Source organism: Capsicum annuum, chromosome 12, assembly GCF_002878395.1.
Source record: "Capsicum annuum cultivar UCD-10X-F1 chromosome 12, UCD10Xv1.1, whole genome shotgun sequence".
Taxonomy (NCBI): Eukaryota; Viridiplantae; Streptophyta; class Magnoliopsida; order Solanales; family Solanaceae; genus Capsicum; species Capsicum annuum.
The window spans coordinates 11,887,211-11,942,907 of NC_061122.1; the positions used below are offsets into that span (position 1 = coordinate 11,887,211).

General features: G+C 34.2%; 3 protein-coding genes across 5 annotated transcripts; 2 read left to right on the forward strand and 1 right to left on the reverse strand.

The window, feature by feature from the left end:
- The first annotated feature begins 23,191 nt into the window (after positions 1-23,191).
- LOC107849467 (protein NUCLEAR FUSION DEFECTIVE 4-like) lies at positions 23,192-25,085 on the forward strand. Its single transcript, XM_016694032.2, has one exon. It carries the CDS (start codon positions 23,289-23,291, stop codon positions 25,050-25,052), a length of 1,764 nt encoding a protein of 587 aa, XP_016549518.2. The 5' UTR covers positions 23,192-23,288; the 3' UTR covers positions 25,053-25,085.
- A 4,611-nt stretch (positions 25,086-29,696) lies between these two features.
- Positions 29,697-41,755, forward strand: LOC107850304 (protein RNA-directed DNA methylation 3). Of its 2 annotated transcripts, none has more exons than XM_016694725.2 (16): positions 29,697-30,026; positions 31,825-32,075; positions 32,205-32,360; positions 32,546-32,704; positions 32,889-32,972; positions 34,528-34,604; positions 34,684-35,031; positions 35,119-35,170; positions 35,242-35,400; positions 35,681-35,824; positions 35,915-36,017; positions 36,127-36,276; positions 36,348-36,402; positions 36,499-36,557; positions 38,279-41,079; positions 41,433-41,755. In XM_016694725.2, exons 1-15 carry the CDS (start codon positions 29,774-29,776, stop codon positions 41,065-41,067), a joined length of 4,839 nt encoding a protein of 1,612 aa, XP_016550211.2. In that variant the 5' UTR covers positions 29,697-29,773; the 3' UTR covers positions 41,068-41,079; positions 41,433-41,755. The 2 variants fall into 2 exon arrangements, with proteins under 2 accessions (XP_016550211.2, XP_047256698.1); XM_047400742.1 differs by lacking the exon at positions 29,697-30,026 and adding an exon at positions 31,290-31,434.
- A 2,398-nt stretch (positions 41,756-44,153) lies between these two features.
- LOC107850983 (probable pectate lyase 13) lies at positions 44,154-53,034 on the reverse strand. 2 transcript variants are annotated; one of them, XM_016695851.2, is made up of 5 exons: positions 52,504-53,034; positions 50,869-51,574; positions 50,504-50,695; positions 49,866-50,071; positions 44,154-44,493 (listed from the first exon to the last, which is right to left on the reverse strand). In XM_016695851.2, the coding sequence occupies exons 1-5, from the start codon at positions 52,620-52,622 to the stop codon at positions 44,247-44,249; spliced, it is 1,470 nt and encodes a 489-aa protein (XP_016551337.1). In that variant the 5' UTR covers positions 52,623-53,034; the 3' UTR covers positions 44,154-44,246. The 2 variants fall into 2 exon arrangements, with proteins under 2 accessions (XP_016551337.1, XP_047256699.1); XM_047400743.1 differs by lacking the exon at positions 52,504-53,034 and adding an exon at positions 52,278-52,459.
- Positions 53,035-55,697: the final 2,663 nt, after the last annotated feature.

The window sequence follows — 55,697 nt, forward strand, 5'->3', positions numbered from 1 at the left end:
TATTTTATTCAATTTATTATTTAATTATTTTTTATTATATTAACTAAACCTCCTAAAATATATTGGACTCCTAAATATTAGTTAATATTTTTCTTTCTACTGTTCAAGTAGAAAAATACACCTAAAATAGGACTCTATTAAGGAAGTAACTCTATAAATATACAGAATAAGATAGATACCTCTTGAATTTGTAAGTCAGTCTTCTTTCTTTTTTTCCTTATGAAATTATTCTATGAATTATTACATATGGTAAAGATAAATTCGTCCATGGATAATTGGATTTGGGTTCAATTTGCATCTTTATTACATTTTTTTTCATGTTAATTAATATAATTCTCAATATTTGTATGGTCTATTTCACATTTATGTATGTTCTTTTGTTTTTGCTTTGTCACGAAAGTTGAGGTTGATGCTTTCTTATATGCATCTTGACGTTGTTATAAGTATGTCATGTTAAGATTTATATTCATTGAATTATGTATGTTCTTATGGAGTATTTTGTCAATTTGATGCTCTCTCAATTTTTTTTAACTTTGTGGTTATGCTTCAATCAATTAAGGTTAATTTTTCTTGCCTATTGGAGAACATGATTGATGCTCATCTAACTTGATTCGGGTGCAGATCTAGATTGATGATGCTTGATTTTCTAACCCTCAACTTTCTCACTGTTCTGTTAGTGTTTTTGCCCTAATTTTCTTACCAAATTTAAGTTTTACTTTTCTTAGAAAGAAAATAAAAGTAATCCCATAATTCTTTTACTTTTCCTGAAAGAAAAATATAAAACTTTTTCATATTTGGCTAACTTCTTTCATGGAGGAATGGTTTTGGACCTCTATAAATAGAAAACCTCTCTTCTCATACCATAACACAATAGAATCCACAATGTAGTCCTTAAAGAGTTTTGTTTAGGGGGAGATTTTCTCCCAATAAGTTTTATATTTTTCAATATAGTTTTTTATATATAGATCGTTTGAACAAACTATATTAATAATTGTAACACCCCGAGTCTGTATCCCGGATGCTATACGGTGCTCATAATCCCGAAGGACCACAAGCTAACCCATTACTGGTACCTGCTGCATTAACTGAATAACAATACTATAATTATGCAGAAATTAAGCAAAAATCTACCATAAGGTTCAAATCTAAAATAAATACTGAGTACGGTACATTAATACCAAAACTGAACATCTGTCTACAAATACTCTGGTCTGAAAAGCCTCTACTGTCTGAACAAGGAGTTGATGGGACAAGTCCCCAACTAACTCCGACTACAGAAGTAAAATGAGTACTGAAATACTGGAATAATAAATTTGTCATCGAACAATAAGGACTCACCACTAGTCTGTTGCTGATGGATCAAGTTGCTAAGTATGACCGGGAGTCCATGCGTCTGAACCTATGATATAAGACATCATAGAATAAAAGAAAAGTATCTGTCAGTACTTTGAATATACTGGTATGCTGAGATGCATGGGTTCATATGCATGAACAATAATGACTGAATAACATGAGTATAACTGAATGAGAGTACATGTATATAATACATAAACTATCACTGAGGTCATGGTAACACTGGATACTGTATTCAAAATTACTGGTTTACTAATATCTGAGTTTACTGGTACTATATCATTGTTAACTGAGTGACTGTATTTGACAGTCCTGATTTTGTGGAACTATTCGGAGTTCCATACTGAACTAAGTGACTATGTCTGACTGTCCTGATTTCTGTAGAACTGAACTGAGTTCTATTCTACAGACTGAAATTAAGACTGTGGGAGGTAATCATCTAACCAACATGCCCCTTTCTGAATGGAATTAGGGTCCAACCTGTAACCCCTGTTGAAGGGTGGCGTACCGTACCACGAATAAAGACAAGCTGAGTCACCCTCATCTGGCAGGTGCTCTGAATAAGAATGGTGGTACCCTCAACTGGCAGGTTGATGTCTCAACCTACACTGCTACGTAGTTCTGGAACATAAGGACTGCTTCTAAAGGCAAATATAACCACTGCTAGCTCCAAATCATGCATTGGATAATTCTTCTTATGTGGCCGCAATTGTCTTGAGGCATATGCTATGACTTTACCATGCTGCATCAATACACACCCTAAGCCTATTCTTGAAGCATCACAATATACTGCATACCCTTCTGTGCCTTCTAGAATTACCAATACGGGTGTAGAAGTCAACTTATTCTTCAAATCTTGGAAACTCCTTTCACATGCATCATTCCATTGAAACTTGGACACTTTGTGTGTTAGCTTTGTTAAAGGTGCAAAAATTGAAGAAAACCCTTCAATAAACCTTCTATAATAACCTGCTAACCCAAGGAAACTACAAATCTCTGTAGGTGTTGTAGGTCTTGGCCAATTCTTCACAACTTCTATCTTTTGAGTATCAACCATTATTTCTTCATCAAATACAATATGACCCAAGAATGCCATGGATTTTAACCAAAACTCATATTTAGAGAACTTTGTGTATAGCTTACGATCACAAAGAATTTGTAACACCTGTCACAAGTGACTGGAATGGTCCTTATTTGATCTCTAATAAACCAGAATAACATCTATAAAAACTATCACAAACACATCCAAGAATGGCTTGAACACCCTATTCATCAAATTCATAAAAGTTGTGGGTGCATTGGTTAGCCCAAAGGACATGACTAGAAACTCGTAATGACCGTACCATGTTCAAAAGGTTGTCTTGGGTATGTCCTTCTCTTTGACCCTCACTTGGTGGTAACTGACGTCAAACCAATCTCTGAAAAACACTTGGCGCTTTGCAACTGGTCAAATAAGTCATCAATTCTCGAAAAGGAATATTTGTTCTTAATATTCACCTTATTCAGTTGTCGGTATTCAATACACATTCTCAATGAGCCATATTTCTTACGCATAAATAACACTGGTGTGCCCCAGAGGGACATACTAGGCCTTATAAATCCTTTTTCTAGCAGGTCTTTCAATTGATCTTTCAACTCTCGTAATTCTATCGGGACCATTCTATACGGAGGAATTGAGTTTGGTTGACTACCTGGAATCACATCAATACCAAACTCCACTTCTCGTTCTGGAGGTAAACCTGGAAGATTTTTAGGAAATACATCGGGAAATTCATTTACCACCGGAATGGTTTAAAGAGTTAGTGGCTCTGCATTTGTATCTTTCACTCTAACTAGATGATATATGTAACCCTTGGAAATTATCCTTTTTGCCTTAAAATAAGAAATAAATTTACCTCTTGGTGCACCAATGTTACCTCTCCATTCAAGGACTGCCTCTCTTGGAAAATAGAAATACACCCCCTTAGCTCAACAATCTACTATGGCATAACAAGAAGCCAACCAATCCATACCCATTATAGCATCAAAATCTACCATTTCTAACTCAACAAGGTCAGCCATGGTATCGCGACCACAAATAGTTATTATACAATTTCGATACACTCTCCTAACTATAATAGATTCACCAACCAGCGTAGACACTTCAAATAGCTTAAATAGCAATTCTGGTGTTCTTTTTAACTTTCTAGCAACCCATGGAGTGACATATGATTATGTAGAACCTGGATCAATTAATGCATATACATTATGTGAAAAGATGGACAATGTACCTGTAACCACATTCGGAGAAGCCTCTAAATTTTGTCGATCCGCTAGAGCATATGTACGAATCTAAACTCCACTAGAGCTAGAAGATCCTTTAGCACATTTACCATGACCTATTGGCTATACACCCCTTCCTGAAGAAGGCACTGATGATGATGATGCAACAGCTGATCCAGTAGGTCGTGGCATACCACCCATGCCCCTTTGTGGTCATTCTCTCATCATATGCCCCGACGTACCACACCAAAAGCAAGCATTTGTCCCAAACTGACATGCACCTAAATGAAGCTTTCCATATTATTTACATGGCTGTCGAGGTGGCCTTAATTTGATCATACTCCCTTGCTTTTGATACCCCACTATTCATGAACTCTGACTCTCACTTCTTTGCCCAAACTGGTTGCCTTTGGACCCTTAAAATTGTGTTGGAGCAGTAGCTGTAGGATAAGAAGATAATGGCCTAGGCGGCCTATTATAAAATCGAGGCCTAAATTCACCTTGGGATGCCATGAATTGCCCCGTAGATCTGGCCCTCTTGGAATACCCTCTTTTCAATTCTTGTGTTCTTCTTCTTTGCCTCTGATCCTCCATTTTTTGTGCAAAAGTTTGTATTCTTTCCATGTCCATGTCTTTGTTCAAAGAATCAATAGTGCAATCTCTAACCAAATATGGATCCAATCTATCTACATATCGATAAACTCTAACGTCCATAATAGCTACTACATTAGGGGCATATCTAGCCAAAGAGTTAAACTAGAGGTTGTACTCCCTTGCGCTCATAGTTTCTTGGCGAAGACTCAGGAACTGATCCGCACGGGCCTCTTGAATCTCAAATAGAAAGTAATCATCAAGAAATGCTTTAAACTTTTTCCAAGTAGTTGAAGGTGCATAGATACCCCTAGATCGTTTAACCTCCCCTTTGAATCTATATGCTGCTAGCTCAACTGTCTTTTTACTCGATACATGCATGACATTTATATCCCTTTAGATTTGATCAATAAATTCCTGTGGGTCTTCATCAATATCTAATCCGATGAATGTGGGAGGATCTAGCTTAAGGAAATCATGTGTCCGTTGGCTAACTGCCCTATCTGCACCACTAGAACCTATGGTTGGAACAGTTTGTCCTTAGACTTATCCAACAACTATACGAGACAACAATTGCACCATATTCCTTAAATCTTGATCAGTAGCATTAATAGGTGGTTTTGAGGATGTGGTTCTTCTCCTCCTTAGTTATTCTGGAGATAGAGGAGTAGAAGAAGATTGTGATACAAACTCAATTTGAGCCTCACTTTGATTACCTTGTCTAGGTGGTGACTTACTGGTCCCTTTTCCGGCATCCATGTCTACTCGCTTACTTGTATTCTTACTACTTTTTATAACTGGCATCTTTACTATAATGAGGGAAAAAATAGATTTTGTGGTTAAAGATGACTTCACCTACGATTTAGGCTCTATTGCACGATCTAAGATGTGAAAAAAAGGAACAACCCCTAAATGACCATAACCTCTTGTTTATAGATGTGGTGCATAACACACCCATAAACAAGACTCTACGTGTACACGGGTTTGTAGACACCCAAGGATAACCTGCTCTGATACCACTTTTGTCATGCCTTAAATTCTATTGGGGCTGAAAGGCACCCGTAGCCGTGAAGGCCTGAGAGAACCAATCCATAACCTTGTACTTCTCATGCATGTAACTATGACAACCAAAGGTTCTAACAATATGATATAATGCATTGATAAGAATAATTACATATGCAAGTGCAAAATTATATATACAAGACATGGTCGTTGGGGCCACACATCTAAAAGTCAAGACACTATCACGTTTAACTTTACATTAGTCTACAAAGCCTCTAAAAGATACATAGACTTAGTTAGGGTCGGGGCAAACCCTCGCCCTACTCTTGACTACTGTACAATACCTAAACATATGGAACAAACTCGAAAAGCCTCAAATCAACCTGGAGCTCACCAATAGTTACTGAATAGCCTATGCTTCTACTAAAAAGGTGTATTAGCTAAAGCATCTACGCCTGCAGCATGAAATACAGGTCCCCCATGAGAGGCGTCAGTATGAAAATATGTACTGAATATGTAAGGCTAAAGGTAGCAACACCTGATACAAGAGCTCAATAGAAATCAGATACAAGTGTATAAATAGTACTAGTAGACCACCTTTATATATACTTATGGGACGACGTACATTACATTCTTTTCTTCATTTTTACCTTTTTTACTTTATAATATTTGTAAGCCATATAATGCAAATGACCAGCTGATCAGTGGTAAATAGATAAATTGGGATTGGCCAATGCTAAGCTTACGTCTCTGAGCTACCACCCACATACGAACATTGGGATTGGCCCATGCTAGGATTATGCCCCTGAGCTGATACCCACATATAAAGGTATCGAGATCGGCCCATTCTAGGCTTATGCCCCTGAGCTACCACTCATTTTATAGATATGCATTACTTAGTTTATTTAAAATTTGAGATTGTTACTTTGGTGGTCATAACATTATGGTACCTTGAAATAATAATCTACTAATAAAAGACATTTAAATTTAAATGGGCACTTAATGCAACAACAATGAGGTAGGGAGCCGTTGGCACACAAATGAAGTGTTTAGGAGCTGAAAATACACATGGGTCTTATTTGAGTAAATGGAGAACTTCTGAAATTTTCTAGTGAAAATAGACATGCAGGTTTAATAATAAGCATGTTTTGAGGTGTTTTAACACATTAGAGAGTGGGAACAAGGTCATTGGCTACATGGAATGTAATACGCTGCTATTATGTATCACTTGTTATAGGATAACCTTGGAAGCTTACTTGATGGAACAAATGTCTGATTTCATGTCAAAGAGTGCAAAATAGAGAATGCCTTACATACCTGGTTATATAACTTCAAAACTAACCCAACTTGACTTCCCGCCTTTTAGATTACTTATCTAAAATAGAATATATGGTAAACTAATATTAGTAACCAACTGACACATTTGGAATATTTAACTTCACCAAAATAGTAACGGGCAGTAAACCTTTAATCTATCAATCAAGGGTGTTATTTTAACCCTATTCTCCTCCAATTACACCCACATACCATACATGTTCTTATAAGATTCACCGAAACCACATTGTCTTCATTACACCTTCCAAACAATATGCGAACAGATTAAGCAGTAAGAATGTGCAATAATTAGTTTGGTGGTGTAACGCCACACTTTTTTTTATATCAATTTGAACTAGTCACACCTTTATCCAACATCAACCCGACAGCCCATAACATATACATACAAAACAGTCCACAAAACAGTCCCAAATCCCTTTTATTGTAGCAATCAATTATTGAACTCATCATCTTTTGAGTTCCCAATAACAACACATCCATAACTCTTTTTCAAATTCATATATAAGGAGAACAAAATGGGGCAGTCACCTTACCTCAATTCTGTAACTTATCCTTTAAATTTTAACTCCTCAAGAACTTCAAGTTTCACTTTTCTTCACATTTTAAACCAAAGAAGAAAAGAAATCTCGTAATAACAAAGAAAAAGTGAGCAAGTAGCTTGTTCTATATTCTGTCATGTATTTATAATTAGGCACCTATAACATGTTTTCCTAATCTTCCATGAGATGATTAAGCTAAACCTTTAAGTGTTTTCACTTACCTTAGCTTGCAAAGATGAGGGTTTCTTCAAGAACCCTGGAAGGAATTTTAGGATTGTTGTTCTTATCCTTGTTAAGAAAGGGAGAAAGCTGAAATTTAAAAGGGTGAATATTGTGTTTAAAATGATTAAAATGACCAGCTATATTGATCTTATATTGATCCATCTAGAACTTCTCTTATTGACCTCATTTTCAGCCACAAACTAGTCCAAGTAGGTGATGCACCTACTTAAGGGTTCAAGCTGCTCAAAATTTCAAGTAGGTGATGCACTTACTTGCTTAAATTCTTATTTTGGGCTCAATTAACTTGGGCCTTTGGCAGATTTAAATGTTGGATCATTTCTCCATTTTCTTCCTATTTTATTCAATTTGTGCCCAAATGAGTACCTTAGTATAGGCCCAAATCTGGTCCATAGCCATGGGTCCAAATAGCTTAAGTAGGTGACTCATCTACTAGCTTAATTAAGTCAAGCAAGCACCTCAATATTTTATTCCATTTTCAGCTCCTAGTCCCTTTAATCTAACCTTCAACTTGTACACACTTGGTCACTTTAAACTTTAGATTCAAATACTAGCTTGCGATCCCAAGTTTAAATAGTTGTATCGACGTTAACTTGGTCGCATCACATTAAAACATACAGGAAACATCTATAATTCCATCTACTCCATTAATACTTGCATAACAAATATCATCCGTTATCTATACCACAAGCCTATACCATGTTCCATATAATTAGAACAAGTACAAGCAAAATACGGGGTGTTACACAATTGTTTAGGATCGACATGACTAAAATACGATTCTTTCGAATCAATAATTTAAGGACCAAAGTATTTTCTAATCTTTCGCCTTGATCAATTCAAAATATTTGAACCCATCACATGAAAAATAAGCAATCAAATTCTTCAATCTTTTTCCTCTTGGGCCGAATTTTTTTAATATGAGTTGGGTTGGGTCTTTTAAATAAAAAAAAAATGGGTTGATGGTTAGATAGAGTAAATGGAGTGATTTTTCATTTGTGTATGTTGACATGGACTGATCAAGTAACTTTTTTTATTCATGTGGTGTGTTTGGTGGCATTCCATTAGAGAGAAGGGTACTTTGAGCCAAAAAAATAATGGAGGGGTATTTTTAATCCAAAAAATAAATGAAGGGTATTTTTAATCTATTTCAACTAGTTTAGAGGTAGTTTTGACCCTTTGTCTTATAAAAAAAATTATATCATCAACTAATATATTGTGTATGTTATACATGACCACATCGGTTCATTTGAAATCAATAACTTTGGTTAAAATTGTTGAGAATAAAAAGAATACAGAGAAAGGTGGAGATGGTTTTTATCTTTCAAGGATTAATGTGTCTTCATCTTCATCTTCAGTACCAAAAGGAAATGAGAAGGAAAAGCCAAAGTCAAAGATTTTTTGTCCAAAACCACGTAGTAGGCATCTACCCATCCATTCAGCATGTTTTCATCCAACTCATCCGGTCCTAGAATCTTCCACCAAGGCACGTAGGAGGCACAAACACTCAACATAGAAAGGAATATTCAGTTATAGAGGCTACATAGACAACCAATAGAATTTAGACATGTAATTCACATTTTAGGATATTTTTAAGAAAAAATTTCATTAATCAACAACTTAAGTTTAAAAACTACCAAAAATTTCTTCACTTTTAAAAATATACAAATATCTCAACATTTACTACTTTTACCATTGTTTCAAAAAAAGTGAAGATACATATTAAAACTTCTTTTTACCGTCCTTTACTTTACCAAATTTATCACAGCTTGCCTCCTCATTCCACGTCGTCTTTAGGGTTGCGGTTTCCATTAGTTTTTCTGATCGATTTCAAAATTTGAATTAAGGTAAAATATTTCTTAAAATCATATTTACTTTCTTATTATCATATTTTACAATTTCTATCAAAAGATATTCTTTGATACTGTTTTCTACAAAGTGTTTTTTAGATTTCATTGTTCAATAAGTATTTGATTTATGTTTTTTCAGTCTATATTGTTTTAATTTACATAATGAATAAAGTTTCGGTTCCATCTTTCAGTTTTGGAATCTCTCAGTTAGACAATATCAATCAATATCAACAAGTTGTAAACTTTGTTCCTAGTATTTTTTAGCAAGATTCTGATGGTTTCAATGAAAATAGATCCAAGCGCATAAACGATCCATCTGTGATGAAGAAATTTTATGAAAAATATACAAAAAAAGGATAAGAAAAAAGAAGTAGTAGTTTCTAAGATCTAACAGTTTTGGTGTTAAAGTTGATACCAAAAGAAGAAGAGTTGAAAAAGTTGCTTCCAAAGGTATTTGCATGTTTAAATATGCGCAACATTAAGCCGAGATACATATTTCTACTTACATGATACTTTTTCAAAATTTTGTATCTTTAGTGTTGTGTTTATGTATTTACCAGATATATTTTTTTTGTAAAACATCAGATACATTTTATATATTTTGTATCTATGGTTATATTTAATGCAGGTGTATGTATCTATGATATTTTTATACAATTGAAGGTGTAATACATAAGGAAACAATAGATACATTTTATACAATTTGTATCTATGGTTATGTGTTAATGTGTATGTATCTGTGAAAATTTTATACAATTTTGAAGGTATAAAACATGTGTAAAACAACAGATACATTTTATATATTTTTGTATATATGATTTTGTGTTAATGTAGGTGTATGTATCTATGCAATTTTTATACAATTTTGTAGGTGTAAAACATAGGTTTAAAACAACAGATAGATTTTATACAATTTGTATTATGTTTCTGTGTTAATGTAAATGTATGTATCTATTAAAGTTGTCTTAATACTGGTGTATGTATATCTTGTTATTTTCTTTATTTGATATAATTTGTATCTATGATTATCGGTTACAAGCAAATATGTGTTTTTAATTCAATTAGTAATCACTATGCAGGGATTATGGTGTTTTTGTAGTTGTGTTTGCCGAGTATCTGAGCGAGGAATTAGGTATACCATCTTCGGGTATTGATGCTCAATACCATCGTTTGAGATATGCAACATTTTTGTGCAAGTATGATCTCTAAAGGCTGAGAGTGGATACTTTAGTGAGAATGATGATCCACTGAAACTAAGGAGCAGCTTCATACCAACAGAAAAAGATCGTGTTCTGAATATTGAGTTGTTGTTTTTTGTTGTAAATTAAAAGTTTAGATGATGTTAGTAGATGCTTTAACTGTTGGTTATTTTGGAATGTTTACGAAAACATATATTAGCTCTTTTGATTATAAACTAGTTTTACTTTGTCAGGGTTATTTATATGTGGCCATTGCAGTTTTTGATATATTATTGTTTTGATATACGTTTTAGTTATATGTTACAAAGAAATGCTTTTATATCTTTTTGCTATGTTACGTGAGATACATAGTAGTTATTATCTCAAATAAATTATTATGTATCTCTTTTAGTAAATATATACAGATAAGTAATTCATGTATTTATGTTCCTTCGTTATTATTGAAAATTCGTGTGATATCCTCCTTTCCTTTTATTTACAGGTATTATTTGCATTGAATAATGATTTGTCTTAATTAGTCTGCATTTTTGAAAGGAAAATTTGGATTAATTGATATTTTTCTTTTCTTTACTTATTTTGACTGATTATATTAGTAAGTGGGATCTTCGTATCTAAGGCCATTTTTGTTTGAATTTTGTTGATTGATACTCCTTTTTCTTTTATTAATTTAGACTGATTCTAAATTATTTGAATAATATAATTGATTTACTTAACCGATATTTTTCTTTATTGGCTTTGACTAAATTTTGTGTTATAAGTGTGATTTTATATTTATGAAAAATTCCCTTGATTGGCTTCATCAAATATTCTCCTCTTTTAAGTCGATTATTAGGATCCTTGTAAAAAACATTCCTTTTCCTTTCTCTTTTTACTCCCCAATTAACTTGATATAATTCCCTATTGTTTTTCTTGATTAATGGGGATTGATTTTTTTTTAAATATTGCTTTTCCTTTTCCGTAGTAGCTAATTGAACCTTAACTCCCAACCCTCTCACTATATAAACAACTCTTCTTCTCAATTAACGGACAGTTCTATTACAATTACTACTACTACTACTCTCTTAAACAAAATATCTGTTACTTTTAATATAAAGCGATTAGATACTCTAAAGGTTCTTTGATTTTTCCTTCGTGGCTTACTGAAAACATCTTGCATATTTCACTGTTACGCGTGCTTTGTTTTTATTATTCTTACTATCTCCTTACCAGTTGTTCACTGGTAAGTTCTCAAATGAGGTAATTTTCATTCTCTGTGTGTGTTGACTGCATCACGTTGTGAAGGTTTTTAGAAAACATGTCTATAGGAATATGTCGATGCTTGTTAGTATATATATTCCTGCTTGCTTGCCATTACATTTTGTTTCGCAGGTTTGAATAGACAATTAAGGGATTTCAAAGAGTCGCCGGGGTGTTTACAATAGATTGTATTAGTTCTATTTAATTTCGTTTTCTTGTTATTTGGTTTGTAATAGTATTGTATAAATATTATTATTGTAATAATAAAATTTGTGGGGACTACTTCGGGAAGCGGCGACTTATGTGCTCTATGAATAGTATAGATAGGCACAACTTAGGATTTATATTTCTTATGTGTTGCGTGAATCATCTAGGCACGCAAAACTAGGATTTATTAACATATGAATCAGTTAGATGCTTTTATTAATTAACTCACTTAGGTTTTAAATTAACACTTGACGCCTTAAATCATGTCTAACCATACTACTACCTTTTTAATATGTCCACATTGATTTTAAGCATGATAATATGGCATGCATATTAACAATCAATTGTATGCATATTAATGAATTCTTCAATATGTTTAAAACTGTCAAAAAAATTGATTTTAATTGTGTTGTCAATGTAAATACAAAATAAGGCATATCAATAATTTTAGAGCACAAAAGCTCCTGCGCATACTCTTTAGCATGTCCACGCATTAATACATCAAGCATGCCGTTATATGTTAATCCAAATTTTAGTATGTTAGTATGTCATTTCTTGTTTCTCAATATGTAGACAATATCTAAGCATGCCAATGTTTTTTTTTAGAGCGTGTTAACATTAAAATTCTGCACATTTACACAAATTTCAGCATGTTACTGCACATTTATAAATAATTTCAGCATATTACTGCACATTTAAATAAAATTTCAGCATGTTTCTGCACGTTTAAACAAATTTCAGCATGTTTCTGCACATTAAAACAGATTTCAGCATTTTTAAAACTATTTTCAGCATGTTAGTATTCAGCATCTTTCAACTTATTAATATGAATTTTCTGCACTATTAACATATAATTTCAGCATGTAAACATTAGATCTTAGGCATCTTAGAATGTTATTGCATTGTCTAGCATGTTAATATGAATTTTTTGCACTATTAACAAAATTACTAGCATGTTAAAGTATCTATTTTTGAACATTCTCAGCATATTAAACACTAGGCATGTTAACGCAATTTAATATTTTGTTAATTTCTCAGTTTATAGCTCTTAGTTCATATATTTACCACACTTTTGACACCCTTTTTGTTAACACTTAATAACACTTTGTTACACACACGAGTCACAGTTATTTTTGTCATATTAAATAAATTGTTGAACACTTAGACATCATGCCTATAGTTTAACAAAAGATAAATAAATAATTATGTGTCGTTTGGTTGTTAATCACATTAATCTCTTTAATAACCAAGAGGCTAACTTGGGATAATTATGTGCTACGTGACGTCCTATTTGTTACGCGTTTCAAGTCCTAGGTAACATAATTTTATTTCGTCTAGACCACAAAATCAAAATAGTAAAGTTCAATGCCTCTTGGACGATAGGTGGGACGATAAGTATTAATAATGACGGTAGTTTTATCCTTGTCGTAGAACGCTTTTAGACTTAACATCCAGCCTGGGTGGGGTGGGACGGATAGTCATTTTGAAAGTGATGATTCCAACGGATATTGACGGTAAGATTAACGACATTATTACTGGTTTAAGAGTTTGGTTGGTGGGTCGGATGATGGGTTATGATCCGAATAAAATCAAAACATTTCTTTGTTTGATTTGGACGATTTTTTTATTCTTTTGTTTACTTTACATGCTTATTTATTTGGGATAGTTAGTTTATTATAGAAGCAGTCCCATTTTGTTGTAAATTATGTCATTTCTTTCTCCTCGCTTATCTTATTATATGTTTTTATCACTTAGATAATTAATAACTAGAAAGGATAAAACATGTGTTTGTTTATTACTTTATCACTTAGTTAAACATTAAGTTAATAACAAAACAAGAGACCTTAATTTGATCACATAGAATTTCCACGTAAAAATATGAATTCGGCCAGGAACCACCTTTGTGGACCTCGAAAGGTGCCTAACACCTTCCTTTTGAGGTAATTTGAACCCTTACCCGAACTCTGATGAACTAAGACAAAAAAAATAAAATAGGTTTGTAGTAGCCTAGACCGGTGCTCTAAGGCACCTTAATACGTTAGGTGGTGACTCTTCACACTCTACCTTCAAAACGAACCCAAAAAGAGTTTGTCACGTTGAATTTCGCTTTCCGCGAGGAAAGTGGTGCGCAACACTTCTATTTCTTGCAGGTCTGCCAGACATTTTCTTAGGTTCAGGAGGCTCAATCTTTGGATTGTTTTTCTGTCACGACCCAAATGGCCATGAGTGACACCCACACTAATCTTCCTGTAAGAGAACCATCTAAACCAAACCATTACCATTCACTTAGTTAATATTAAGATAATATTATTATAAAATCAACATAATAACAAATATCCAGGACTAATTATTATTAATGCAAAAATTCAAACAAACTACTTACTAAAATTCCCAAGACCCAAAAGTCATCGTACAAGAACTACTAACAAAGATCATATCTAAAGTGGTATCCGAAAATAAAGTAAATAAAGAATATTTCATTGCCCAAAAGATGGACAAGACAAATAAGATGACCCATGGAAGCTTGGAGACGGAGTGTTCACCCTTGGATCAAGATCTGCTATCAAACTCTAGAGGTGAGATCATGTCTGAGCCTAGAACACTTTCTGCACTCAACAAAAGAAGAGTACAGGGTAGTATCAGTACAAACCGCTATGTACAGGTAGGTATCATAGGCTAACTCAATTTAATAGCAAGTACAAAACATAAATCAAATAACAAGTAGACAGGCATCGTCACACAACAAATATTCAATGAATCAACAATAAAACAACAACATGCCAAACAGGGCTCACAAACAAGCCACATAACCATCAAGAGTATCAATCATACTGTAAACATCCACAGAAATAACACAAATATGTACACACATGCTATGGGACTTATTTTTTCCCAAATAGTCATGACCTACATGGAACAATCTATGTTCATGTACTGTACCGGCGTGGTACCCGATCCAACATAAATATAAACGTACCAGCGTGGTACTTATTCAAACATAAATATAAATGTACCGGCATGGTACCCGATCCAACATAAATATAAACGTACCGGTGTGGTACCCGATCCAACATAAATATAAACGTACCAGCATGGTACCCAATCCAACATAAATATAAACGTAGCGGCTTGGTACCCGATCCAACATAAATATAAACATACCGGCGTGGTACCCTATTCAACATAAATATAAACGTACCGGCGTGGTACCCGATCCAACATAAATATAAACATACCAAGAGGGTCATTACATCAGATACAAATTAAACAACCGCTCGTCCCCAAATGGGCAAACAAGCTACAAAAAGGGAAACTAAAGAATTACCTGAATCATCACAAAGATGTGGATACTTGCTACGCATGTCTACTTTAGTCTCCCAAGTGACCTCCTCAATAGGAAGATTCTTCCACTAGACCTTCACAGACGCAATCTCCTTAAGGAAAATCAAATACCTAGCTGAGCTTATGCGTACCCCCAACACCCTAGCCTCGAAAGGTTCAATCAGTCTACAATAATACAAGACATATTTTTCACCCATATATATGCAACTGTTCTATACCGACTGATAAATATAGGTTCATACTGGTGATAGGCGATGCTCATGCAGGAATGAACGCAAAGTACACAATCAATATCACAACTCATAATAATTGTCCTCATCAGGACCATCATCATCGTAATCAACCTCCGGCCTTGCTGAATATCAACATATCATCAATTGTATCCTCCGGCCTTGTCGGGTATCAATATCACCATAATAGGCATTACCAAATAACATACACTAAAATACTCATAAAGAAATAGTCATATCATCATCGAATATCTATCTAGTCAATACTTCTCAACTACTCGTTATTATCTAACCAACACTTATTATATTAGAATCACTAGTTCGCTAGTCATCACATAACCTCTAGTTATTAACCTAAACATTATCCTTCACATAATCCTTATTCACGGGAATTATTTATTTTATAGCCAACATGTAACACCAAGTCAAGGTTCATCACTAGACCAAAACCGCCATTTATCCACCATTCATTATTATCAACTAATCATCCTATATCCGTTAATCATTACTAGACAACATAGTACTACTTGTCACCTAACCATCTTTTATTAACTGATACCATTCATTATCTAACTATCGTTCACCAACTAATACTTGCTTAACTATTCATTAGTTAACCATTTAGCATATATTTAAAGTTATTAACTAGCCATCTCTTATTAGCAACATCTCTTATTATCTAGCCTCATTAACACACAACTCCTCATTTATTGACTAATTAATATCATGAACTTAGTCATCAATACCAGTTAATCTTCACCTATGCTAGACCCGACCTCACCATAAGTCATGCATTAACCATCGCTAGCTACCATACTTCAACTAAGCAAGATTCATTAACTAATACATTAGATTCTTAGCCGTCACCAGTATCCAATCAATAAAGTCGTAAGCAACATACCGCATCTTCCTTCATCTCATATCGGAGAGATGTGTATACAAATATATATGTATTCATAATTGTAATCGCATCCTTTACTCTGATAAACACTCCTCGAATACTCAATCATTATCATAACACAGACCTTGGCCCATTAATTTATCCAGAATAGTCACAACAACATAATCACGGGCTTAGGCCCATATACATATCCGGAACTTATATCGATAATCATATTTATAAGCCATAGCATATCTCTAATCATCTCACATATATGAGGTATCTCACACATTAGAGGCATAATATAGGTAGACATATAATCGTTTATAGGATATCTTATATCGATAGGTCATACATCATGACTACGAAGAATATCACCTCTCTAGGCCAATTTCCATATCTAAGAGGAAATAGCATCTCTATAGGTCAATCATCAAGTCTAAGAAGAAATAGCTTCTCTATAGGCCACATAACGTATCTAAGAGAAATATCATCTTTAAATGTCCAATATCACTTCAATAAGAAGTATCATAACTACAATTCAAAAGCCACATTCTGGGAACATCAATACAAGTTACCAAGTTACGAAGTAACCTTATTCTAAGGTTTACTAGCTTCATCTATGTCTAAGATCCGCAACTAAGTCCACAAGATTTAACAAAAATTTAGGCCTAAGTGGGCCAGACGATCCCACTTCTAATCCTCAATTTCCATAATTAGGCACACCATGCCCCCAAATTAGGCTAAGGTATCTAGTTTATCTTCTAGATGTCAAGTAAGCCATATTCAAGCCTAAGATAGCAGCTTCAACTAGAAACAAGGTACTTAATTCAACTCTACCCAACTTACGATTTCAAGACTACTACACTAGCCCAATAAGGCTAAATATACAAATCATGCTTCAAATACTAAAACCACATTCCAAACATAGGTTTACATCATAACCACCCTACAACTAATCTAAACTAGAGAGGAAAAGCAATAGGATTCAAAAGAGGTAGAAATATGCCATTTTACAGGTCCATCTAATCATCATACCTTGACCACTCAACAAGAAATATCCACCAAGTATCACTCAAGAAAATATCAATCATGCCATTTAATAATTTATTTGTTCTCCCATTCAGGGTCATCACTAATTATTTTATGAATGTAACTAAGCCATTTGATTTTGCATTGCCACTATCATAAAAATTACTATCCTCTAAAAGTGTCATATATCAGCCAACTTTATGGGACATGTAAATGTATAATTCAATCACAAGGTCAAGTCAATAATAATTTATCTTCTCAAAATTTTTCCTAATGTATAAATCCACATCTAAAACTTATGTCCAGACAATCACTAACTCAATATTTCGACGACAAACACTTCAAGGTCAAGCGAAACCTCTCTTGTATCACTAACACCAATTTAAGATATATAGAGGCATTCTTATTTCTACCTAACAATATTTTTATTACGACTTTACTTAACTCTTAATCACCTCAAGAGGGGTCCCCACACCACTAGCACATAAGCAAGGCCAAACAAAATAAATCGATTATAGGTCATTGACAGTCTCATCACAAATATCACATTCCAGACAAGTCATCGATCAAATTTTGCAGGTATCAACAACCTCTTCTAGTTTTTATCACTTTTATTTAAAACTCATTATTTTGCCAAGCATTAAGAATTCGTTCACATAAGGAACTCAAAGATAATGTCACTTAGCTAGTCCTCACAAGGAACCCATTATAGTTTCAATAATAGAACTGCACAAAAATTCTAAATACAGTCTCAATGGTCGGACCACACAAGGATCCCCAACTAATATCAAATAATAGAACTACACAAGAGTTCATCCACAACATCATTAACAAGAACCTCTCATTACGAAAAACATATCATCTCAGTCTTTTACTCATGTCACTTTTTCACCATATTTTCTCGACATCACATTCTCATACCATCCTCTCAATTCTCATACCATCAATATCATCAGTATAATAGTACAAAAAATAAGTAAGCACCATAGAATTTCTAGTTTCACAATAACAAGAAATCAAATATCCCATCACACTTATCAACAAAAATAGCTTAGTCAATTTTCATCACTTAACAAAAATAATTCACAACAATGATAAAAATCTAGCAACACAAGTTTAGCCAAATATCAAACACAAGCAATCAATAAGTTCACAACTTTCACAAGTATTTACCTATTAACAATAACTTTTAGATCTTATTAACAGATACCAATTAAAATCTCCTAGATTTTTATTCGAAATTATTAAGATACCAATTGGAATTGTCTAGATACCAATTGGATTCAATCTAGTAGTTCAAGATTAGGACTGCACGATGGAGAGATAGAAAGGAAAATGACTTCTACATGCCTCATAGCCTTACGAAGATTGGGTGTGGGGCCCTACACACCAATCTATGAAACTCTACTTGACATTGCTCTTATTAACAGATACCAATTGGAATTGCCAGATACCGATTGAATTCAAGTAAAAGCTTGTGAGAAAGAAGAATTCGAATTTTCCTAGTGTCCTATAGCCTTTCGAAGAAAAGTACAGACGTCTCCATACCATTTTGTAAGACTCTACTAGACATGTTCTTGTACGACGAAATCGACGAACCTAGAGCTTTGATACCAACTTTGTCACGACCCAAGTGGCCATGAGTGGCACCCACACCAATCTTTCTGTGAGAGAACCATCTAAACCAAACCATTACTCATTCACTTAGTTAATATTAAGATGATATTATTATAAAATCAAAATAATAACAAATATCCAGGACTAATTATTATTAATGCAAAAATTCAAACAAACTACTTACTAAAATTTCCAAGACCCAAAAGTCATCGTACAAGAACTACTAACAAAGATCATATCTAAAGTGATTTCCAAAAATAAAGTAAATAAAGAATGTTTCATTGCTCGAAAGATGGACAAGAACAAATAAGATGACTCATGGCAACCTGGAGACGAAGTGCTCACTCTTGGATCAAGATCTGCTATCAAATTCTAGAGGTGAGATCATATCTAAGCCTAGAACACCTTCTGCACTCAACAAAAGAAGAGTACAGGGTAGTATCAGTACAAACCACTATGTACAGGTAGGTATCATAGGCTAACTCAATTTAATAGCAAGTACAGAACATAAATCAAATAACAAGTAGACAGGCATCGTCACACAACAAATATTCAATGAATCAACAATAAAACAACAACATGCCAAATAGGGCTCACAAACAAGCCACATAACCATCAAGAGTATCAATCATACTGTAAACATCCACAGAAATAACACAAATATGTACACACATGCTATGGGACTTATTTTTGCCCAAATAGTCATGACCTACATGGAACAATCTATGTTCATGTACCGTACCAGCGTGGTACCCGATCCAACATAAATATAAACGTACCGGCGTGGTACCTGTTCCAACATAAATATAAACGTACCGGCATGGTACCCGATCCAACATAAATATAAACGTACCGACGTGGTATCCGATCCAACATAAATATAAACGTACCGGCGTGGTACCCGATCCAACATAAATATAAACGTACCGGGAGGGTCATTACATTGTCCCAGACCACATTTTCATATTGGAGATTGATTGTATAAAGTGACTATAAGCCTTAATGAAGGTTTTCTTTTTATACCAATACTCCGCATAAGGTTCAGGGTATTGTTCAACACGATACAAAGAACAAATAGCATGTTGACAGAGAATACCTCTGAACTGCCAAATTCTACAACTACAAATCCTATTACTCAAGTCCATTGTATGATTATACTCCCCTTCTCCAATCTCAAATCCAACATCAGCATTCTAAAGAACCTTGCAAGCCCTAAACCTGTCCTTATTCTCCTTCAACATAAGTCTAACCATAGGTGAAATATCATATATCCAAGTATTGACAAACCTAATCATATCTACTATTCTAGTCATGATTTTTCTCTTAATATTTTCTAACATGGTAATGATAGATTTGTGTCTAGGAACTAAGATCCATGAGTTAAAGGTCTCACACATGTTATTTTTAACAACATCACACTTACAATCTTCTTTAAAAAATGCCCAAACCCATGACTATCTAGGATAATACAAAAAATCACCAACAATATCCTTACCTTGTATACCAAGTTGGCTCATGTAATCAAGTTCCTCTTTGAACTTCACTTTAAAACTTGCCTTTGAGAATTTCAGAACTGTTTTCTCCTTATTTTCTCTTCCATTGTTGACTCTAATTGGAACAGATATGTCTCGCACATTTTCTAACTTCAGCATTTGGTAGCCAGTTAAAAACAGCAGCAAGAAAATTCTACATACAGAAAACAATTAAAGAACTATACAAAGAAATTAAGTATATCAATTATTAACAGTTAAAAAAAACTTAAATATTACCTTTTGCATATTAGTCATCACAGTAAGACCTACTCCAGTACCCAACTGCAGATCCTCTTTCAAATACTTGATAAAAAAACTTCAATTATGCTTGATTTTCTTGTCCACAACAGCCCAAGCTATAAAAAATATCTGACTGTTTTCATTCTTTTCAACAGCTACTAGAAGTTCACCTTTACAAGCACCATTTAAGAAACATCCATCAAATCTTAATATTCCTCTACATCCTTCCATCCATTTTTTCTTCAATGCATCAAGAAAAAATAGAAATACGCAAATAATTTTTTACCTGGGACAGTTTCTGTATCCATTCTCAGTCAAACAAAACTGTTAGGATTGGTTTATTTTATCATCTCAGCATAATCACATAATCTTGCAAACCCCAAGTTTCAGTCCCCCATGAACTCTCTCAGAACCTGTCTAGCTTTATAACAGATTGTTCTACCCACATATAATCTCAATTTTTCTCTGCATAGTTCTTGTATTTTCCAAATCCTCAAAGATAGATTTTTAATTATTTCATATCTAAATCTGTTAGCAACAAATTTAGTTGTACACATCTTGTTCTTGTTTGATGTTGTGCACTTACGCACTGAATTATAATTTTTAATCAAGAAATCACCAGAATCTCTGTCACTTGCACCATGACATAACCAACTGCATTTTGACTTGAATTTGCACTTAGCCCTCACTCTATGGGCCTCATTAGGTTTTAAAAATATCTGAACTCTGTTTTCTACTGCATACCTCCCCAATGCTTTTCTAAATTTCTAAGGACCATTAAAAATCATACCAAGTTTAAAAACAACAACAACAATAACACAATCATCATCAAATCTGATTTTACTATTTCTTCTCCTTGGTAAGTCAATACCCACAACAACATCTTCATCTACTAAATCAGTGTTATCAATACTATCACAATCTAAACTATCAATGAACTCTTCATCACCTCCTAATCTATCCACATATCTGTTTTTCTTATTTCTGAAAATGTCCTAAAAACCTTTGTCAATACCAGCTTCATCTACATGTATTTTTTCTCTTGCTTTTGCTTTTCTTTTTGGATTCTTTTTGCTTTTACTTTCAGCACTAAAGGCTCTCAACTCTTCATCAATGTCTGAACCATCATCATTAGGAATTTCAATACCTGAATCAGTATTAGGTAAGTCTGATTCATTACCATTCAGATCTTCATCAAGACCCCTATTCTCATTACCATCACTGCCTATATCATCTTCATCATTACACTCGGGTGGCCCTTCTAAAAGAAGAGAAAGCTATGACATAACCTCAAGATCTTCATCAATGCCATTATTAGCTACAAATAAGTACGAATCAACGAAAAATCGAATGAAAAAAAAATTTGACTTACCAAGGGTTTCAATTGAATTTCAGAAGTTGGAAATGATATTTTTGGGGATTTTATCTCCTTTAATTTCTCAAGGTTGACGTGAAAAGCTAATTCATGTGTGGTAGATTTTAATTGGCTTATAAAATTCAGTAATCCACGTGGGTGGATTGAAACATACGCGCCTAGGGTTACTTTTAATCAAGGCAAAAAGTGTCAAATTACACAACTTATATCTTGTTAAGGTGTTTAAAATGAACACGGTCCACTTGAGGTGTCAAAGTGAAAGATGGTGTCAAGTTGAGGGGCTTGCCGATGTGTTTGGCCTATTAAAAATAAGTAATATGTGAATTCATACATGGTACATATATACATACAATACACTTACATTGTTATTTTTTTATCTTCGGTTTTTGGCTTCTATTAATGCTTTGATTGAAGGTGCATTGCTTTGCATCAGCCTTTAGAGTATAAAAAAGTTGTCTTTTATTGTCTCATCAGTTCAGAAAATAACAGTCCTTTTCAGATTCTTGAACAGTAAAATTAATATAGAAGGTTTATGACTATTAATGAGTTTTTCTTTAAAATGTAAAAAATTCATTGAAGGCTCATGAGTGTAGAGCACCTTCAGTGTAAATATATTTAACGATTCGTCTATTTTTTAACATGAAAATTGCACACTGAATGTGCTCCATTCGCCATGCATTTTCACCATTTTGGTCATTAATTTCTGACAAACCCATTTGTTGAAATTATTCATCATTTAACACTATTTTGATCCAAAATTCTTTCTAAGTAATCTGTTTATGTGTACGACACCATATATAAAATAAATATTTATTTGCACCAGTTATTTAAATTAAAATATATATATATATATATATGATTTGATGTGAATATAGAAAAAAAATCATATCCATAATGAATTACGATATCTTATCCAAATTAAGTATCCTCTTACTACCAAGACTCCATAAACTCAAAAACTCTTATCAATTTTTTCCTTTTATATATTATCCAATAATGGACTCATATAAATATATTACCAATCCGAGATTAACTAAACTTGAATGACTCTTTAATTCTCCCAAATTCTGACCAACTTACAGTGATAACGATAAAGGTATTTTATCCTCAATAGAACTATATTCTATATAACAAAATTCCCATAAATAAAACCTCTATATCACTCAACTCACCATAGTTACGTTTAACACTTCCAAAAAACAACTAAAAAATCTCTTAGCAAAAATATGGGTGATTTTGAAATATGCAATTTCACTTTACAATTTCTTCGTGGACGATGGTTCATGATGTTTGCTTCATTCTTGATCATGTCTGGTGCAGGTGCAACATATTTATTTGGTGTATATTCGAAAACAATAAAATCGACCCTTGGATATGACCAATCTACCCTCAATCTTCTTGGTACTTTTAAAGATTTGGGTGCTAATGTTGGTGTCCTTTCTGGTCTTTTAGCCGAGGTAACGCCAACATGGTTCGTGCTTACAGTAGGTTCAGTGATGAATTTTGTCGGATATTTTCTTATTTGGCTCGCCGTGACCAAAAAAATTGCAACACCTAAAGTATGGCAAATGTGTATGTACCTATGTATTGGTGCTAATTCACAAAATTTTGCTAATACTGGTTCACTTGTTACATGTGTTAAAAATTTTCCAGAAAGTAGAGGGATGATGTTGGGGTTAATGAAGGGTTTTGTAGGGTTAAGTGGTGCAATTTTTACACAATTATATTTGGCTATTTATGGTAATGATAGTAAGTCTTTGATACTTTTAATTAGTTGGCTTCCTTCATTGTTATCACTTCTTTCTGTTTTTAGTATTAGGGAGAAGAAATTTCCTAGGCATCCTAATGAGGTGAAAGTATTTTATGAGAATCTTGTTATATCAATTGTATTGGCTTTGTTGTTGATGGGGATAACAATTGCACAAAAGTACCTTAATTTCTCACACAGTGCTTATGTTGTAAGTGCCACTATAGTTTGTATAGTGTTATTTTTGCCATTGGTTGGTGCAATAAGGGAGGAGTATGCATATTGGAAGTTAAAAATGCAACAGTTGAAAAGTGCACCTTCTAGGGTTGTTATTGAAGAACCCCCCTTGCCGGAATCGAAGCCGGCGGCCGGTCAATCGATGTCGGAAATCGTCGAGTTGCCGGAATATGCTTCTAATATGGAAAAAATAGAAGAGAAGAAGAAAGTTGGATGCTTTAGCGACATATTCAAGAAGCCAAAAAGAGGTGAGGATTATACTATATTACAAGCCTTATTGAGTATAGACATGTTGATTCTATTTGTGGCAACTTTTTGTGGGCTAGGGTGTAGCTTAACAGCAATAGACAATTTGGGACAAATTGGTGAGTCCTTAGGGTATCCACAACACACCATTAGCACATTTGTGTCCTTGATGAGCATATGGAACTATTTCGGTAGGGTTTGCTCAGGGTTCGTCTCAGAAAAACTTCTCTTGAAGTGGAAAGTCCCTCGTACACTTATGATGACCTTTGCTCTCCTCTTGCCAGCCATCGGCAATCTCATCATTGCATTTCCATTCTCCGGTTCAGTTTATGTGGCATCATTGCTTATCGGCTTCTCATTCGGTATCCAATTAACACTTCTTTTTATCATAATATCAGAGCTCTTCGGACTGAAGTATTACTCAACGTTATTCAATTGTGGTCAATTGGCTAGTCCACTTGGATCATACATAATGAATGTGCAAATTGTGGGGAGACTATATGATAATGAGGCATTGAAGCAACTAGCAAGTAAAGGATTAACAAGATCAATGGTGAAAGAATTAACTTGCATCGGTAAACAATGTTATAGAAATTCTTTTATCATACTTGCTTGTGCTAATATATTTGGAGCTCTTGTTTCATTGATATTGGTATGGAGAACTAAGGAGTATTACAAGACTGACATTTATAAAAGATTTAGAGATCAAATGGAAGAAAATGAAAAGGAGATGAGGATGATTTCTACTGCTGGAAAATGAGTATTGTGAAATTCAAGAATTATAGTTTTGGAAATTACTCCAAAAAATAGTTTTTTTTTCTATTGACTCAATTGTTTAGTTTTCTTTGGTAAATTATATGTAAAGGTAGTTAATAGTACAATACAATACCAAGTTCTTGAATCCTACTCATATTGTTCTTTCATTTAGCACCCTCTAAATTTGTTTCTCTTTACATTCTCCTAGTGCAACTCTTATTCTTAGTATTATATTTCATCAAGAACTCTAAATAGTCTATTTCACCCCAAACAAATATCTCCATCAAAAGGAGCCGAACGGCTCAACCGAACTCAATAATTCTAGTTTAAACTCTATATTTATCTTAAGAAATTTATTAGTAAGAACAGATTATTAATTTACGATCCAATAAAGTAAAAAAAAGCTAGAATCATAAACTCATAAGCTTCAAATTTTGGTTCACCTTTACCACCGGATGTTTTAGAGGTAGTTTACCGTGTAAATATCACTTGATATATATTTTGGGTTTTGAATAGACTAGTGTTGGGTTCTTTTTTTTTTTTTTTTCTCTCGATAGATGTCAAATAGCTTCTGTCAATATTACTCAATTTTGAACGTTCCAAATTATTCATTTCTATTAGAAAGAAAAAAGAGTGAAGTGTCAGAAACACACTTAAAGTCTATATTTTTTTATGAATTTCATACTTAAACTATTAAGTGTTTGAGTTTCCGACTCTAAAGTATCATAAAATATTTAGCAAAACACATCTAAAATTTCAATCGATACTTCAGTTATAGCCCAAAGGATTATTAAGGCAAGAAAGTACATGAAAGCTGGGTTCACAGAAGGACGCTAGGCAAATTCGCGACAAAGCAAAATACCAAATTCTAGTAATATAGGGGCTCCTAAGTGATTGTTCATACTCCATGTAGCATTACAAGGCTGATGCCTCATTAAAGGACAGTCCGATATACTAAAGTTCTCGTCATGTAAAGAGTTTGAGGAAGGGATAAATAACAAGAATTTAAGTTAGGATAAATAACATGAATATCAACCTTTTTGAAAGTAATTATACTCTCTTCTATTTTTTTAATTACTTTACTCTCTCTCCCTATTAATATATATAACATAACCGACATATACATAGCATTCTGTGTATACGTTGGAATTTTTATAATATGTTAAGAGAATTGAAATATTTTGTAATATTGGAAACATAAGTTATGTATTTGTATAATTTGTTGTATGCGGTCTTTCATCGCATTAAAGAGCAATTTTATCGATAATTGTATGGCTCCCCTTTGTCTGATGGCAGATTGATGGATGGAAATAGGCTGACAGTATGGGGCTATACTAACAATATTGATCATCTTTTGCTCAAATATCACTTTGCTTATTATATTTGGGGAACTTAAATTACCTCATATCACAATTTAACTTAATCATAACTATTTAAAATTTTAATCATTTTAAATAATTATATAAATCTCTGATTTTACTTAAAATCTTGGATACATGACTGAAGAATGTCATGTATTCGTGTGAAATTAAGTGATGTATTAGGAAAAATGATACATATCCGTGTAAAATAAGTGTGTATTCGAAAGATTGCGACGTATCCGTAAAATCAAGTAATGTGTCCGATGGAATATGATGTATCTATGTGAATAAAATCAGAGATTTTTAGTAATTATAAAAAAGATTGAGACAGAGTAAATTGCTCCAAAAAGATTTGAATTTTCGTAACTTTAACATTTATAATTACAAGGTATAGTAAAGCAATTTATGGTGTGGAAGATGAGATGATTTGATAATTGTTGTGTCTATTTTTTTTTTTTGATTTTTTATTTGGTATTCAATATTTAGATTGAAGTCCAATTAAGTTCGAATTCGCGCCAAATTTGTGTCTATCAATTGAAAGAAATCAAAGAGTTTTAATCTAAGACAAAAAGCTTTTGAACTTATTAAAGAGGTCATTCAAGCATTACATATTAGAGGAGCTATGAAGGTGAAACAAGATGTACAGATGGATGATAAAAAAGATTCTTTGAAGATCGAAATCTTCTTATAGACTGCAAATACAATGGTAATAATATTAATATCAAACAATGGTAATAATATTAATATCAAATAATGCTAGAAATTATTTAATGAATGGACTTTTATGATTCATTGAATTTAAAGTTAAGGTCAAACTCATCGACAACCTCTTAAACTTGGCACCATCTTTTATTTTGATACCTTAAGTGGACATTGTTCACTTTTAGCACCTCAAGTAACATACGTAAATGTTATTTTAACACTTTTTGCTGAATCAACAAATTTATACTGTGTGCGTGTATTACACGCACCTGATGATGTGAAAAGTGACAAATAATATGCCGATATGTGTCATTTTTCAAAAAAAATATTTTTTTTAAATCATTAATTTAATTTAAGAAAAAAAAATCAATAATCACCACTCCCCCCCCCCCCAAACCTCTTCTCTAAAAAGTCCAGCAAACAAGCCCCCCCCCCCCCCCCCCTACCCCTCCCCCAAAAAAATCATCTTCTAAATGCAGCAGTGCCTCCCCTCCCCTCCCACCCACATACCTCACCTCCAATATTGTTTCTCTAACCCACCCCCACCTTCTAAAATTTTAAATTCTTGAAATTTCAAATTTCAACAAGGAAGTCATTGATGGACCTTCACTAAACACACACAGAATTTATTTCCTTCTCTTTGTGATGATTCATATGTAGAAAAATAAATTTTCAATCAAATTAAATTGGGGCAAAACGCAGATGTCGCCATTGTCTTTTTTTATAGTTGTTACGGTAGAGACAACCTCGTCGGTGATGGTCGTCGTTGTTAAGATGACAGTTACCGATGAGGTCTCTTCCTCTCAATGTCTGTATATGTGGATTCTTTAATCAAATTATGCAAACTTTAGTTGGAAAAGTTGTATATTGGATCAAATTGAGAAATACTAAATTAGAAAAAAAATTTAAAATTAATAGTATAACTCAATTAAATACTGTTAAAAATTTATCGAAAGTTTGAGTAATAAAGGAGAGAATCCATTAGTAATGAAGGAGAGATTTTATTAATATCAAAAATTAAAATTAATGGTGAAGAAAATGAATTCTTCAACAATGAAAGCTTGTGAAGGAAAAAAAATAGTGAAGGGAGAAAGAATGAGGAAGAAGGAGAAGAGGGAGGAGAAAATTACAAAAATACCCCTCAAAACGCGCTCAAAATGTGTGAGTCACACGTCCATTGCTGATTCAGCAAAAAGTATCAGAATGACACACTTTATAGTTACTTAAGGTGTCAAAAGTGAACAACGTCCACTTGAGGTGTCAAAGTGAAAGATCGTGCCAAATTTAGAGGGCCACCGATGGGTTTGGTCTAAAATGAATGTATGAGATATAATAGAAAGTACATGTATTTCATTTAAACGAGATAAATTGGCATATATTCTCATTTTAAATGCCAATCCTATTATCTTCAGAAATTTTAGGGAAGGGCAAATACTATTTCTTTTTGTTGTTTTATCTCATAATTATTAATTCATAACTATCGTTATTTTTTTTTTACGTCATCTCGTTATAATGGAATTTCATTATAGCAATTCAATTTTCTTCAAAATTAATTTGTTATCTTATATTTTATTTTTTATTAGGACATTCTACCTATAACAGTAATAATATTTATTATAGTGGTACACTTTTTATAAAATTACTTTTCTATAATAATATATTCAAATATTAGGTAATAATATTTTGTAAGAAATCTATTATGTACAAAATAAAATACTAAAATATTTATGATAATCATTATTAATGTCATGCATACAATAAATTTCAAGTACTGAGATCTAATTTTTTTAAAAAATTATATTTAAATGACACACATCAGTTATTTCATTCTTCACGAGAAAAAAACTACTAATATTTGTCTTTTTATATTCACGCTCTTTTCAATTTTGCATACTTATTTATAAGTAGGCTAAATGAAATCTGTTACATACATTATAACAACACAATTCTATAATCACCATTAAATTTCCAGACAAATACCGTCACTACAAAGAGTGACTATATTATACCCACCTACAACATAATATGCAAATTATAAATAAACCTGAATTTCAAAATTTTAAAATATAATAAATTTACAAAAATGCAGAGTTAGACCGCATATCATAGGTCCTTGTTGTTTGATCATTTTTTAACTTTGTGGCCAACGAGAGCGTACGACTTGTTGGTTGATTGTATACTTGTTGTATTATATTGTGTTGTGTTGTTAGTTTAAATATAAAATTTGTTTGATTGCTATTTAAATTTTATTATACCATAATGTTAAACTCAGCGTTACATAACGACGAAAAATCTATTTTGTATATAGATCAATTTACTGTGATCGCATTATTACTTTATGTTTTTTCTCGTTTTATTTTAACTTATTATTATTTATATTTTACTTAACCTTTTATAGTTTAGCTATACCTATATTTTACTTTTCTTGTATGCTTATACTGAAAATTATTAATGTCACTATGGATAAAAGACAACAAAATCTATTCAAATATTATATTTATTAAAATAATACTTAACAAAATTCACAATTTATCCCACACCAAACAACCCCTTGTACTAACCCCAAATAAAAAGGTGTGGGTGAATATCAAACGCATCATTTCAGTGATTTCATAGCCTACACTCTCTCTCTCTCTATGATCTAGATTAGAAACCCCCAAAAATGGGTAAAAAATCGGTGTTACAAAAGGGCAAAGAAAAAGTCACCGACGGCACCGACGGCAAAGCTTCATCGGCCGCCGGAAAACGGAAACGTAACTCCGGCGATGATTACGATGAGGATAAAACCGGTGGCCGGAAAAGAGATCGAAGTGTACTTCAGTTTTTTGACGACGTTGCTTACGAGGTCGACGACGATGACGACGACGATGATGATGATTTTTATTTCAGTGACGACTCCGATTTCTTCGATGAAGGTATATGTGGTACACAGGTGTCAGTGAAATTTACTGAAAAATTAGGGATTTAGGGATTTTTGGTGAATAGGTTTTGTATAAATGCTATTAAACTGGTCTGCATTGTTGTAGATTTTATGAGTACTGAAAATTGGTATGCGGTATGGCTGTTACTCAGCTCGTTTAGTTTAGCGGAAATGGCTGAAAAATTAGGGATTTTTGGTGAATCTGTTTGTATAAAAGCTGTTAAACGGTCTGCATTGTCAGCTGTTACTCAGCTCCTTATAGTTTTAGCGGAAATGGCTGAGAAATTAGGCATTTTTGGTGAATCTGTTTGTATAGAAGCTGTTAAAATGGTTTCATTGTCGTAAAATGGTATGCGGTACTCAGTTCCGTTTAGTTTTGTTGGAAATTTTGAATTTCTAGTGGAATGACTGAGAAATTAGGGATTTTTGTTGTAGATTTTTTGAATACTTGTTTGCATGTTTAAGGTTTAAATGAAGGTTTTAGAAGTCGAGGATTTCGAAGGATTAGCTGTAAAATGTTGTTTGAAGGTATACGAGATGGAGAAATTAGAGATTTTTCGTAAATCGGTTTGGGTAAATGGTCTGCATTGTTGTAGATTTTTTCGACTTTTTGTTTGCATGTTTGAGGTTTAAATGAGAGTTCGATGGTCAAAAACACATCTAGAGTATCCCCTTTTTTTGAGTTCTATAGCTGATAGGAAACTCGCCTACCTGATAGTTCAGGTATGAAACTGGAAAAAATTGGGATGGTGTTTTTGACCCTGATTTCTTTGATGAAGGTATGCGTTACAGCTGTCACTCAGCTCGTTTTGTTCTACTGGAATTTGACTGAGAAATTAGGGATTTTTGGTGAATCTGTTTGTATAAAAGCTATTAAAATGGTCTGCATTGTCGTAAAATGGGTATGCAGTACCGTTGTTGCTCAGCTCGTATAGTTTTGTTGTAAATTTTGTAATGTTTAGTGGAATGACTGAGAAATTAGTGATATTTTGGTGAATCGGTTTATTTGAAAGCTATATAGGTCTGCATTGTTGTAGATTTTTTGACTAATTATTTGCATATGTGAGGTTAGATAGAGGTTTTAAGACTCGAGGTTTTTGAAGGATTATCTGTAAAATGTTGCTCGAAGGTGTACGAGATGGCATAGCAGTGACCTAATTCCTATTTGGTTTATTCTCTCAGAAAACTGACTGAGAAATTAGGGATATTTTGGTAAATCAGATTGTGTAAATGGTCTGCATTGTGATAGATTTTATGGACCATTGTGTTGAGGTTTAATTGAGAGTTAATCGTCAAAAACACAGCTAAAGTATCCCAGTTTTTCGAGTTTTATCCCTGAACTATACAGGTAGAAAAAGGGAACAATTGATAGGAAACTCGAGTACGTGATTTCTTCAATGAAGGTATGTGTTACAGCTGTCGCTCAGCTCCTTTTAGTTTTAGCAGAATTTGACTGCAAAATTATGGAGTTTTGGTGAATTGGTTTTGTATAAAAGTTATTAAGCTGGTTTAAATTGTTGTAGATTTTTCGAGTACTGAAAATCGGTATGCGGTACAGGTGTCACTCAGCTTGTTTAGTTCTAGCGGAATTTTGACTGAGAATTTAGGGATTTTGGTGAATCTGTTTGTGTAAAAGTTATTGAACCAGTCTGCATTGTCGTAAAATATGTATGTGGTATAGATGTTGCTCAGCTCTTTTAGTTTTGTTGCAAAGTTTGAATGTGTAGTGGAATGACTGAGAAATTAGGGATTTTGAATCGTTGTAGTTTTTTTGACTATTTATTTGAAAACAGATTTGCTTAATGAGGAATTTGGAAGTAATACTGAAATCAAGAATGAACCTGCGAGAACACCCCAACCCCCAGGGATCAAAGAGGAGGAAATGGATGGAGAAGAGCTAGAGCGAATGTTAAGGGAGCGTTATAAACCAGGTTCTAGTTTTGTTACCTATGCAGAGGATAATGATGAGAGGAAGAGACAATCTGAGCAGGACGCACCTGTGCCTTCTCTCAAGGATCCAACTATATGGAAAGTTAAATGCACGGTAAAGTAATTGACGTCAAAATGAAAAGTCATGCATAGATGTCGGATTGTTGTCATTTGTTTTTTCCTACTACCATTCTGGTTTTAAAGCTTATGTTGTTTTATCTTTTGTATTTGCTTTGTGGAATAGGTTGGAAGAGAAAGGCACTCGGCTTTCTGTCTTATGCAGAAGTACATCGACTTGCTTGCTTTAGGAACAAAGATGCAGATAATATCTGCGTTTGCACTTGATCATGTGAAGGGATTTATTTATATTGAGTCTGACAGACAATGTGATGTTTACGAGGTCTGACTTCCTCTCTCTCTCTCTCTCTTTTTTTTTTTTCTTTTAAATCATGACATCCTTAGGTCTTCAACTGGCCTTGATGTTTCTGTGGAAGTCTGAGCAGTCTTTACTGACATATATTTTTGTTTTTGATGAAAGTATTTTTTAATAACATTCTACACTCACTAAGTCATCTCCTTCTATAGGCATGTAAAGGGCTTTGTAGTATATATTCAACTAGAGTGACAGCTGTTCCATTGAATGAAGTTTCTCATTTGATTGCTGTCCGAAAGAAGTCTTCTGGGATTTCTGAGGGCATGTGGGCACGCGTCAAAAGTGGAACATACAAGGGCGATCTAGCACAGGTTCTATAGATCCCATCAGCTGGCTGCTATTTAATCTCTTTTATCCTATTTGTAAATGCAATATGACTCTCTCTGCTGGCCAATGCTGCTTATTGGCCTCCCTTTACTTGTCTACGAAATTATACAACAACAATAAATCACCTTCTTTTTTGTGCTTGCTAACTGTTTCATCATGGTCACGTAGGTTGTGTCAGTGAATGATGCGCGGAAGAAAGTGACGGTGAAGCTAATTCCAAGAGTAGACTTACAAGCCATTGCTGATAAATTTGTAATAATTTTATATTCGATTTTCAGAATTATTCTGCGTTTTTATTAATGTGAATTACTCTGTAAATATGATGCATAGCACACTACTCCCTTCTTATCTTCACTTCCCATCCCGAAAAAAAGAAAAAAAGGAAAGAAACTGAAGTTAATGGAAGAGCAAAAACCCTGTGTTAGGGAGGGAGGGACAGTGCTGCCCGTGATTTCTAGGTAATTGAGCTTTGGGTTATTTTGACCTCAACTTTCTAAGTTATGCACATCTGCTTGGAGCTGTTAGTCTTGTGCATTTATGCTTAATTGGTGGTTCCAATTTGAGTATTTCCTGCACTGCACGATGTGGGTCCTATTAATTTTTCATATAATATTACATGTTTAGATCAAATCACTGTGTTTCCTCTTCTCTGTGTTTTAAACGTCTGTTCCTATGCTCTATTGGTATTTATGCTTGATTTTGACTAAGCACTCAAAAGTTTTTAGCTAATTATGCACTTAGCCATTCAGGTGTAACTTCTTATTAATCTACTTTCATTTAGTTTAGGCTTATATATGTCGTTTGCAGTCCGCTGACTAATGCTGGCTGTCATTCTCGCTGATAAAAAATTTGCTGGTTACCATCGTCAATACACCTACAATATGGCTAGTCTTAGAATACATTTTTTCAAGGGTTTTGGATTTCCTCTTTGCAAGAGTTCAACATCTTTTTGGTGGAAGTAAGATTTGTCATTAGTGGCATCAAGGAGATGCAAAATTACAGTAGTATGTTATCTCCAGTACAATGCATTTCTATTTAGGCCAGTGAGCTAAATGAAAAATAAAAAAATATGGGGTTATGAAAGTAAATAAACTGATAAAAAGTCTTAAGGAGGGAGCCAACATCATGTACTAGAGTGAGATTGCTCCAACTAAAGAGGTATATTAGGCTTTTGGTTTAAGAAAGTGGGTAGGAGTTGAAATGCCATCAAAACATTGTGATTCCTCTCTTGCCATAGACATCAAAAGATATATGCGGGCATTGTTTGGCAGATCTTCTTGATGGATCTGTGAATTTTCCACTTGCTCCAACATTCAACTGCTTCTTTAATGCCGAGAGGGTGAGTCCAGTTTATTCCCACAATTGTAGAAACATAGGTCTCACGCCTGCAGCTACTGGGCTGTGAAGGACTGGTGGTTGATAGGCTCTGAGCTTTGCTGGCACATGTAATATCTGTACTAGCTGGAAAGGTTGTCTTAAGTTAGGCACTCTTCTGAGAGCTGTCCTTGTGAAGGCATCCAAGGAGAGAATGCAAAAATGCAGGGATATTTTAGGTTGCTATAACTGCTGTTTATACTATCAGGTATTGATATAAGTACATGTTCGCCTGGTTTAATGGTTTTTATTCGACTAAGGGAGATTTCAATTCCTAATGTTTAGTAAACAACTCTTACTTGAGCATTCATAGACTATTAATATTTGTTTCGTTTGAGACCCTTCTCAGAATGTTCCATGTTGATGTTTCCATACCTTTCCACTTTTTACTTTCAATTTACTCAGATAGCTGAGTTTTTTTAATCGTTTATAGGGTGGAGGAGTTGCTGCCAAGAAGGGAGTGGGAGGAGTTATTCCAGCACCGAGACTGATTAGCTCTACAGAGCTCGAGTAATATGCATGTTCCATTTGTTATGTTTCCAATAGATAGGTTGCAAGTATGTGATGTTTTGCCTTGTTTAAACTGCAGAGACTTTCGGCCTCTCATCCAATACCGGAAGGATCGGGAGACAAACTTAATGTTTGAAATTCTTGACGGAAAGCTGCTGAAGGATGGTTATTTATACAAAAAAGTGGGGATTGATTCATTGAGCTATTGGGGTGTGATGCCTACTGAAGCTGAACTCCTGAAGTTTGAACCTTCTAGTACTGATGAACCCCAGGATGTAGACTGGCTTACCCAGCTTTACGGTGATCGGAGAAAAAAGAGAATCACAAATGATTTCAAGGTTGGTCAGAAAGGAGGTGAGAAAGGAGAGAGTTCTTCAAGCTCTAGCGTGGAAAACAATTTTGAAGTAGATGATCTTGTATTTTTTGGGTAGGTTTGTCTCTTACTGTTTACCAATGTAGAATTTGCACCCTGTATTTGTCATTCTTGCTTAATCATTGTTAGATGCTATTACAGTAGGAATGATTTTGGCATTATTATTGGCAAGGAGAAAGATGATGGCTTTAAGGTATATGCGAGTCTAGTGGCTTTATTTTGCTTTGGGTGAATAGTTTCTTATTTAAAGTGATTATTTCTCAGGTCATGAAATATGGATCAGAGAGACCTGTGGTAGTGAGCAGTCAACCACGTGATTTGAAGCGTGCATCTTTTGATAAGAAGCTATTCACTGTGAAAGACCAGCTAAGTAATGCCATTTCAGTCGGTGATGTGGTTAGAGTTTTGGATGGTTCCTTGAAGGTTTGTCTGCTATTCATCTTTTTTTTTTTTAATGATTATGGTAGTTAACTTGTGCGCACCGATGACTTGCTATCTCCCACCGGCCACCACTGCCACCAAAGGTTAGGTAGATGAGAATAATTCACTAATTTTTCTACTGGCTTTGTTAACCTTGGTTTTCAAGGTTGATACTCCACTGGGTTATCCCCTGGGAAGGTGGACTGTTATTCGTGGATGGAGTAACATAATTTTATTTGTTACTAGTCTTCTGAAATGATGTAATGGAGGGTTAATAATGCAGGATAGACAAGGAACTGTGAAGCAGATCTACAGAGGTGTTGTCTTTCTATATGACCAAAGCGAACAGGATAATAATGGATATCTTTGTGTCAAAGGTCAGATGTGTGAAAGAATTACAAGCAGTGGTGGTGTATTGAATGAGAAGGTCGGTACATTTGGGTTTCTTTGAACTAATCATGTTTACAAGGTACCCATATTTGTTCACTTAATATTTTGTGCACTTTTGTTTAACCAGGGAAGTGAGCCTGGTACCTCGGGTTTTGCAGATTTCTCATCATCCCCTAAATCCCCTCTTTCGCCTGAGAAATCTTGGAGAGCGAAGGATGATGACAGTAGCTGTATGTTTTTTACCAGTCTGCTCTTTTTCTATTTGATGCTTCGAATCAAGGCATTGCTCACAATTAAAATATTGATTCCTTCAACATTTGTTTTTTTTTTTCTCAACAGTCAAGCGCGAGAATAATAATGACATGTTTTCAGTTGGCCAGTCACTGAGAATCCGTGTGGGGCCTTTGAAGGGATATCTTTGTCGTGTATTAGCTGTACGACGTTCGGATGTTACAGTAAAGCTTGATTCCCAGCAAAAAATTCTTACAGGTTTATACATTTCCTTGCTTTGACTTTTAATGTTATGTGGGGAATTGTCACTAAGAATTCTGCCTTTGTAGTCAAATCTGATCATCTTGCGGAAGTTCGTGCAAAGAGCTCCGCCGTGTCTCTTGGGTATAATTCCTTGACCTTAACAAATTCAAGGAGAAACTTTCAATTACTTTTTGACATTTTGATTTCTCTTAACTCCTTCTTTACTTTCTACAATAGTGTTGATGGTGATTCATCAAAACCTTTTGACCTGCTTGGAACACAAGATGGCTCTGGAGGTAAGAAGCATATAGCTCCTTTTCTTGAATGAGTAGTAGTACTTTTCATGCCCGAGTAAAAACATCAATAGGTGCTACATACAAAACAAAAGCTCTAGCAAACAGAGGGATTTAAGTAAAGAGTTGGAACATCATACATCTGTCATAGCAATTGGTCCAAAAAATGCATGCATGGATGGATGGTCATCCATGTCTTCCTATTCCGTTATGCAATTCTTTTCCTTCCTGCAACACAGCAGTTTCTCACCTGTTGATGGTATTGCCTTTTTTAGATTGTATATGCTGAGAAACATGCACCACAGCTTTTTGGCAGTTTACTTTTTCCTTACATGTGGAGCTTCTGCTGCTGAACACCATTCCCATCCTTTTGTAGTTTTTTGTTTTAGTCTAACACGCTTTATTTGTAGTTATTCGACAAGAGGTACTCAGCTTAACTGCTACCCAAATTTATCCGCATGCCATTACCCATTAAGGGGTTGTTTGGTAGAGTGTTTTAGAAAAAATAATGCATGCATTAGTCTTGTGTATTACTAGTACCTTGTTTGGTACATTTTTTTGGTCTATGCATAACTTATGCCGGCATTAGTTATACACACTATTGTGAATTTGAGGTATGTATTACTAATACCACCCTTTTCTATGTATTAGTAATACAAAGGTTTCAACATATGCATTAGCTTGTTTAATGAAAGAACTACCCCTCAAATCCTTCATAAACATTTCCCGAAGTCCTTTTCCAGTTTCCACTGAATTTTACCTCTCCTTTCTCTTTACTTTGCCATGGAAAAGCATGGGTGATTTTCTCCAAGGAGAGCAAGTTGTTGCTGGCTTTGGTTGAATGAAGTCTCTCCCATTTCCATTATATTATGTCAGGGCACTAAATTTTGTCAGGTTTTTAGTCAAAAGTCATTGAGACTGCGAGATGTGTTGTAAAATCTCGTTTTTTGTAGAACAAAAATGTTAGGGTTAATATGTTCAGTAGATGATTTTTTGATTTACGGGCAAAAGTATTGAGATTGAGTTATACTGTCTTTCTTTTAATTTTCTACTCAACAACAATTACTGCATAAAATCAGTACAATTTCATCCATTTCTCAAGAACCCAAGTGAAGTTTTAATAAAAGGTGAAAGATCTTTGTTGAAAAAAAATATAAAGTTAAAGGATTGTGTTTTTGTAATGAAACATTTTTTATAAAAATTATGTCAAAAATTATGTCTTGCACATTATTTCTAATACATCAAACCAAAAAATGTATAAGAAATAAGGTCAGCATAACTAATGCCAGAATTACTAATACACCCTATTCAGCATTTTTCTTATTCCCTCTATCAAAGATCCCTTAAGAGGGTGTATTTTTTAATGTAATCATCTGAGTTTTCAGATGCTCTTCAGCAAGTCCACTCCATGTGTTCCTGTGACAGGTCTATCGGACCAACTGTTCTACCCAATTTATAACCTGCGTCTGCGTGCGTAATTTATTACTGCTTTTGAACATACCCTTCTATATGGATGTATCTGGCTGCAGAGGCTTCTTTTGCCTTGTACTTTGTTTAGCTTCTGGTTGTCTTCTCTTTGTTATTAATGTCAAATTTTCTGAGTCATACTTCTCCTTTGACTAGTATAGAATCTGTACTTCTATCCTTTTCTTCACTTTTTTGCAGTTATCCTGTATTTAAAAGAGAGTACTTATTTACCATGTCTTTCTTGTATTTTCTGGCAGATTGGATGGTTCAAGGGGCTACAACCACCGATGGTAACACCGGGAATGCATCATGGGGTGCATCTGGAGGTAGTGATGGTTGGGGGAAAGCTACTTCTACTGCTGGTGCCACTAGTGGTGCGTCCGATGGCTGGGGCAAAAAGGTTGAATCACATCAAGAGAACACTGGCTCTGGAGAAGATGATGGTTGGGCGAAAGCTGCTTCTACTGCTGGTGCTACTAGTGGTGCGTCTGATGGCTGGGGAAAAAAGGTTGAATCACATCAAGAGAACACTGGCTCTGGGCAAGATGATGGTTGGGGGAAAGCTGCTTCTACTGCTGGTGTCACTAGTGGTGCGTCTGATGGCTGGGGCAAAAAGGTTGAATCACATCAAGAAACCTCGTGGGGCAAGCAGGATGGTGGATCTTCTCGGGGAAAGCAATCTGATGCAAAGACTGACTGGAATAAACAAGATGGTGGTTCGGACAAGACAGATAGCAAAACCTCGTGGAGTCAGCAGGGAGCCGGATCTTCTTGGGATAAAAATGATGGTGGCTCTTCTTTGAGTAAGCAAGCGGGTGGATCTTCTTGGGGTAAGCAATCTGATGCAAATGCAGAAACTGGATGGAAAAAGCAAGATGGTGGATCAAATCAGACAGATAGCAAAACCTCGTGGAGCCAGCAGGATGCTGGATCTTCTTGGAAGAAGAATGAAGGTGAAGGTGGATCCTCTTGGGGGGTTAAGCAATCAGATACGAAGGCAGAGAACGACTGGAAAAAGCAAGATGGTGGATCTAGCTGGAGCAAGGCTGACGACAGCAAAACCTCTTGGAGCAAGCCAAATGATGGTACTTCATGGAATAAAAAGGATGATGTATCTTTCACCAAGCAAGCTGGAGTTACGTTATGGGACAAAGGAAGTGGTGGATCAGCTTGGAATAAGAAAGAAGCTGGGTCTGGTGGGGGCGAAGATAGTGGATCTACTTGGGGCAAACAGGATGGTGGGTCTTCTTGGGGTAAACAAGCTGCAGGGGGTTCATCTTGGGGTAAGCCGGTGGATCAAACCACCGAGGAGTCAAAAGGGTCTGATCAAAATGAAAGTTGGAAAAAGCCAAGTGGTACGTTTGGTGGTTGGAAAGGTGAGAGTGGGAACAATGGTGGTGGTACAGACCAAGAAGGGAGCTGGGGAAGGCCAAGAGAATTTGATGGAGGTCGTGGATCAGGTGGCAGGAGAGGACGAGGTGGTTGGCGAGGAGGTCGAGATGAAAGTGGTCGAGGAAGATCCTTTAATCAAGGACGATCTGGCAGCTGGACTAATGATGGTGAAGATAATAATAATTCTAATAATGTAGCATTTAAGGGGAATCAGTCTAGTTGGAATAATTCGCAAGAACATGGTTGGGGAAAATCCACATCATTTGAGGGAAGCCAGAAAGCAGATAGTTGGAGCCAGCAAGTGGCATCTAGTAAGGAAGATCTCTCTGGACAAAACCAAGGATCAAATGCTGGATGGTCTTCTGGTTGGAATAAAAATTCAGCCACAAAGGAGGTAGGAGGTTCTAGTGGAAACCAGTCTGATTGGAACAATAAATCTGCTGAAGTGAGTGGAGCGGGTGGTTGGGATAACAAGATTACCCAGAAAGAGTCAGAAGGGAGCTCCTCTGCGTGGAATAGCAAATCTGCAGCAGTTGAACAAGATGGAAGTGGAAAAAGTCAAAATGATCCATGGAGTAGTAAAAGAACTTCTGATGGAGGTTCAGCTACAGGATGGGGTCAAAGTAATTCGTGGAAGAGTGGAACAAATGATGCTGGTGGAACTCAAGATTCTTGGAGCAGCAAAAGTAACTGGAGTTCTGGAAGTGGCGTTGGTAGCAACAATGAGCAATCTGATTCTTACAGTGACAGGGGGAGAGGTGGTAGTTGGAGGGGAGGCCGTGGTGGATCAGATAGGGGTGGATATGGAGGTAGGGGTGGTTCAGATGGTGGTGGCTTTGGAGGTAGGGGTGGTTCAGATGGTGGTAGTTTTGGAGGCCGGGGAGGTTTTCGAGGTAGAGGGGACAGAGGAGGTTTTAGAGGTAGAGGATCAGACGGTGGAGGATTTCGTGGCAGGGGATCAGATGGAGGAGGATATCGTGGTAGAGGATCAGACGGTGGAGGATTTCGTGGCAGAGGGCATGGAAGGAGGGATGAAAGTGGTGAATGGCAGAATAGAACTGATTCGCATGAAGATAAACCCTACAGTTGGAGCAAAGGCGCAGGCAGTGATGCTGATGGATGGAAATCTAATAAGAGCAATTGGAGTCAAGATAACACTGACAAAGGGAGCTGGAAGACAGGATTTGATTCCGAAAAGAATGCGAGTGGAAGCGGTGCTAGTACCACCAGTTGGAACACTCAAGGAAGTAGTTGGAAAACAGCAGGTACTGCTACAGGAGGTAATGCTGATGATGGTGGGTGGAAGAAAGGATTCGACTCCGAAAAGAGTGCGAGTGGAAGTGGTGGTGTAACCACCAGTTGGAATACTCCAGGAACTAGTTGGAAAACATCTACCGCTACTACAGGTGGTACATTGTCAGGGTGGGGTCAGCAGACAACTGTTAGTGAAAAGGAGGATCAGAATGGCAAGGGAACTAGTTGGAACCAGGGAACTGGTTCAGGAAATGCGAGCATAGCTTGGAATGCAAACAAATCCAACACTGAGGATGTGAACAAATCAAAAGAAACAAGTGACGGACCAAGTGATGCATGGGGTAAAGCAACCAGCTCTTGGGGCAAAGGAAACAGTTCTGGCAGTCAGGGAGGCTGGTGACATCCTTGGAAGGTAAATATACGTCCATAAATTATATCCTGCTTATACTCTAAAACATTGCCCTATATGATGCTCAGATTCTACTTGCAGATATTTGGTATGACAATCTCAACATTTTTACATTAAAAGATTATCTATTTGAAACTGCATAAATTTTCACTATACAATGCTTAGTCTACTTGCTCAGTTGAGATTGTTATGCTTTAAACTGGCTCCTCTTATGCTCTTGCAAATTGATCTGTTTTATTTGAAACTGGAATATATGTTTAATGTATAGGTGTTTTTGTATGGACCAGTTAGTTGCTCGCATTTTCATCAACCAACCTTGTTGAACAATGTAATGATTTTATCCTTCATTTATGCAGGTTATTTTGCTTTGACGGGTCGCTTGGGCTATCCATGTAATTATTTATGGTTTGCAAAAGAACAGGGCGCACTATGTCTTGGGGGAAGCATGAACTGGGTATTTAGATGCTGGATGCATCTTAAGTTATTGCTCTTGGATTGTAGGACGTAAACTTTTTGAATGTTTGGATGCTTCATAGACTTTTCATTCACTTTTGAGACTGATATTATGTCGTGGTGCTTGCTTTCACAATCACTCTAACATGTAGCCATTGGCATAGATTGTGTTTGGCCAAGTTATCTTTGTTGTCTAGTTGTGTTATTTACTTCTGTTTGATGCTTACTTTGGGGGGTCTTCATGACAATCCATGAACACTTGGAGCTTAATCTGCAGGGATCAACATTTTTTTATCACCTTAAATTGCTTAAAGCTACCAAGAGTCCACCTTCCAACCCTCGAATCAAATATAGTTTATCAAAATTTGAACCCTTTCCACACTGGACGTTGTATTCTCAATTTTAATGGTTCATCCAATATTTGTCAAGGCTTTGCACTCTTGTTATTTAATAGGGAGGGCTATAAATCGTGGCATACCATTGAAAGAAGGAAATGATTAGGGAGTACGTGCCACTTAAGCCCTGCAGTGCTGTGGTCAGTGACCAAGCACCCACGCTCATGAACTGGTAGGGGGATGCCGGTTGAGTTCATGTTATGATTGATTGCTCACATGTGTATTATCGAAAGAGCTTTTCGTTCTACTGGTTTATTGAGGACTTAGGGTTGATTGACGTTACTTGGCATTAAAGTCTCAGACAAGTGTACTAAATCAAAACAAACTAGATATGAGGGGTCTGATGCTCTTATATAAAGAATTCGAGTCTACCTCCCATACTATGATCTCTAGGTATGGTATGTTTACACTACGAATAATGTGGTTTAATTATAAGGTTCTCAACAATTGAAATAACAGAAGCTGTTAAGACACCTTTGAAAGTAATTAAAATGCCTAATACGAAGTACTATGAGTTGAGGATTAGCTCATTTACCATTGAGGTGGCGGTTTCAACTGTTTTAGTATTGTAGCATTCTCTTACATTTTCACCTCTCCCTCCCGGTGTAATAAATGTATAAGTAGCCTCTAACTTGAGAACTAACATTTTAGAATTTCAAAATTGACTAATGGTACTGTAGGATAACAATATTAAGTTTCATTCGTGAAATTTGAAATTAATGATGGTAACTATATTTTAGAAAGCAGGCATGAATACTGGCCATGATTGCTATTTTTAAATCTCTCTTTTTTTTATTTTCCAATTGGACGTCTGGTTATGATTCTTTTCTTACTGATTTGCTTTCTCCAATCTATCAATATCGTTATGCGCTAAGAGGGTTGGCCCCCAATATATACTTGTACATTGTTGTGACATATATCTCTTTTTAAATGTTATTATTTAAACAGTGTCAAGTAACTCTATCCACAAACGATTGTTAATATGCTCCTTTGATTGCGAAACCGACCCTCAAACTTCATGGTGGATCCACAATAATATGCTCTTTTGATTGGGAAACCGACCCTCAAACTTCATGGTGGATCCACAAGTAAAATGTGACTTAGTTTGCATTATTAAATTGAGATCAACGGCATTCCGTCACACTAAAATCTTCACTATGTGCGAGGACCAAGGATGAGTCGAATCATAGAGATATATTATATGCAGTCTTATCTTGCATAATTAATTTGAAATGTTGTGAATTATTATTAAGTGGAAAGGATGTTTAGAATTTCCTCAAATCACTCGCACATGGAGATTACATCAATTGTCTTTGAAATAATGATACGATTATTAGGCCTAGAAAACAAAGAACATATCCAATCAAAATGTTTGGTATTGAAAAAGGCTAAAAAGCCATAATTGGCTCTGAAATTGATGTATGATCCGTAAATGAAACCATGGCCAACCATACTCTATCTTTCTAAAATTTAATAAATTTTTATACTCTTTAATTAATAACCCTAACACAAAAAGTCAAAGAATCCCATAGTTGCCAATTCAAGTCGTACTCAAGAACCCCACAAGACGAAAATGAAAAAATTAGTGAAATTAAGTGGTGGGACGTAGTAGTTAACAGCCCATAAATACCTCTTTGACATTCCCTTTCAATCAAATAAGTAAATCCCTTTCCCCACCCACCTTCATAATCCCAATTTAGATGGAACAATTAAATTAAATTAAATTAAATTAAATTATAATTTAAGATAAGCTTTAAATACTTCTGTGAATTTCTGTTAAAAGTAGATTTCGTATCTAGTCAAGTATTGATCGAAAAATAATAGACATTTTACTATTTTTGTTAGGCAATTGTGAGCGCGATCGGAATTGACATTTTGAGAAGCCAAATCTTCTTTAGTGGATCCCTTTGATTCATTTTTAGATCCTTTATTTCAGAAGCAATTTCTATTTTCAAATCTCACTCTTTTTCACTTTTTTCAATTTTCTAGATATTTTTTGGTTTCTAAGTAAAAACAAGTGAAATAGTATCATGTTACTAAGAGTTGAAATTAAATTTAAAAATAAAACTATTTTCAATTTGACAAATTTAAAAAAAGTACGTCACATAAATTAATTAAAAAGAAGTGAAAATGAATTGGTGACACAATGTTTTAACAACCCATAAATTCCTCTTTTGACATTCCCAGCAAAATCTAATTATGTACAAACAAAAATTGTGACCCTTGTCATTCATCTTCGTCAAATTCCAATTTCCTTTCCTTATAACTTTTGATTCTTTTTCTTGAATAAATATAACAATATTCTTCTCTCCTAATCAAATGCTATAGTAATAATAATAACAATAATTGTAATGATAATTGGCCACCATAGTTGTTGGTAATATACAAAACTAAAATAATTAAAAGTGACATTAGTATAGTAGTAGTTGTTGATAAATTTTGTGGTGTGGCGCTCCCAAACATCATTCCAAAGAAGTCGTTTTCGCCGTTGGTGGTGGGCCCACCACCGCCACTCCCGGTTGCTCCGGTGGTGGTCCCACCTCCATATGATATGCTAATACTATTATCCCTGTTTTTTTAAAAAAAATAATGCCATGTATAATTAGAGATTGAATCGTAATGTTTTCAGCATGAAACATAAATAAATAAATAAATGTAGAAAAAAAATCACTAAAAAATTTACATGTATATAGTGATGGATTTAAGATTTGGATTATGGATTTTGAATTGTATGATAAATATAACGTTTCTCCATTTAGACACCAGGCTTAATTCGCATGGAATAAGACTCAAATATGTAACCTAAACCACGATTATTATCACTTGAAGTAAGTTCCCATGTTTGGATCAAAGCACAATATCTTTTGTACTAACAACTTTAAAGATTTAACTTATTAAATTTAAATTTCGAATTCTTCCTAATTTTTCTGTCATACCATTCAATAATTTCATTTGTTAAACAAAGAGACTAACGGGTCGTTTGGTAGAGTATATAAGAATAATGTAAAATATGGATTATTAGTAATGCTTGTGCTAGTTATGCTTGTATTTTTCTTATGCAGTGCTTGGTTCGATGTATTAAAAAAAACATGAATTACATAATTTCTAATTTTTTTTAATTTTTTTTTACATAATACCCTCAATAGAAATGTTGGAAAGGATGCGGAAATTTTTTTTTGAGGGGTAATAGGGTCTTTAAGTATGTTAATGCATGCATTAGATCCATTGCATTACTAATGCCATGAATTTTGAGGTATTAGTAATACACACCTTAATACACAATAGAGTGTATAACTAATGCTTGCATTAGTTATACATAGGATAAAAATGTATACCAAACAAGATATTAGTAATACACATTAAACTAATGCAAACATTAACATTTCAATACACTCTACCAAACGACCCTAAGAGAGACACATACCTAAAATAATGTCTTTATTATTTTTGTAAATTTTTATAATAGAAAATATAATAGTCTGTTGGAATAAATGCATGTGGGCAAATAGTAGTAGATGTTTACAAAGAACTTTAGCTTTCATATCATATATGCGTCACCAAGAAAAGATGCCCAATTATGGGTCTCATTTTTCTTTGATAATGACACATTCAAAATTATTACTCTCTCCGTCCCAAATTATATATCACTATTTGACCAGACACGATATTTAAGAAATAAATGTTAATTTTGTTAAAGTTACAAAATTACCCTTCTTAAAAAAGGAGTAATAGTATTTAAAATCAAGTAAAACCACTTTTACTTGAAAAATAAATAAAAAAAGAAGTAATAGTATTTAAAGTCAAGTGGGACCACTAAGGGTAAAATTGTAATTGTGTTTTTAAAAATTTACTAAATAAGAAACGGTGACGTTCTTTTTGGAACGGACCAAAAAGAAAATGAAGACACATAATTTGAGACGGAGGGAGTATTTTTAAAAATCAGTAAGAGGATGAGCAGTTTTTTTATTTAAAATGATGTATTAATTAAACGATTCTAATAGGTTAGAGAACTCGAAAGGTCTTTGTGAGGTGACATTTTCTAGGAGTCTAATACATCCAAAAAAAAAAAAAAAAAAAAAAAGAGGAAATTGTTCATTTACAAAAGGAATTATTTATTTAAATTGGTGCATATTATATTATTACAAGTATAATAATGAATCATATGCCTACATAGTTACATTGATTAAAAGGCATTTTACAATTAAAAGACATTTTACAATTAAGTCTAAAATAAAAAGTAATTTATTTATCCAACCGCAATCATGAGTGGAGTACAACAACATTCTCGATATAATTTCACAAATAAGATCAGAAAAGAATTGAATGTACCTTAACTTTTAAATTATATTTTAAAATTTTATCTTTAAAAATCTACTTGCCATAGATTTTCGATCATATTTTGAAAATTAGTCTTCAGAACAATTTCAAGTTCCAAAAACGGGTTTGATCAGTTTTTGAAACTTCCACTCACTAAAAATCAATTTTCTTCATGTAAAATACATGTCTAAACACAATTAAGTTTCAAAAGTCGCAATTTTAAACACTCAATTCAATACATTTTAATTTCAGAATTTATGATTAAACGAATCTTTTATCCTTAATTTTATGAGTAAAAAGATTGTTTTCGACGGACACGGACTCACAAGAGAGAGAGTCTAATATGTACAAGTACTAGCCCCTAAATGTAGAATACCAAATTGAGCAACTAGGCCATATGGGCCATACATTTATCTTTAACGGAAAGTAGTCCAAAAGTGAAAAGCCCAATTAATATTAGAAAGGTGGGGTCCAAATTCTTTAATAAAAAGCGTTTTTGGGGCCCCATGCTTTTCATGGGCTGGAATGCATGAACTCAGAGAATCTAAACCTCACATGACCTAATATTCCCTTTTTGCCCCTACATTTATTTTTTTGGGACCCCTCCACGAAACCCACAACTTCTGTCATAATCTCTGTTCTTTGAGTGAGCACTCTGTAATGAGCACCTTATTCACTGTGCAAAAGCTCGAAAACTACACAGAAAATATAAATCACACTAGGTAAACCCCACGTGACAAACTTATGACTGAGTGGCAGACAGAGACTGAATTCAATCTCATGTCTCCGCATAAGAGATCCACCTCCCAAACACTCAATCATGTCTTTGTGGGCAGCCCCTACATTTAATTAGTTATTATTTTTTATGTAGATTAGATAAATATAAAATATATAAGGAACCTATGACCAATACTTGAGAACAATTCCACTTGAAGGACAACAAACTCTATGACTTCATTTTAAAAGGTAAAATTCTCCGTTACTATATTTTACCTTGCTTTAACTGATAAAATTATTGTTAGATAATTATGAGGTCATGAGTTTAAGTCGTAAAAATATTCTCTGACTCTTTGTAATAAATCCTTGTTGTGGTTGAGTAAATACTCATGAAATTAGTGTAGATGTGTGAAAATTGACTTGAAAATCAGAATTATAACAAAGAAAAAATAATTAATAGATCCACGACAATGTGTAAGGCTGGTGACGCTAAAAGTCATTAAGACCACGAGTTAGATCAAATCCAAAACCAAGAAAAAATGGACCCCATTCCTGAGCAGTGATATCTCCATCACCTTTAGGATTATAGTAGGTGATGAGTTTTTTTTTTTTTTTTTTTTTTTTAATTAGCGATTTCGAGTTCAAATCTATTGATAGGAGTTTCTTTCTTTCTCTATTAGAGATCTCTAATTTAAGCCTATTAGATGAAGTATGCTTCATTCTTAACTAGAGGTTTTCTGTTCGAGCCTATTTGGTGGAGTCGGGTCTTTTATTCGAGCCTGTTGGATGGAGTCCTTTTCATTCTTAACTAAAGGTTTCGAGCTTACTAGGTGAAGTCTTCTTCATCCTTAACTAGAGTCTAAGGTTCAAATCTCTTGGGTAGAGTCTTTTTTTTTTTCATCCTCAAGTATACAAGTGGACCTAGGTTAAAAAATATGATTTTTCGGTACTCGTTAAATCCAACGAAGAATACGTATAATTATAAAAAGATGTATAAAAATTGATATAAAATGAAAAAAACACCCATAAAATCAAGAAGATAGTTAGGTATGAGACTATCCGGAAGAAGGTGAGAGTGACTAAGGTGAGAGTGACTTCGGTGGAGGACAAGATGCGAGAAGGAAGGCTGAGATGGTTTGGACATGTGATGAGGAGGGGCACGGATGCCCCAGTTCGTAGGTGTTAGAGGCTAACTTTGAATGGCTTTAGGAGGAGTGGAGGTAGGCCGAAGAAATACTGGAGAGAGGTGATTCGACATGACATGGAGCAGCTACAACTTACTGATGACATGATCCTAGACAAGAAGGTGTGGAGGTCACGAATAAGGGTAGAAGGCTAGTGTGAGTGTGTGGGTTGTAACAAGGTGTTAAGAGAGCGCTTGTGTAGCCGAGTTAGTAATCCTAGGACTGTGTCCATAAGTAGGAGTCTCTAGTCAGGAGAGTTTGGGTGTGGTGGGTGTCTTTGATATGTGAGTGTATGTTACTACTAGGTGAGTGGCTTATTTCTTATTTCCTATTTTGAACTGCTCATATTTCTCTTATTTTGTATTTCTCTGATATCTAGTTTTATTATTTCTTATTCCTTATTTCTGTTATACCACTCATCCTGCTTCATGTTTCATTACGACCTTGTGTACTATTCTTTATCTTGAGCCGGGGGTCTATCGAAAACAATCTCTCTACTTCTTCGGAGGTAGCGGTATGGACTGCGTACATTTTACCCTCCCTGGATCTCACTTTGTGGGAATACACTGAGTTTGTCGTTGTTGTTGTAAAATCAAAAAGATAGTTGAGTGCTTTGATTTTCAGACGAAAACTTAAAGCTTTAGGTGTTAATATGTGTGTTTCAACTTTTTAAACATACACAATCCTTAAATTTTGAGTCCGTCACTACTTAATAAGTACTCCCTTCGTTTCGAAATAAGTGAATTGTTGGGTATTTATTGGTGTTTCAAAATAAGTGAATCATTGAATTTTTTGTCAAATTTGCTCTTACGATTTGACAATCAATTAACTTTTGAAAAGACATTATAAGGTCAACTCTTTCTATTTTGGGGGTAAAAATAAAAAGTTATGTTAGATTTATATTTTTAATTTTTTTTTCTTTAATATATGTGTCTAAATTCAATAATTCATTAACGGAGGAAGTATCATACATCGAGCAGGAAAAGATAAGTGGCTTTAGTTAAATCTATGTGGACTTCAACTATAGAAAAAGACACCTCAAATACTACGTATCACAAAGCTCTATTTTGGGGTTGCGTTTAGTTTTTAGATTCTCAATGTCCCTATGATCACGTGGATCCATGTATCATAGCTTTGTACTTATTCTACCCTTTCTGCTAAAGCAAATATACATTCATTATTCTTTAAAAAATACACCGTACTTTCTATTCTTTAGACAATATGAAAGAACAAATAGAAGCAGGTTGGCTCTATAGAAAAATTAATATGAAGTTTAAAGATAATAAAAGCTTTTGGTCATCATCTTTTGTTTTTTTTTCCTTTAAAACCAAATAGTAGTGCTATTTGATCCAACTTGGCTAACGTCAACTATTTTATTAGAATATTTTATATCTTTTATCACCCACTATATGCAATAGCATAGTCCAAATGAGATAGTATGCACTTTAGTCCACGCTTACATGACTTTAGTGCACCCAGCTAAAGTCTAAAAGGGAAGACTCAAATATGCCATTAAACTATTAAAAATGGATCATATATGTCATCAGTTAAAAGTTTAACTCATTCTAATGTACTTTTAACATTTGACCTGTATTTTCTTGATATGAAAATTGCTTAGGATGTCACATACATCCCCTACTTAGGGATTGTTTATTTGATAGTTTGAAAGTGAATAATGCAGATATTAAATGAAAAGTGATAATATGAGGAATGTAGGGTGTACCTTGGGGCACCAAAAACACCAGCATTGAGAGTGAGTTGATCGATAATAGCACCGGATTGTGGCTCCATGCTCGACGCCTTGGCATATTGGTTGCTCATTCCTTCACCAGATGGCACGAAAAATGCGCCATTTACCATTACATCCCCTTCGGTTCTCCAGTTCCAGTCACTCCACTCCCCCTCGTCTGTATCCACGCGCTTTGTCACCTGTTAAACAAATATTCTTGTTATTCATAGTTTTTTAAGAGGCGTGTCAAATCAAATGTGAATAAGCAAAGATGGGTCGAGAGAAAATAAGGGAAGAAATATTGATTGATGAGGGTATATATGGTTTTTCCAGTAGGAATTGGGAAGTTGAAATATGGTCCCCTACAACAAAGTCAATTTTCCATGAAAGATCAGGCAGCGAAACAGGAAAGCATGTGTTATATCTAGGGAGGTCTTTTCTCAAGTTGAAAAAAACATATGAATGTGACATTTAAGCTTTGTATAATATATATCACTTTTTCCTTAAAACGGTGATTTCTCAATTTAACTTGGACGCATTTTGAATAATTTTAAGAGTATATGCTATCTTTTACCAATGCAGATATCGAATAACTCTGTCAAGCAAAATTTCGAACAAATAAGAGACAATACCTCTTTAGCATTTGCATCCACAGGGGCAGTATAGCGATTGCCTTGACTATTAATAGTAGGATTAGCACTTCCACCAATCGCATACATTTGCCATTCTGTAAAATCATTGTTCACTACATGTATATATCCTCTTCTACACCTTGGCATTCTTTGTACTAGCCCTACTCCAAAATGATTGAATGCTATTGTCACCTATTAAAATTTAAATCATAGTCAAAACTAGAAAGTACAAGTTTGATAAAATTCATTAGCTTTGATCAAAAGTTTACACGTCATATGTTGATATGTATAAATTATTAAGTCAGAATCAAGTTACTCAAAATGAATATAATAATTTTGAACCATAAATTTGAAATTTAACTAACCTGCATTCCAGAGTCAGGCAAGTATCCATCATCATGTCCTAATAGGATAACTTCATCATGGTGAGTAAAATAACTATTCGAAATGGTAATTCCAGTTGAGCCCATAATAGCATCAATTAAACCATCAGTACAATGTGATAATGCACAATGATCAATCCATATATTCCTTGAATTAAATATCGATATACCATCGCCATCCGATCTTCCTCTATGTCCAACGTGCGTTGGTGTAGACCTTATATCCGTATTCCCCGATGGACGACAATTGTATATATGTATATTATGTATAATCACATTGCTGATATACTGCAATGTTATACATCCATTGCCTGTTATATGCACTTTTGCTCCACGTCCATCAATTGTTTTGTAACTGTTGACTATGAGTTCATGCTTCAAAATTATGTACATGTCTCCTGAGAAAATGATCCAAAGTGGTTCATCCTGGATTACGGCGTGGCGTAGAGTTCCTGGTTTTGGATTTACTACGTCTGTATCTGAGGAATCAGATACGACGTAGTATTTCCCATTTTTGCCTCCCATTGCCCCCTGGCCAAAGCCTATGGCGCAGTCGGCTAGGCGCTGGCGGTTTTTGGACCAGTTTGGGTCGCAGCGCCAGCAATCGTCTATTGGGTTGCCTGTTTGACATTGGGTGTTTATTGTGGCGTCTAACAGCTGTCTTCTGGAAAATGATTCGTTCACCTTCCTGTAGACAAAAGAGGGGAAAACAAATTATGCACTGACGCTTCGGGATTCCATCAAAACTTCGAAATTAAGTATGTACATGTTGAAATCCCTATATGTTTACTTATACATATTTCGATCCTCTTAGTAAAAAAATCTGGCTCCGCCATGGCTCAAATGGTATGATATGAGAAAATTTAAGTACCTTGTTTTTTGGTGAAATCTAACTAATTGAAGATAATGTTACAGGAAAGAACCAAATTAGAAGAAGAAAATGTAGAGTTAAATCACAAGGCTTGTTTTGATGAGCTATTGATAGAAGGGAATGTGAAGGATGTTGGCAAAAAAAAAAATGTATAAACAGAAAAGCGCGATAAAGTACTGTTTCATTCTTAATCAGGATTCTTCGTTTCGAGCTCTAGCTATTGGGCAAGCTTAATAAAGAGCATTTTACAGTCAATGTGGGACTTCCTGATGCAAAATTGAATTAGTCGAGCTCTAAAATAGATATGAACCCCCCACCCCAACCCCCACCCCCCAAAAAAAGATGGGATGTTGTGAATTTTCTTGTGAAAAACAGGGGAGCCCATATGAGACTTTTGTGGATTTTCTTGGAAAAACAGAGATATCCAAAAAAACAACAAACAACAATAACAATGCACACGGTATAATCTCACAAATGAGGTATTTCCGGAAAGTATAGAAAGTAGCAGACGTTACCCTACCTTTGTGAGGCAGAGAAGTTATTCCGGTTAGACCCTCAGACTCAAAAGAAATGCTTTCGAAATTTATAAACAAATATAAGAATATGAAGTAATGTCATGCTAAATTGCTCGGACTCTTAAAAAATTACAGCATCTGTGTCGGATCCTCTCAATGTGCTATTTTTAAAGGATTCAACATGCATCTGCTAACATTTTTAAAGAGTCCAAACAAACTAAGAAATATCACCTTTGTACATCTTGAACCACAGCTTCAGGGTAAGGATGTTGATGAGGAAGGGTAAGATTTAGAGAAACTATAATTAATGGGAAAAATGAGACCAACAGAATGCAAATGACAGAAAGCATCTTTGTAAGTATAACAAAAAAAAAAAAAAAAACAATTGAAATGAGGCTATATTCTTTGTAGTACTAATTGTTCTATTTCTTGTATAAAAGGAACTCTCTCAATGGAGGGAAGAGATTTCTTGCTCTTGAAATATTTTGGAAAAACATAAATCTTTATACTTAGATAATAAAAGTATATACTACTACTTAAGCATAATATATAACAAAAATATAATAATGGTGTGTTTTTGGACTCTGTTTTTGTGTATGGTGGCTATATGTGATGTATATGCAAAGCCAAAAACCAAATTATCACATAAGGGAACTTTTTAAGTTTTGAGATTGAGAGAGAAGAGAAGAAGAGGCTTTTGTTGTTTTTCTCTCTTTTTGCCTTCTTCTTCTGCCACTCACATGTCTGGCTTCCTTCACAAGTGTTTTATACAGAATACTTTTTTATTTCAATTTGAGGTAACCATCCAGTGTTCCTCAACTAGCTCAAAATTGTTACGACATATTTAACTTTATTATTTTTATTATTTTAAATATATTTTTATTATATTTTTGTACTGACGTAATATTAGTATTATATAAAATAAAAGTCACATTAAAGATATTACGTCAACTAAAAAAGTTGAAAAAAGATATCATATTAGCTAAAAAGATTGAGGCACACCGACCTTTTAAATCTGAATACTTTTTTTAATTTCAATTTGGGATAAGCATTTAATATTCCTGAACAATGGTGAAAGTTACTACGCACGCCAACTTCATGGGAATCTTATTATCTCTTGAACTCAATTTTAACATATTTTTATTACGTTTTTATGTTAATGCGACATCTTTATTACATAAAATAAAGGTTACGTCAGCTTAAAAAAATTGACAAAAAATATCATGTCGCTAAAAAATTTGATAAAAATATGCTAAAATTTAGTTGGGGAATAATTGATCTATTTCAAAAAAAGTGCTTTTTTTATATTTAGAAGTTTTTCAATTCCAATATTCTACGTAAAAAAAATTTAAATAATACAATTAAACATACAATTTTTAAAAATTTTGAAGAATAACTTTTATATTTAAAAACTATAATAAATATCAAAATTTTCATCATAGAAATTGAAATAAAGAAATTATTAAATTTAGATTTTTTTTTATAAAGAAGAAATGAAAGTGGCTTATCCAAAATGTATCAGCAGCAGCTGCTTGTGGGGACAAAGAGAGTTGGGATTTTTATACTTTAGGGGCTGGAGGTTCTTTATTCTTTTTATTTTTTTTATAAAGGGAGAAAGATATTTTTTTTCTTTTTTATTTGTTCATATTAGATTTTGTTTTATGGTATCATTATATCTGCAAATCTTTTACTTTCTGGATCTGGACAAGGGTTAAAACCTTTTCTAATAAAATGGTTAAAAAGGTTGTGATTTGTGAATGTTAAGATTTGTAAAAAGGTAGTGACTTTATGAATGTTAAAATTTGTACTAAAACTAAATTAACTATATAACCTTTTTAAGGCCATAATGTCCAACCCAAAATAAAACCAAGGTCATGATTTTTGCAATAATTAAGATAGTAGATCTCTTCCATTTTAAATATACTTACTTCCTCCCTCTCAATTTGTGTGACATAATTTAATCGACAACGAAGTTTAAGAAATAAGAAAAGAATTTATTATATTTATTAATATACTCTTATTAAAATCACTTTAGTGCAACTCTTTGATTGACTTTGGACCCAATGAGGATAAAATGAGAATTATGTCATATAATTGTCAAATAAGGAAAGATACATATTTTTTAAGACGAAATAAAAAAAATATGTCATATAAATTAAGACCGAGAGAGTAGTATACAATTATCAATGTTTCCATTGTTGACCAAGCAAAACATGTCAAGTTCCTAAACCAAGCAAACATCATGGAATTATAAACCTTTGCATGCTTAATTCTTATGATTACTTTAATTGCAAATTATGATGTTATTGAACTAGAAATACATACTTAAGTAACAAAGTTTTATTTCCTATAAATATATATATCTCAAAAATATCTTTCCACCCTTCATCTCTCTCACCCAATATTCGATATCTATATTAGAGTTCAAATAGATTCGAATTACGATTGCAGAAACTATTTTGAGGGACAATGCTCTCAACAAGATTTTTGCTCCCAACAATCCTTCTTTTCGATAATGTGAAACTTTATTGGTAGACCAATTTTTTTTGCTTTCTCATATATAAACAAAATGCTCTTGGATAGGATTTCCTATGACATTTTTCACATTATTAGTTGAATGGATTGAGGTTGCTATAGATACAATGATTATCTACAACGCTCTTCATCATGAAACAAAAGAAAAAATAATAATAAATAGTTCACCCACCAATCTAATTATTGATCAAAATATAAATTTGATTATAATTTAACATATAGTGAATTTTATGTCATGTATTAGTGCTTAAATTCTGGACAGATCAACTCGGAACAATTATTATAAAACGTACTTCAATTGCAAGTATTTGATATTATTGGAATAGAATAATATACTTAAGTTAAAATAGTTTTATTTTCCTAAATATATATGCTTTTTGGATGGGATTTCCTATGACATTTTCACAAGATTAATTGAATGAATGAGGTAGGTGCAATGTCACAATTTTTTGGATATCAAATTTCAAAATCAATCAATGTATAATTCGTCATCGAGGAAATATAATAGTGTAATTTAATAATTAATCCCACCCATCTAATTATTGGGTAAAATATAATAGATCGAAGTGGTTATTGTGTTAATTATAAAATGTCATATAGTGAATTTCATGCAATTTATTTAGCCCTTCTATTTGTTTTGTTTTTTCGCCCGATATTCAGTATTCATATTGAAATTCGATTTATTTAAATTTATGCACTATAAAGCCCATTTATGCAGGCAACTCTCCTAACATAATTTTCTTATTTCAAAGCTCAAATCCAAAATAGTTTAAGGATGAACGAATTCCAATTATACCACCACAACTCCTTTTGATATTTAATTATACCTTTCAAAATGATTTATGTCATATTAGTACTTAGATTCTGGACACCACATAAAAAGTCAAAAA

Excerpts from the sequence above, each read along its gene's own strand:
- LOC107849467 (XM_016694032.2), top strand. The coding sequence starts at position 23,289 with ATGGGTGATTTTGAAATATGCAATTTCACTTTACAATTTCTTCGTGGA.
- LOC107850304 (XM_016694725.2), top strand. The coding sequence starts at position 29,774 with ATGGGTAAAAAATCGGTGTTACAAAAGGGCAAAGAAAAAGTCACCGAC. Across the intron at positions 30,027-31,824 it reads CTCCGATTTCTTCGATGAAG|ATTTGCTTAATGAGGAATTT; the intron begins GTATATGTGGTA and ends ATTTGAAAACAG. Across the intron at positions 36,558-38,278 it reads AACACAAGATGGCTCTGGAG|ATTGGATGGTTCAAGGGGCT; the intron begins GTAAGAAGCATA and ends ATTTTCTGGCAG.
- LOC107850983 (XM_016695851.2), bottom strand. The coding sequence starts at position 52,622 with ATGCTTTCTGTCATTTGCATTCTGTTGGTCTCATTTTTCCCATTAATT. Across the intron at positions 50,696-50,868 it reads TGCCTGACTCTGGAATGCAG|GTGACAATAGCATTCAATCA; the intron begins GTTAGTTAAATT and ends AAATTTTAATAG. Across the intron at positions 50,072-50,503 it reads TGGATGCAAATGCTAAAGAG|GTGACAAAGCGCGTGGATAC; the intron begins GTATTGTCTCTT and ends TTTGTTTAACAG.